Genomic DNA, 72,089 nt, shown 5'->3' on the forward strand with positions numbered 1-72,089 from the left:
AGACGTACTGTATGATTGACAGTTTAAAATACTGAGAAATACAGGGGCAAAAAAATCAAAGTCATGAAGAATAAAAATAGGGAGGCAGATTGAAATAGTATCCAGTGAACACTGACTCTCCCACTTATGAGCCAGAGACCTTGGGAAGATCTAATTTCCCTGTCCTTCAGTTTTCTTATCTGGAAAATAGGGACTAAAATTGGACTACCTTATAGAGTTGTGAGAGTTAAATGAACTGATTTATTAAAAGCATTTTAAAGAAGTTCCAGGCATAACAGAAGTGCTAAAAATATTAACTCTTATCGTCATTATTACTACCACTATTTTCAAGGTGTGGCATTTTTGTATGATAATATATATTATATATATACTAATACATAATATATACATTAAATGTATTATATAATATATACTAAGAAATATAAATATATATTATACAAAAATACCATACCTGGAAAATATATAATATATATAAATTATAATATATAATGTATAACATAAATATCATAAAATTGTATTATATATAAATATTTCTTTATATATATATATATATATATATATATATATATATATATATATATATATATATATATAAGAAAGAGAGAGAGAGAGAGAGAGAGGAAGAGAGAGAGAGAGAGAGACTCCCCAAGGATTAGGAAAAAATTCAAAGGGGAAGTATCAGGAGGCTGAAATGGGAATAAAGACTGAGATTAGGAAAAAAATATGAGAAATAAAGACACTTGGTCTGCTGTCAACAGGACTAACAAGTAGAAGTAATGGGCAGCCCCCTGTGCATGTGATCTGCGGAGCTCCAGGAAGTCTGTCTGCTCTGCTGCCCACAGAACATCAGTCCTACAGAGATATCTCTGTGTTCATTCATTCTAGAGCCAACCATGTGCTAGCAGTTGTGTTAGGTGCTGGAGAATACAAGATAAATAAGATAGGTCCCTGTCCTTAGGCACTTAATGGTGAAAGAATCAGCTATTTAGACCAACTGCTCATGGAACATGAAAGCTATTTTTTTAGAAGGAAGATAGAAATAATTGCTAACATATATTGAATGCTTACTATGGGCCAGGCACTATGCAAGTGCTTTATGTATATTATCTTATTTAGCCTACCCAGAAAAGCCAGGATTCCAGCTGCAGAGCTGCTGTTGTTAATCACCCTGCTCTTGCTAAAAGGACAGAGTCAGGAGATGGTTGCTGTAATGAAAGTGGGAAGGGCCTGAACCAGGGGAGTCGTGGCAGGAATGAAGAGGAGGAGATGGATTCAAGTTACACTCATGGAATGAAAATGTACAGGTCTTGGCAACTCATTGGGTGAAGTGGGTGAAGAGATATTAGAATCAAAGAAAACTTCCAGATTACTCTGGAGGGGCTCTGCCCAGTGACACGATTCTAGAGGGCACAAATATTTAAATGTTTTTAAAAGCTTAAGCTTATTTTCAGAATCCTTCATGTATCAGAGACTACTAGTTTCCTACATAACAGCCATTAAGACATCTTCTTAACTAAGAGAACCTGTACATTAGTAGGTGCAAAAATAAATTTTGCAGCCTCCCTTCCTGGTAGGGATAGCCAATGAGATGCCAGCAGAATGCATGAATGCGGCTGCAGGAAAGTTCCTTTGTTCCTCTCTCTTCTTTCCTAAACAAAACATGGGTAGATGGCTGGAGCTTCAGCAGCCTTTTCTGTGGATGACCTTGAGGATGAGCACTAAGAGCTAAGGACGAAGGAATTAAAAACAGAACAGCCTGGGGCGTTAAAGTCATCCTGTTACCACAGTAGCAGCCCCGGGACCCACATATTTGGCTCTGCCTGGAGAGAAAGCGAACCTCTTTCTTCTCTAAGCTACTGTTATTTCAGATTTCATTACTAGCAACTAACTGCTCTTCTTAACTGCTCTACCTCCCTTCATCACAAAAACTAAGCTCCCATTCTTTCTACCACTGCAGGTCTCTCGTCATTTTAGGGAGCTACTCGGACTCAGAGCCATGATCTATAGCAGTCAAGCCGAAACTGAAACCAGAATCCCAAACTCAAAGGTAAAGAGCTCTGCCTACTTCCTCTTTGCTCCTCCTATGTCTGGCTTTGCCCAAGAGCCCTAGCTCATTTGAAGATCTAATTTAAGCCCTGCTCTCAGTCAGTTTTCTTTCATGTGACCCTGTAGATGCCACCAACTGCTACCAGAAAGGGAGCACGGTTGTGCAGAAGACGAAAAATTCAGTTTAGAGAAAGCTGAGTTTAAGATGATTGGAGGATAGCTAGGTGTAGTGTCTTAGTCTGTTTGAGCTGCTATAACAAAATACCATAAACTGGGTGGCTTATACACAGGAGAAATTTATTTCTCACAGTTCTGGAGCCTGGGATGTCCAAAATCAAAATGTTGACAGAGTCAGTGTGTGGTGAGAACCCACTTCCTGGTTCACAGGCAGTGGCTTTTCACTGTGACCTCACATGGCAGAGGGGAGGGGCTCTCTGTAGGCACTAGTAGAGGCCTTCACGAGGGTTGTGTCCTCAGAACCTAATAACCTCCCAAAGGCCCCACCTCCTAATATCATCATTTTGGGGATTAGGATTTCAACATCTGAAGGTTAAGGAAACGTAAACATTCAGTCCATTGCATGAAGATTTCCAGAATGGAGGTGGATATGAATCTGAATCCCAGGAGAAAGGTGGAGGTTAGGTGGGTATTTGGAGCCATGAACATGGGTGGGGTCTCTAGGGAGAGTGCTGGAAAGAGGAGAACAGTAGGAAGTGAAAGAACCCCAGCGGGCACAAGCCTGTACCATGTGGGCAGAGGAGTCCTAAGATGTGACAGAAAGAGCCCAATTCAGTCGATAAACGTGAACGAGGCAAGAAATGTGGTATGAAGAGCTAGGGAGTAAGAGCTGTCAAGAAAGACAGAGCGACTCCCTCCGTGAAGCCTTCCTTAGTAGCTATTCCCCGCCTACAGTCTTATTCACATGGAAGCTCTCCTCCCTGAAAGGTGATGTAGGATGCTAACTAGCTTGTTCTGACTGGTCGACTTTCCTCAAGTAGAGGGAAGGGAGGTGAGGGGCAGTAGAAATCTAAAGACAAGGGTAGTGGAGAAGGAGTGACAGGAAGGTGAGGAGGTAGCAGTGAGGTAAGACACATTCTCCACTTCCAGCTTCCCACCATAATTCTGGGAGGCGACATGAACCTCACTCTCTGTCTGAGCACAGTGGGCCCTGTTTGCCACCTTCCAGCAGTCGGCTGTGTCAAACAGAAAGCCTGCAGCCTTTGCCACTATTAAAGCCAAGGATTCATTCATCACAGTTACAGTGGAAAAGGTGAGACAAGCAGGTTATAACACAAGACAGAGAGTCTCTGAGGCCATAGCTGGCCGTTTAAAAAGTCATAGTTTTCTGGTTCTTAAATTTGTAACAGAATGAATATTTAACTTGAATGGATATTTGTCAAAGGTTATACATTTTGATACAACTGTGACCTGCTAGTCCCATAATTCGGTTTTAGAAGTCTGTTTCAGTAAAAAAAAAAAATTGGACCTTTTGAAACATATCCTTTAAATTGGCTAAGAATATTTTCATATCTTTTAATGAAACCACTTTAATTATTACAGAGGAAGCATACCCATGTGTAAAACATGTGACTTTGCCTGTTTTTCTTATATACTATGCATTATAAACACTACATCTGTCAGTTGCTTGCTGTTTAATGTGGTATCAAGGTATTTGTTCTGTTGACGATTATTTTGATGGCTGAGATCCTTCATTTTGAATCAGATGGAATATTTGTTTATTGCTCCAGAGTCTCATTTGTTTATGTTTTCAATTTCTTTTCCTAAGAGAACTATAGCTATTTCTGTGAGATGCTCGACACTGAATGACTCTAAGAAATCAGATAAACTATCCATTTGATAACAGGTATCCATCTGTCACATTGAGCTTTTTTAATATATAGTATTGTGTGCAAGAAGGTCACCGTAAATTCTACTACCTCCAAGATGCATGGAATGTTTATTGAAGGCCTTGCAAATTATGTTCTAACAATTGTGTCTAGTTTTAAAGATTCATTTTCAAGCACTCAGATCCTTGATCGTTATAATTGCATTCCATATCTCTGAAGAGTGCCAGATTCATAATAGAACAGGGGAAGTGTGTCTAGAGGCATACTCTAAAAAAACAATGGAAGAGAGCCCAGAAACAATGTCCCTTTCATGCTGCTTACTGAGCCTCACTGCTCTGTAATCAGGAGCACCACAGGCTTGTAAGAGGAACTAAAAAGGTCATGAAGGAAGGTTGGCTTGTCAAATGGGATTTTCCTTTTCCATCTAGAGAACATTTATAATTTCTCCTTGTCCCGATTACACAAAGGCCCTCTGCTCTTCTTCTTACATATATTTACATTTAGAAGAAAATGACTTCACCCTTTAGAATTTCACCCTTGATGTTGTAAACCACAGTGACTGAACAGGAGTCCTGATCCTCTTTGCAAGCTGGGACTAGATTTTATCAGGAAACGTTTCATCACATTCTTTTCCTGTCATTAGAGTAAATTATCATGTATATTTATGCATTCCTTTGTATGAAAGTGCAGTTTGGGTCTGAAAAGAGCCTGCACAAAAGGGCATTTTTAATTAGACATCCTATGTGTCTCCTGACTCAAAACTGGCTGAATAAAATTATATGTACCTATACTGGACAAGCTCACAAAAGCAGTGCTTACCTAATAGTTGCATTCCCCGCGACCTCACGCATCACCTGCCAAACATCCAGCTGAGCTCACATCCTACAGATTATTACTGGTAATGGTGTCTAAGGCAAAAATTGTTTGAGCATAGCACCCTGAGCTTCTAATTTGGCAGTTAGAGCAATCTTGTTGTGACTTGTAAACTTTGCACTTAATTTGCAGGGTATTTAATACATAAATTAGGCATAGGGCTGCATGCCATGTTGCAGATTTAATGCCTTAAATTGTGTCCGGTCTGTGATCCAAAATGACCATTCCTAAATTTCCAGCCAAAAGAAAAAAAAAATGCTCTTCTCTTGAATCCAGGTGAAGAACTCTTCGGCAGATTTCAAAGCCTATATAGTGTTTAGGGAGGGTTGTTTTATTTTTATAGGCAAAAATAAATAAATAAACAAACTCTCTTCCTTTGTATCCAGAGCCTTTTGAGAGAGAGTTCAAGTGCTAATATTGAAACTGAAAATGCCCAGCTCTTGCTTGCCCAACTCTTGCCCTGGCAGCTGGGGTGAAGGCACACAATAGTCCATCCACACAATCAGGGCTCCACCAATTAAATAGACCCATTTCCTTTGAACCAGAAGCTGATGACAAGATGGGGAAGGGGCCATACAGAAGTGGACAAGGTGGTAAGGGGGCCAGCAGTTGCTGCAGCTACATCTGTTTTCAAAGGCAGCAGTTTTGTACAGGGTCCTGTGATGGAGATAACAACAATGCAAGCCACAGTATGTGTCCAGTGGTGGCAATTGTGGGTTTTCACGGTTGGGCAGAAAAACTTCTCTACCAATTTAGGTCCAACTAGGGAGACCTGTGAGTTAAGTGACAACAGAGAGATTAACAGGAGAAAAAATTATTACCCACGGATGTGGGAGTACCCTTTAGAGAGAGTAACTCCAGGAACAGCTAAGGGTAAGTGTTTATATATAGACTTAATACTAAAGGGGAAGGAAACTTTAGGACATCAGTTATAAATGTCATAGACATTTTGGACTATCTAGAATAGTAAGTGAAGTGTCTCTGTTGATTCACACAAATGCCAAATTTTGTGTAATTTTATGAGCAAAAACATTTAGCCTGTTACTTAGTTTCTCTCTCATGGATTGCTTGACAATTCTTTCTCAGAAGTTATTATCATACAGCCTGTTGGTTCATCTGCTATTATTTCTTTGGATTTCACAAACTATACTCATCGATGCTCCAAGGGAATGTATTTAATTTCCTCCGTTAAGTGTCAGCCTGCTGCTCCAGAGCTGTTTAGAAAATTTTCTTTCATCTATCTTCTTACTCTCCAGACTTACTTCTTACTTTCAAGAGAGTTCAACCACAGGAATGCAATTTCAATATTGACAACTCACCCCAGTCTAGGATCTCATTATTGGTTAGCTTGTCTTTCTATTTTATCTTGAGAATGGCTTGTTGGTCATATTAATAGGATGTTTTTGAATTTTTTGACCCTCATTTGTAATGGCTTTGACTTCTTGTTGTCAGTTTTAGGTCAAATATTTGTAGACTGTTTTGTAGACTTAGCCACAAGTTGACTGATTACGTTGCTATTCAGTGTCTGAAAGAACGTTGATAGTTCTGCTAGATTATTATTAATATTATTGTAATTTTTAGCAGACTATCTGAGTTTGTTGTTTGGCAGCAAAATTGACACAAGTGTATTAACAACAAAAACATGAAGGTGGGGCTTCCCTGGTGGTGCAGTGGTTGGGAGTCCGCCTGCCAATGCAGGGGACACGGGTTCGTGCCCCGGTCCGGGAGGATCCCGCATGCTGCGGAGCAGCTGGGCCCGTGGGCCGTGGCCGCTGGGCCTGCGCGTCTGGAGCCTGTGCTCCGCAACAGGAGAGGCCACGGCAGTGAGAGGCCGCATACTGCCAAAAACAAACAAACAAACAAAAAAACCATGAAGGTCGTTCTCCTATTGTGATCTTCATGTCTCAGTACCATGTCACCTTTGCAAAATGGCACAAGCTCTCTTGCATAGTTTTCTCAATGTGTTTCCATAGTGTCTAAATGTGGCCCACACTGCCATCTGAATGACTATGTTGAGAACGTCTGAGAATGCTGTTGTGTGTGAGAGAGCTTCTTGTAGACGTAGTGGGCATACAGTCTGAAATCAGCTACCAGGTTTCTAATTGCATCCTTGCATAATGTTGGCTGAAAAGACTGAAAAAGCCTTTAAGATGTTTTTAAAATATCTAAAACATCACTAAAGTTCAGACCTGCAGGATTTGTGCTCAGTCTTGCAGCCAGTCTCTTTCTGCTGTGTGTAGTTTTGAAATCCATCCAAGAGCATCCCTTCAGGCCTTTCGAATAGTCAACTTTCCTCTGTGTGCAGGGAGGACAGAAGTCAGGCTGATTACATCTCATCTGTCATGCCATCATCAGCTTGTTGACCAAATCAAGCAAACTGCCTAGAACTCCAGCAGAAACTGGAACTGTGCATCTAACAGGAATTAGCTTGAGCAAAGAGACTTCTTGGTAAAATGCCTGGAATTGTTGGTGCCATGATATTAGCCTTTTTTTGTTGAAAGCAGATGTTCACCACAGCACCCTTCACAGAGAGCAGCCAAGCCAGCTTGCCTGACACTATTTTATAGCACAATCTTTGTGGTTTCACTCTCTTGGCATCTTAGTCCTGATTTCTATAACAAACAACTTTCCCCATCTACTCATTGTTATTCCTTTGTCTCTTCCTGGGAAATGCATTTATCTTTTTTATTTTCCAAGTCAGATGTATTCTTTCCTCACACACCTTTCCTTAGTCACATAAACTATGCAACTGATTGTGATAATTCTTGTGAGCCTGACTTATACTCCTCAAGCAATTTATATTTTCTTGCCCTATCGACTATAATGTAAAAGAGTTACTTCTTATAGAAAAATGTAAGATTCTTCAATATTTGCTTTGATTGATAGTTGAATATATCACATGAATATCAAAAACTGCCTAATGTTATGGTACTTGAGAAATCACAATGTCTAGTTTTTAGCAAAATATTTTAGGCAACTCCAGATTTACATTAACTCTGTACAAATACCAGAGTGTCTTCTTTAACTAAGAATTCATTAAAACAAATAGACACTTAGAGCTAGATTTTAGGAATTCTCTAAATAATGATTTTCAGATTAAAGTACAAGGAATTCTGCAGAGGTTTCACTAGGGGAAAAAGGAATTATAAAAACAGGGCTCAGACTCTCTACCATTCCCCATAACAAACACGCACACAGCACAAACACACACAAACACACATACACACACACACTACTCACATACACAAACAATCCCCCTTCAAATAGAGCAGATCTGCTGTATTTGACTTCTGCCTATAACACCCATATAAAAGGGTCACCTGCTATATAAACATCAGCATTAAAGTTCTGATTATTGGGGTACAATCTCTTCATTGTTCTGAAAAGATAAAAAAAGACCCAAATGGCTTAAGTAGTTAAACCAAGACTTTGGTTTCTTATCTCCTGGACAAGTCGCTTCTCCACTTACCTTACTTTCTTTTTGTATTCTTCTTATTTGTTTATGAAATGTATGTTTAAGGTTTTTTTAATGTACAGTTATTTTGATTTTTATATTTAAATTTTATACTTAAGTAATATTTTTAAGTATTTAATTTACAATTATAGCTATAAACGGAGGCAGTTTGAGTTTTATGACATAACCAGAAAGCTCTTTGTCACTTCCCTTGAGCACCTAAAACTATCACTGTGAACTATGCTCAAAAGGCATATTTATGTATCCTAGTACTGACCTCACCAAAATTACAATGTATTTTTCTCATTTTATATACAGATCAGAGAATTGTAAAATACAGGACAAAGAAAAATGATATGCAAAAGTATCAGAGTTTCATTCTGCTTTTCAAAACAATTTACTATGCTTCTTTGGCCATTATGCAGAGCGTATCCATATGCTGCTCAAGTCTGTTAATAAAATATATTTGACAGCCCTAAAAAAGGTTAAGAATTTCAGAAGTATTTACAGTATGCACTTAAGAAGGTTTTCTGGAACTGTTAAGGATAGCACTAAAAAAGGATTAGAAATACCACTATTCTTTCTAAAGGATAGGTTTACCTTACATAAATAATTTCAAAACTGGGTTTTTCTTGACAATTTAGTGGAAAATACTTACAGTTAGAAGTAAAGGTGGCCTTGAAGTTCCCCAAGGATGTGATGTGATTAGGACCTTGAGAATATCAGTTTAGCCAGGTATCTATTGTGACTTCAGACAAACTATTCTCTTCTGCTTTCTTTATTTAGGAAGCAATGTTAGCCAATCTCTTAAGATTTCTATGAAAAAAATATTATAAATGATAGTAGAAATCTTTATAAAATATGAAATTTGAATCATGACCACTATAATGACTATATTTGTGGGTCATTATGATCAAATAAAGAAAGAGACAGTATTTAACTAAGAAAAAGCAAGAAATCAACACACATCCTCTACATTTCGAGAATGGATTTTCCAGAATAAGCAGTATGTATATGTACACACTCATACACATAGGTATACATATATATCTAGACTTACACGTATACATACACACAAGTTTTGTAACCAGACAGACATGAGTTTCAAACTTAGTTCTATCACTTACAAGCTACAAGAACTTAATCAAGTTTGTGAACCTCTTTCAGCCTCATTTTTTTAAATGAAGTTTATAAAAATCACTCAACTGTTGTACGGGTTAAGTAAAACTAGATGAGAAACTTCATGTAACGCATCTGGCACACCGTAAACACCCTGCTTTCTTAAACACACACACACAAAAATGTAACATTATATGTTAGTAAGTTTTCAGATCTTTCAGAAGTCCTTCTTCTATAACCTCAGCCAGCTCCTCTACAGGTCTTGTGCAAGCTTAGCCTTTAGAGACGTGGTGATATTTTGATACAAATCTTGACTTTGATATATTTCCGTATGTGTTTTGCCTTAGAGGAGACTCATATAAATAGACTGAATGAAAATCAGGGATAACAATTTACCTATAGGCAGATCTGCTCCAAGAAGACCATGTTTGCACAAACTGCAATTCATAATACATATTTGTAATATCATGAATAAATCAATCTGATGGCATGAAGTGTTTCCTATGAACCAAAGTTAAATGAAGCAACATCACCGTTTATTCATTTTTTCATGTTATTATTGTTACTATTGTCTCTTAAAACAGCACAGGCTTTCACATAAAAACCTCTACCGCCTACTGATCAATTCTCTGTCCCATCTTCCCTTGAAGTGTGGTCTCTCTCTTGTGAGGCAGTGACTTCTTTCTTCCCTTGCTGGATTTTGTTGCTCTCATTTCTGTGTGTTTATACTATTTTTAACATTAAAAATTTATACTTGTAAAAGGCCATTAAACCAACACATAGAACTTTTGGGGCAGAGGAGAATGGATACATTTAATTGGGAATAATTAATCATTCATTTGACTTGAAAAAATGTTTAGGATTTGGAACCTCTCTATCATTAAATCCTATATGCAGACCACATTGAAAAATGCTACATAAAGCAAGGCTGACCAGCCCGGAGTCTTATCTCTTTGTTCCTACCTCATTCATCTCCTTCACCATCGACATCACCACTGCCACCATCAAAGTGGCTCCATGGAGCATTCTTCAAAACCTGTGAAAATGGTCTCTTTACAATCTGTCTGAGAAAAGGATGACTTCTGCTTTTGGAAGCAAGAAGAATTCTGCATGAAGGATTGCTCAGCTCACAATGAAGAAATGTGAACAGGCAGTACATAAAGGAGAATATCAAAATGGCTAATAAGAAAACAAAAGATGTTCATTAATCTTCAGTTATTAGGAGAATGGAAATTTTAAAACTGCACAGGGATTTCACTACATCCATATCAGAATGGCCAAAATGAAGTAAGAGAAGGCTCTTCAAACTCCCCAAAGGGTACTGGGTGGACAGAGAATGGCAGTGGTAATCTGAGGGCAGGTCAAGAGGCTGAGTCCTGGGCTTGCAGTAAGGTAGGAAAGCTGAACATATGACTGATGAGACCATGGAACTTGGGGGGTCTAGATAATATTTAACTGAAAAAAAAAAGACAGAAACATAGATGTTGTACATTTTGAGACTGTTTTCTAGAAAAGTCAAAATGCATAGTGCTCACTGAATCTTAGCAAAAGCAAATACAAGTCCTTTCTGGAGAAAAGCATCCTCTATATAGACTCCCAGTTTACCCTGGATTAAAATCAATCAACAGGAGTTTACCATCAAAGATCAACAAACACACGTGGGAAAAAAATCACCATGAAGTCAGCAGAAACAGCAAATTTAAAGTCTTCAGGTAAAGGACTAATAGAGAATCATTTTTATTGTTTTGATAGAGAAGAATGAGCAAGACAAAAATTACTAGATATATTGGAAAAGGACTCCAAAAGGAATTTTAGAAATAAAAAAATAAAATGTCAAATTAAAAGCTCAATGGATGGATTGAAGAGCAGATGGATGAATTGAGATCAGTGGACTGGGGGTGAAAAAAGCTTATGAAATAACAAGAATGCAAACAAGTGAGTCCAGAGATAGACAATATGAAAAAAGGCTAACACATAAAAAGGACAGAATGAGAAGGTCTATATATATCTAACTGGATGGACTGAATGAAGGACTAAAGAGAATAAAAGAGGACAATATTTAAGATAAATAGAAATACTATCTCTAATTCACAAGACATTGTGTTTGCCTATCAAAATAAATTTAAAAATAAGCCAACATCTAAAGACTATGGAGCATCAAGAATAAAAAGATGAGCTTAAAAGCAATAAAAAAAAATACTGATTGCCCACATAGGAATGATAATTAGATCTACAACTAACTTCTCATCAGAAGGCAATGACTTGGGACTTCCCTAGTGGCACAGTGGTTAAGAATCCATCTGCCAATGCAGGGGACACTGGTTCGATCCATGGTCCAGGAAGATCCCACGTGCCACAGAGCAACTAAGCCCGTGTGCCACAACTACTGAGCCTGCTCTCCAGAGCTCTCGAGCCACAACTACTGAGCCTGCATGCCACAACTACTGAAGCTTGCATGCCTAGAGCCCATGCTCCGCAACAAGAGAAGCCACCACAATGAGAAGCCTGCGCACCTCAACGAAGAGTAGCCCCCGCTCACCGCACCTAGAGAAAGCCTGTGCACAGCAATGAAGACCCAAAGCAGCCAAAAGTAAATAAATAAAATATAATTTTTTTTTTAATTTACCTCAAAAAAAAAAGAAGGCAATGACTTAAGGTCATCAATATGCAGAGAGAAAGAAATTTCAATGAAGAATTGTGTACCCAACAAAATTACTTTTTAAGAACAAAGATGATATAGAAAGAATATCTATAAATCAATAATAAAACAACAAACAATCCAGTTAAATATGAAGAGATGTGAACAAGCAATTCATAAAAGTGAATATCCAAATGACTAATAAGAATACAAAAGATATTCATTAATCTTCAGTTATTAGGAGAATGCAAATTTTAAAACTACACAGGGATTCTACTACATCCATATCAGAGTGGCCAAAACTAAAATTAATAAGATAAATAATGCCAAGTGTTGGCAAGAATGGGAAAACAACTTAAACTCATATCTATTGCTGTTATGAATGTGAATTAGTATAAACACTTTGGAACACTATTTGGCAATGTCTACTAAAACTAAACATATATATATATAGATAGATAGACAGATAGATAGATAGATCTCCTATTAACCAGCAAGTCCACAACTGAATATATGTGCAAAAGAAATGAGAGTTTATGTCCTCTAGAAGATATATTTTAAAAGGTTTTAGGAGCTTCATTCATAATAGCCAAAAAACTGCAAACAACTCAAATATTGATCAATAATTGAATGAATAAATAAATTATGATACATGCATACAATGCACTACTGCACAACAATGAAAAAGAATGAGCTACTGCTACATGCAACAATAGGAATGAATCTCATAGACATAATGTTGAATAAAATAAACCATACTAAATAAAAGTACATATTGTAAGGTTCCCTTAATATGGCACTTTTATAAAGTAATTTACAGTGATAGGCACCAAAACAGTACTTTTGGGGTTTACTAAATGGGAAACAGGAAGAGGGAGCCTGGTAGGGTGCTGAAATTATTCTCTATCTTGATCTGGAGGATGGTTAAATGAGTGTGCCCGTGTATATGTATATATATGTAATTGTGTGTATACATAAATATTTTAAATATGCATTTACATATTCAAAACAGACTTGTACATCTTACTACATATGAATTATGCTAAAAAAATACAAAAAGAGATAGTTCAAGAAACAGAAAAATGACCCCAAAAGTATAGTCTTAGATCAAAGAAGTACTGGGAAGCAAAAGATTGGTAAACATGTGCATAAATATAAATAAATATTGTCTCTATAAAGTAATGTTTCAAGTGTATGGGTTTTAAAAAGAGTTAGAGATAGAATTAAAATGTTGACAAATGGCCCAAAAGTTCAATGGAGTAATCTGAGTTAAATTGTTCTAAGATCCCAGTTCTTTCTAAGAAGGAGATCATTTTATTATGCATGGTAATACAAGAAGTCATTACAAAAATAATAGAAAAGAACTGTTTAATTTTCAAAAACAACTCAGTCAATGTTGATTTAACAAGCAAGAAATGTAGAAGTGGGAAATTTAGAAATCCTAAAAAAGAATAAAATCAAGTCCAAAGTGTCCATAAAGAAAATGAATGCAAATAAATTTAACATGACAATTAAGAGATATTGCCACACTGCATTGAAAAACATACCTAAAACCTAATGACATGTAAAGTTTGTAAGTACTAGAAGAAAAAGATATACTACTTAAATTATAAACTAAAGAAGGCTTAAGTTATTATCAGAAAAAAAAATCAGATAAAAAGGATTATTAGGGTTCGAGAAGGTCATAAAAGTTTCAGTTCAACCAGAATCATAATTATAAATTTGTATGCATCTAATAAAATAGCCTCAAAATATATAAAGTCAAATTTAATAGAACTATAAGATGAAATTGATAATGCTATCATCAAGTGGGAGATGTCAACATACTTCTTTCAATGATTTATGGATCAAGCAAAAGAGAAATGAAGATATAAAAGATTGTACAATGCCATTTACCAACCTGTACACCAAAATTGGAAAATAAACATTTTTCTCAAGCACATATAGTACACGTGTAACAATTAACTGCATAATTGACCATAAATAATGTCAAAATTTTTCAAAGAATTAGTTTATATTATGAGTTCCTTCTCTTCTGACAATGTAAATTAATTAGATGTCAGTAACAAAATATAAGGAAAAAACCCTATGTTTGTAAATGTAAAACACACTACTAAATAACTCAGTTGTCAAAGATGAAATCAGAATACATATATTTAAAATATCTCAGAAGTGAAATGTATTATGGAATTCAGCAGAAGTGGTACTTTGAAAAATAAAAATAGCTTAAAGTGTGTTAGAAAATAAGAGCTAAAAATTAATGAGCTATGTGCCCAAATTAACAAAGTGTAAGGAAGAGTTCAGAATTAGAAAAGAATAAAACAATAAAATTATAAAAAGTTAAAATAAAGTCAAAAGTTGGTCTTTGCAAAAACTAATAAAGAAACTTCTAATACAATTGTAAAGAAAAGATGAGAAGGCACAAAAATATTAGGAATAAAAATGTAGACATAGGGCTTCCCTGGTGGCACAGTGGTTGAGAGTCCGCCTGCCGATGCAGGGGACGCAGGTTCGTGCCCCGTTCCGGGAGGATCCCACATGCCGCGGAGCGGCTAGGCCCGTGAGCCATGGCCGCTGAGCCTGCGCGTCCGGAGCCTGTGCTCCACAACGGGAGAGGCCACAGCAGTGAGAGGCCTGTGTAACGCAAAAAAAAAAAAAAAAAAAAAAAAAAAAAATGTAGACATAGCAAAAATTCCAGGAGAATACTAAGAAAAATTTATGCCCCCAAATTTGATAACTTTGATAAAATAGATACATTTCTAAATAATTTTTTAATAAAATGGACTTAGGGGGATATACAATACCCAAAGACTTCTTTACAATTAAAGAAATTGAATCAGTAGTAAAAAATCTTTCAACAAAGAAAACACTGAGCCCAAATACTTTAGTAGGCAAAATCTACCCAGTCTTCAAGATTTTTACAGCTTTATATAATACCTTTCAAATTATAGCAATAAAGGAGTTACTAAACTCATTCTATGAAGCCAATATAGCTTTGATACCCAAATCACATAAGAATAGTAAGAGAAAAAGAAAGGAAATTATAAGCCAATTTCTTTCATGATCATAGGTGCAATGAGCCTATACAAAATAATAATAAATTAAACACAGTATTATGTAAAAATAATAATATACCATGACCAAGCTGGGCTTATTCCAGAAATGCAAGAGTCACTTAAAATTATAAAGCATATAAATATCATTAACTTGGTAAACAAATTAAGATCATATCAACAGAAACAGAAAAAGCATTAGATATAAATTAATATTAAATCATGATCTTTAAAAATTTCAAGATGCAGGGCTTCCCTGGTGGCGCAGTGGTTGAGAGTCCGCCTGCCGATGCAGGGGACACGGGTTCGTGCCCCAGTCTGGGAAGGTCCCACATGCCGCGGAGCGGCTGGGCCCGTGAGCCATGGCTGCTGAGCCTGTGCGTCCGGAGCCTGTGCTCCGCAACGGGAGAGGCCACAACAGTGAGAGGCCCGCGTAACGCAAAAAAAAAAAAAAAAAAAAAAAAAAAAAAATTTCAAGATGCAAACAGAAGTGAGCATTATCAACCTAAAAGGAAATTTATCAAAATCCCACAGAAAATATAATTATAGTAGAAAAATATTAGAAGCCTACTTTAAAAAATCAGAAATAAGATACAGATGGCTTTTTTACTATATTCAATGTTCTAGCTAGAGAGATAAGACAAAGAAATAAAAGATATAACAATTGGAAAGGCATAAATAAGTGTCATTATTTACAGAAAGTATAACTGTCTAGATGAAAATTCCAGAAAGGCATACAGATAGATTTAATTAAGTGAGAGAGTTTAGCAAAGAGACTGTATATAAGACCAATATGCATAATTAAATGCATCTCTATACAGCAGCAATTAATAGAAAGCATTTTGAAAAAAAGATACTGTCTGCAATAGCAATAAAAATATTCTGTACCTAAGAAAAAGTCTAACGAAAGATAATACAAAGATGTATACAGAATATTATTAACCTGTATTAATAGCAAAAGAAGAAAAGCTAAATTTAAAAGTTTGATTTAGTCTGGGTCCCTCTATCTACTAACGGTAGAACCTGAGAAAAAGCTTTTAGTAAGAGTCATTTATTGAGAGCCTGATCTCATGAGAAGGGATGAGGGAAGTTAAACAGCGAAGGAGAGGGATCCAACATAAGGATGCATTTTTTGAGCTGGCCATTTTTACATGCAACTGGATATTTTCTGCCATGGAATCATCTGAGAAACCTTATGAAAAGCATCTCATGACCTTTCTCTCTTGTGAATAAAGGCAGTTGCATTTATCTATTGATTCCCATTTCCCAATGATCAAGCATTGCTAAAAAGGGTATTAATATTAACTACTCTGTCTTCCAGGATGTGCCATGAGTGGTTACCAACAGACCTCTTATAGTAAAGAAGACCCATCCTAGGAAGCAAAAGAACTGCCATGAGATTGAGGAGGGGCACTGTCAGATTGCACATATGTGAAGCCAGTTAAAGTCTGCATGGAATTGGTCACCGTGGCTGTGGCTAGAATGAGAAGTGAGGCTGAGAGGATTTGCAATGATGTACAAGAAGCATCCAATACAGACACATACCATGTTCATAGACAGAAAGACTCAATATTGTAAATATGTCAATTCTTTCCACACTCAATTCCAATCAAAATCTGAAACTTTATGGACTTTGCAAGCCCATTCTAAAATTATATGGAAAACCAAAGGGTCAACAATAGACTAGACATTTCTAAAGAAGAATAACATATGGGTTACTTGCCTCACCAGTTATCCAGATTTATAAAGCTAACATTATAATGTGGCATACAAACAACTGACCAACGGAAGGAAAACCAGTTGCCAGAAATACATCATACATATGGAAACTTGATACTGATGGATATCAGATATTCTGTAGAGTACTAGGGAGAAAGGTGAGTAAAGTACGTTTGGGTAATTAGTTATCTCCATGAAAAAAAAAAAGAAAGAAAGAAAGAAATTGGACTTCTACCTCAGACCATTTACAAAAATCAATTCTCATTGTATTAAAAATTTTAATGCAAAAGGCTAATTTCCAAATCTTTTAGCAGAAAATAAAGGGGAATATTGTTAGTATCTTAGGATAGAGAAGAGTTTCTTAAAACAATTAATTGATAAAATCAACTAAATTAATGTTAAGAATGGCTGTTAATCAAAATATAACACAAACAAACTGAAAAAAAATGACACAAAAGTTTTCAGAGAATTTTTTTAACATGTTAAAGCCATATCAATGTTATACACCCTTGAATGGAATTAGAGCCAGATAGTAATCCAAAGGCAGTAAAGTAACAACTCACTACCCAAGAGCAGGACAAGCTGTGTCCTCAGCACTCTTGGCATTTAGGGTAGGACCACTCCTTGGTGTGTAAGACTATGCCATGTGTTGCTGGAGGTTTATCATACTGACCTTCACCTCCTAAATGCTGGGAGCAACTATCAGTTATCATGACAACAAAAATGTCTCAATACATTTTAAGTATTCCCAGGAATTGGGCAGTGCCTCCACTGGTTGAAAATCAATTTGTTTCTACCTAGAAAATACATTTTTTTAAAAACAGAATGAGAGAGAACTGAACCACAGTTGAGGGCTAAGCTTCCAAGTCATGGAGAAAATCAGATGTTTTTGCAAAGAGTGAAGGAGTTAACTGTCTGGAGGCCTGTCTGAAGCTTCAGGAAGAAATTGCGGGGGAGGCCCAGTAAGGAAAGCTTATTTTCTTTCCTGGGGCATTGGAGTGCAACCTGGAGATCTCTATCCGGAGAAAAGGATCAGAAACAGATTTTGAGGGAACTGAATCTTCCATTGGATGATTTCCCCAGACAAAAACCAAGAAAACTTCCAAAACCATCTAAGAAAGACCATACAGTTTTAAAAGAACTAGGTTTCTTGACTTATATATTGGGCCATCAAGGAAGGGATTACTGAGGGGGAAAAAAATGTTCCATTTCATGGCCAATCAGGGCAGAAAGAAATACAGGAGGAAATAATAAAGTGCCAACTCCCGAAGATGAAATCATGGAAAATCCCTGGGGCTTGAGAAAAATGAAAAGGGCACATAAAATTACAAAGCAGCCAAATGTCTGTCGCAGATAATGGACACAGGTGTATCCCTTAGCGTGCGCAGACTCTATCCTACTTATCTAAGATTTATAGATTAACTTGTGTTATTGTTTGTTGCACAATAATATTGGGTTCATGTAAACTCAGTTTTGAAAGTCTGTAACTCATGTAGGATGATTATATATTCACTTAATAATAAAGGAAACATGGACTAAAAGCATTTAGCTATAAAGATTAAATTTATAGGAACATTGGAGAGAGCTTTTGCTTACAAAAAGGGCCTATACAGTAAACAAGAAATAAAATTAATGAAATAATATATATGTATCATGTATAATAAATCATGTTATAATAATATAATAAATTATACATTGTTATGATAATGTGAAAATGAAAAATAATATATAGTATATATAGTAAACATAAAAAGATGAAAAGGATTTGCGTAAGCTGATAGCATTGGTATTCAGCTATACTGCTTTTTAAACTACTAATGATTATCCATGGTTATAAGAGTAAAGGTCATCATCAGTCTTCTACATCACATAACTGGATTTTTCAGAGACCCATTCACCTGCATAAAGCCATGTCCATTCATTCATGCATTTATTCATTCAATAAACACCAGTTTTGTCCGTACCATTTGCCAAGCACTAGAGAAGTAGTTAGGAATCTCTGCCCTATAAAAGATTATAGCTTATTAGGGAAGGTAGAGAAACAAAACAAACACTAGAGTTACAGAAGATAAATTTTTTCATAGGGAACACTGAACAGCTAAATAATGTATGTATTATGGGAGTCATGGGGACAGAACAGAAAGCAGTTTAAAAGATCTTCCTAAGGTGACACTGATTTCAATTTTGAAAGATATATGGTAGTTAACTAGGAGGAGGCATTTGAGAAAATAGAATAGCATATGCAAAGGGCCAAAGGTGTACAACAGTATAAACCTCAGTAACAGGATAGGGCTGAAGCACTGGATCAGTGTGGGAATGGGGTAAGTTTACAGTGTCAGGCACTGGTCCCAACAAGAACTTTGATAAGCCTAGGCCTCCAACTTAGAACAGTTACTGGAAGGCATAGGGATCCACTAAAGGAATTTAAATAAGAAGCTGAAATGCTCTGATTTACATTTTGAAAGATCTTTCTGTTGGGGGGATGGAGGGTGGCCTGACTTAGGACAGGGATAACAGTCAGGGTTTTGCAGTGATCCAGGTGAGACACAATGAGGGCTTAAAAGCAGGCAGAGGCAGAGGATTTGAGAGGAAGAGGACTGATAAAAAAGGTATTGAGGGGCTTCCCTGGTGGCACAGTGGTTAAGAGTCCACTTGCCGATGCAGGGGACACGGGTTCGTGCTCCGGTCCGGGAAGATCACACATGCCGCGGAGTGGCTGGGCCCGTGAGCCATGGCCGCTGAGCCTGCGTGTCCAGAGCCTGTGCTCCGCAACGGGAGAGGCCACAACAGTGAGAGGCCCGCGTACCACAAAAAAAAAAAAAGGTATTGAGGAGGCAGACTTCACAGAATTGGTGGCTGATAGGATTGGTGAAGGTGGAAGAGAGGTAGGTGTCACCAGGTTCTGGCTTGAGTATCATTTGCCTTACAGTTGGAGAACTTTAGAAATGAGAGTAGGCAATAGAGAAGAGAGTGAGTTCAGCTGGGGATATGTTGACTTTGAGGAATCCAGGAGACACCCAAATAAGAAGAAACATTTCACAGGCAATTAAATATATGGTATCTACACTCAGAAATAAGGTATGGATTTAAGAGTCAGATGTGTTTGCCTTCACAAGTAGCAGCTGATGCTAAGTTGGAGAATAGGGAAAATAGAGAGTGAGAAGAACCAAGCACAGCATCATGGAGATAACATTTCAAGGACCAAGAGAGGAAGAGCAACTACAAGAGACTTAACAAGAGCATCTGGAGAAGAACAAAAGCAACAAAGAGCCACGTCATAGAGGCCAAGGACAAAAGAAGAATGGTCACAACAGGAGGATAAAGAAGATTGCAAAATTGTTCATAAGTCGTTCACTGCGCTTATAAATCAGGAGGCCACTGGCCATGCTAGGGGCAGCAGTTTAGGTGGAGTGAGGGGTTGCAATGTTGAGAAGTGGGGGAGAAAGAGTGAGGAGGGGAGGAAATGGAGATTCTGATGAACATAGCTCTTCCAGCAACTTAGCTATGGAGTCAAGAAGAGACAGTGGCTCGAGGGGCTCAAGAGATTGGAGGGTTCTTGGCCCTATGTTTCTGTACACAGTTCACAAATGCACAAGTACAGCACGTGGATACACAAAGAAATGTGCCTCCTTTATTTTGTGATTATTCCACTCAACAGGGTAGAATGGAATACATTTAATTATTATAAATGTTCTAATTCTCTTACAGCTTAAATGGTCTCTTCTGAGTCCATCTCTTTCAAGTAAATGCCCTGTTCTTCCCCAAGAACACCTGCATTAATGACACCACTGGGGGGTTAATATGTGCAAGGCACCTGTTCAAGAATTTTACAGAAATTATTTAAACTGTCATAACTACCCTAGTTTTACTTCAGTAATGAGGAAAATGAGTAATCTGACCAAGGTCAGGCAGCTAATAAGTGCTGAAACCACGATTCAAGCTTATGCAACCCAACTTCAGGGCCTGTGCTCGCAGCCACACTTGGCTAACACCATGAAGTTGTCTGGGCATGTGGAGGATTGAAAGAAATGAGTCCCTAGGATCCTTAGGTCTCTGCTCATCCAATGACTGGATCTGCTCCCTGCACTGGTGAATGCTGAGGTGCAATTGGTCCCCTCTGATCCTCAAGCCGGCAAGCATTACTAGGTTCTAATGATGGCCTATGGACACTAAAATCTCCACACACTGTGGTCCATTTCTGCTCTGCTTAGGCTCTCTCAGCATCTCTTTGTCCCTTTCCACAGCATCTAAGGACATCCGGAAGTCCCACGTGTCCCCTACAGGCCTGGGAACTAGTGGCTCTGCCTTAGGCACATCCTCCTTCAATCACTGGGCGCTATGTCCTTTACATCATGTTGAACATTGCAGCTAGCTGCACCCTCCCCCATAATGCCTGTCATCATTGCCCTGTATCTTCCTCTCATTTTGCTGCTTCAGGCCTCAGGTCTAAAGAGAAACATTTCTCATTTCTCTCTGTCTCCGATTCTGAGTTCCAGCTACACTTTGCATATAATAATCAACCAAATTTGTATGTTAATGGGAGCTAAAGAAATTTAGGAAAGGCATATCCTTCTCACCAATAATTACTGCCTCACTGCATACTCAAGAAATTCAGCCTATGACTAAAGCTGATCAGTCCTACCTTTGTTCCAGGCAGAATTGTCACTGTCCTCTTATTCTGTGGGGCGACGGACCTCATGAGCCAGCTGTACAGGTAGGAGGCTGGAAGAGAACATGACATTAAAGGGGAAATTAAAGTGCACTGGTTTAATATCTTTAAAATATCATCAACAGATATGTGCCTAAAAACCTCTTTTAGGATTATAAACAAGTCTAAGTAAAGTCTTCCTATTCCCCTCTCCCTAACACTGTTCTTCCTTTTAGTCTGGGAATTTAATCCTGTATTTGGTCACAGATTTGCCTTCTATAATTTTATTATAGCCCTTTTAAATTTTTGCAGCCAGAGTGGGAGAGACTCAAGCTTGTCAACATTTTGCATCTTGAGAAAAAAGATTATTGTAACAAGGTACTTTTATTTAGGACCAGAACTGACTTGGGTGTCTACTTTAATGAGCCATACACAAATGAGAAGTTTAATACTACATATGCAAATATTTTCATTACATAAATAAGACATATTTTCCTTACAGGAGTTCAGCTAACAGATTTAGAGAGTAATAAAAGAACTACTGGTATTATTTACATCAGCAACACAGATACTCTAGCTTTAAAAGGTGGCATTGATACTTATAAGCCTGACTTCTCTATCTGCTCTAATGAATGCATTCATGAATTATATGTATCTGCGTGCAGTAAGCCATCAACCAACACATCTTATTGCTGGTTCTTTTAATGTAAGTCAGAAAATCATCTACAAGCTCATACAAATTAACAAGTGAAGCAATAAGACTGTAATAGATGAGCATATAAGAAACATGATCAAACATTTCATACAAGAGAAAAAAACAACTAATAAATATATAGGGAAAGAACTTTTTCATACTGAAGAAGAGCAGACAAGAAGATAAATGATGTATGATTAGTGATCATTCAATTAAGAAAAACTTAAAATGATAACACTCAATTATTATAAAGTTGAATGAAAGTAGGACCCTCATATGTTTATAACCACATAACAGCTTTAGAAAACAATTTGGAAATACTCTCTGAGACTACATTATAGTCACACACTTGTGCCAAGTAATCCTAATCCTGGGAATTTATCTTAATGAAATGATCCAAAATAAGGAAAACAATCTGGGTTCTACAATAATAATTTGGAGTTGGCAAACTTTTTCTGTAAAGGTCCAGATAATAAATACTTTAGGCTTTGTGGGCCATAGGGTTTCTGTCTTAACTACTCAACTCTGCCTTTACAGTGAAAAAACAGCCATAGATGATATGTAAATGAGTATGTTTGGCTGCATTCCAATGAAACTTTATTTACAAAAATAAGTAGTGGACAGGATTTGGCTTTTGGGCCAAACCCAGCTTCACAATGTTATTAATGACAAATGAGTGGAAAAACCTAACGAATCTTAACAATTAGAACATAGTTGCATAAAATATGATAACCCACTTAATGGTTGATTAGGTAGCCATTAAGATAACAACAATTATAAAAATTGTAGCAGCATGGGAAATGTTAAGTAAGAAACAGGATCCAAAATTATATACACAGCAAGAATATAAACATATAAAATTCTATCCATACAAGGACAAAGGCTAAAAGGGAATACATAGAAATTGCAAATAATTATTTGCTATGATGGATGAGATTTGGAGCTTATTATTTTCATCATCAGTATTAAAAATTTGCTTGAGAGGTAACACATCTTTAAACACTCGGAGCGACATTGTATTGCTTGTCATCACAAGGCATCTGTCCTTTCGTTAGAAAAAGTGCTGGGAAAACAAGGCAAAGGCTTTAGGCGCTTCAGTAGATCTAGAGTGATCATGTGTAGTTTCATAACCACAGACAAGTTCCTAACTCTGGTCCATCACCTTGCAAATTGGCTACAATGGCCGCAAATAATCAGATGAAAAATTTGCATGGCTTCAACAAATACCTTTGCTGGGACCAACTCAAAGGGCCTCTCAAGCTAATGGTCGACTACCAGCATGTCATCATAGAGGATGGTGGCCCATATATTTTAGATCTCATCTTTGTTGCATCATGCCAGAGCCTTCCTTAAACAAAATCCCATATTTATCACCAATTGAGCATAGCTTGAAGCCATGGTCATAAAATCTTTATACTGCTGTATACTACTTAATACTGCTTACTATGTCTATGCTATCTCCTTTGGTCTACAGAACTCACTGTAAAAGAATACTGGAAAATTTTAATATAATTCTTGATTTCTATGGGCACATTAAAAACATACATAACCACTCTATAGTTTGATAGTTAAGAGCAAGGGTCTGGATCCAGACGGCCTGGATTTAAATTCCTGTTCCTTAACTTACTATATATATGAACTTAGGCAAATTGATTAACTTCCCTATGCCTCAGTTTCCTCATCTGTAAAATAGATATAGTAGCAGAACCTACCTCCTAGGATTGATTAAATTACTGATGCAAATTGCTTAGAATATAGTTTAGCATATGCAGCAATACTGAGGATGCAGTGTTTCTGAATACTTAGTAATTGTCTATTATTGTCTTGAAAAACTATATTCCACTAATATTTTATTCCAAATCACTATTGTTCATGGAATTTTGTCTCACCACTCTATTCATATTATTTTCTCCTCAGGCAGCACATAAAAATATATGTCAATTTCCTAAACAGACAATCGTTCAATATCACATCTCACAAATCTATAGCACTGTAAAAAGTGCAATGGAAAAAAATCAGATTTACTCCGGTAATAATCTTAATTTCACTGTTCCTCCACAAACACTGCTTACTATCTAAAAGCAATACTGACAGTCACTTTCCCCCGCCCCCAGGCTCCAAGAAACACTGCTAATAAGGTGACAAAAGTTATCTTAGACTTTCAGTGGGAGCTACATGGGAGATGAGGTGGGTCCTCTCCAGGACGGTTCTAGGAAGCAGGTGGAAAATTTGTCCTGGGGTTTGTGCTGTCAGACAAAAGCAAGGACCTGACTAAGCAACACAGTGAACGTTGTATTTTTTATTTTAAGTCATAATCAGCATTCATAGGATTTTCAATAGTTGCTGTCAACACCCTGCATTTACTATCCAAGTGTTGCCAGTTGAGCAAGTTCGTAAGGTATAAATCATACTCTGAAAACAGCATCGAAGAGTTGAAAAGTAAATAATATATTTAAGTGGGTAATAGCATGCTTTATTTGCTGCCATTTGTAATAATAAATATATTTATACTTTCTTACTTATACTAACATCACCAGTTTTACACTTGCCAATATTCCTTTTGTAGTGTAGCACAAAGTTGCTTTTCCAACTTTGCCCATAAGTCTTCTGCAGATTTTTCTGCTCACCTGTTAAGTTTAGCCGGACTTCACGAGCCTCCTAACAAAGTTGATGACCAGATTATAGTTTAGAAGTAGTTATAATCCCAACTGGAAGGTCAGTAAAAAGAAATTTTATAGAAAATATTTCCAAGTACAGTCTAAGATGCAGAAGTGGTTAAAAAAAAAAGTTTTGGAATGTTTGTTAACCAAAACACCTTGTGGCTTACATAGCAATGTATTCATTGTATGTCTTATTATGCAAGACATGTTCCAAAGAAACATATTCAAGATGCAAATTCCTGAGCCCCACCCCAGCAGATTCTGATTTAGCAAACCCAGAATGGGGCCCAGGAATCTGCATTCTTCCCAGGTATCCTGCTGTCTTTTATTGAGTGTATCTCAGACCACATATTGATAAAGACTGTGATAGGCAATCACAGTGTTTCCACACCGTCACCATCACAGAATATTGAGAGTATGAATTTATGTAGTAGTTTGTATATCTTTGTTGACAAACAAAATGATTTTGAATCAGGTTCTAAATGAGGCTTTGCTGCTTAATGTGTGATCACCAGGCCAAGATACTTGGATTCTCTCATACTTTATTGTCATAGTTTGTTGGGTTACTTCCCCAGCATCTCTTACCCGAGACAGCAACCTGAATTTCCCAGCAATGCAGTTGGTGTGGGATTTGATCCTTCCTTTAGCTCCAGGTTGGAAGTTGGTTGCCTTAAGCCATTCAGCAAATCCGGTCCCATTAATCACAGAGATTAATTCAAAAGGAGTGACACACGACCCAAGTCAGGCCAGTCAGGGCCAGGAAAACTCACTTCAGGGATTTTATGTGAAATATGAGGAAGAGAGACTCTGTTTCCTGGTGGAAGTGCCAGGAAGCATGTGGCTAGGAGCTGCTAGCCCCTGATTTGGGCCCCAAGCTGGGAAAACAGGACTGAGAAATAGAGCCAGGAACCTGAGCCTAATCTTGGGATCTGAGCCCTGGATAAAGTCTCTCTGTCACTTGGAACATTCAGTTCTGTGAGCCCCCAGATTCCATTTTTCACTTAAGGTTGTTTGAGTCAGTTTTGTGTTACATGCAACCCAAAGCCTCCTAACTGATGTACCTGTGAAATGAGAACATTTTGCTAGACGTCTTCCTTTCAAAAATACCTATGATCTTTAAAATTCTTTAAAGTTGAAGATTAGATTGATTAAATTACCCAGTAATATCCAGACAATGCTCTGCACACAAATTGAATAGAGACCTTATCTTCTGTTACCTTGTAAACTGATTGGGAAATTTTCAACTGGCTACTCTTTGGCAAATATTTTGGGAGTAGCTCTTAAATTGGGCCAAGTACTAAAAAGATGTGAAATGGGGTATAATTTATTATTCTATGTCCTACTGGACACACTAAGAGCCACCAATAATTGAATTCTTATGTTGATCTTAACCAAAGGGAGAGTATGATCTAGACAATGGGTAGACTGGGTAAGATGAGAAGAGGAAGAACTTTAGCAGAGATTAGTCTACTGAACCAGGTGTCACAATGGATCTTAAGGTATTAAAGATGGTCATTTTACTGAAAGGAAATGAGTTATTAGCAATGTATCAAAGAGTTCTTCCAAGAACTGTAAAATTATATTTTTCCCAATTCCAAAATACATGTCAGTTCAATTCAACCAAATTCACTGTCATCTCAGATATACATTTAGAAATTATTTTCCTATACTTTAAATCTTCAGATCGTGTTCCACATAATACAGGTTTACCATAATGTTTTGGGAAGTAATTAAATATATTAAAAATAACATTTGTGTTACCATATTGCTTTCTTGTTACATGTGGTATGATATATTCTGGCCATCTCTTTTGAATTAACTGGGATTACAAGCCCTCAGCTTTAGGCTCATCACTACAAAAGAATCTGTCAGATAATATGAAGAGATGGAGCCAAGCATAAAGCTAGATCGTACAAAGCTTACATTTTTCATCTCCGTAAATCATAATTTCAGTGTTTGCAACATTCTGAGTTCAGACACCACAGGCAGTAATAACTGGCTTAAATGCTTTCACGGTACAGCTGTTTGCAACAATACCTCCATTCATAACTCTCAAAAAATAAAATGGCAGCTACAAGTGCCTTGAAAGAACATATGCTCCTCTTTACATTGTCCTACAGGTTAACCCCCAGGATGCCCTCAGCTCCACACAGCAGTAGCGGTAAATGAAAGCATTACGTCCAAAGTTATTACACAAGGCCGTGCATAACTACACACATCTCCATGTTTTCTCAGTGAGGAATCTCTGTTTGAATTGCACTGTGAAATCATTCTTTGTGTTCTGGTGAATCTGTTCATATTAGCATAAAAACTTCCAAATATCTTATCTGGTTGTTAAGCAGAATTACACTCAAGTCCTGACAGAAGTGCTGCAGTAGGGACTGCATGAGTGGAGACCCTTTTTAGTTGGACATTAACGAAACCCAACTCAAACTGGCTTATGGAAAGGGGGAGTGTAGTGACCTTGCAATTGGAAAGCTGGAAATGGCTATATCTTTAAGCAAGAGATGGGTCTCAGGTTAAAAATGTACTTGGAGAGCGCTGCCTCTCTCCTTCCCCGTCTTTCAGCGATGCTTATCTCTACTTGTTATATCACAGGCAGACTCTTCCTGTGTGTGTGTCAGACAAGATGACATCCCTCAGCCCCAGATGCACATGTGCCCTGCTTAGCAATCACAGTGGAATTAGACATCCTCCACCCATCAAAGCCGTATATCAATCTCAGAAAAGACACTAATTTATTTTTCTTGAGTCACATGCACATTCCTGAATCAATCCTTGGCACACCAATAGCTAGGCTTGGCCACATGCTTACCCAAGAAGTGGGGACAGGCCATTCTGATTGACATCACCACCTGGATCACTAAGAATGGGGGAGGAGTAGAGAGGAGGATGGGAAATAATACTGAGCATACAAAGTCTACAGCTTCCACCAGTCCCTGCAAACCTTCTATCCTCCTGATACAAGTACAGGCCCTAGAGAAAACAGTTTCACCATATGGAAAAGACTGTCCCAATAAAGGGGAGAGATCCTATAGGTTTTTATAAGTTTTCACTTGTGAACATTTTTAAACCAATCAGTCAGCACTGAAAGATCGTTTATACCTGAACCAATGCATGAGTGGCCATTTGTATATAATATTTCCTATGTGGATGGGGGACATTTGACATTTTCTGAAAATTCTAAAATCATGTGAATAATGTGAAGACTTGAATCTGGAGAATATAATGGGTAAATAGAAAATAAATCAGGTGAATGCTTTACACTCAAAGCTTGGGGGAGAAGGGGATCTTCAATTAGATTATAATGTGGGAAATAAATTACTTCCCAGTGAAAACTTATCACTTGCATTTAAATTCAAAATGAGGAATTTCACATTATTTTACTTCATCAAGTTAAAATAGTCATTGGATTTAATTATGAAACTTACAGAACATGGCTTTTCAGTATCAATAGTCACACCTACTTCCAACCTGAAAAATAGCATAAACACTTAGGTTCAAAACTAAAAGCCATCCCTACCCTTAAAGTGCGTGATTATTCTCGTATCCTAGTTTAAAGCTTCTTTGGATAAACAATTATTTCTTAATGTGCTTTCCAAATTCACATAAAAATGGTCAGTGAGAAACCAGTGTGATATTATTGGAACTAATTCAGTTCCAGCTAACTGAGTGGAGCTTAAAAGGGAAATAGTTATTGTTCAACTGCTTTCTCTAAAGTTTGACAAAATTGTAGAGTCAAGAATTTATTCACAGGTTTGAACATTCACACTGAACTCTGGTCTTTAGGAACAGAGCTCTCTAGCTGGTAAAACAGGTTCTTAATTTTGAGGGGAAAAAAAAAGTTCCTGAACCTAAGAACAGCAATTTCCTGCTTACAAAGCAAAGGTTAGATCTATATATCCTGCCTGCTGTGCAGCCTTTATGTCATTATGGAGAACTTGTCTAGCAGGGTAAAAAAATAGTTAGAAATCAGAAAAATAACTATAGAAACTGTAAAAAAAACAAAAGACAACTATAAATTTAAAGTTGCTATTATCACTCATGCTTATTATACAAGAGAGAAAACAATAGCTGGGTTAAAAATTAAGACAAAAGTATAATTTAGTGAGTTTACTGATCCCAACAATTTCAGAGACAGGTAAGAGTTTTTGCTAAATCACAACGTGACTAGGATCACTAATTTGGCTATTTCCTCAGTAGGGATCTCAACCAATAAAATATGGTTTATTTCACAGTCTTTCAAATTCATGAAATACTTATAGTACTTTTATTATTTCTGAGATATAACAGAAAACTCTAAGAATATTAGTTCTGTTTCACTATGCATACAAGATAAGAGGACTCACACAATTGCTTTCAACCCTTTGTTTCTTTACTAAAATCCAACTGAAACTGCAAGTCATTGCTCTTTTGACTGAAGTTTATCCCCAACCTATAAGTCCTTTCTTGGTAATTGGTATGATGAATTCACTGAAACTTTCTTACTTTATAACAAAGTTTTTCTTTCTCTCAATTCTCCCAAGTATAGAAGCTTTAAATAACCACATTTTTAGTGCTGTTCTCAGAATGAAATTTTTTAAATTAATATTTCCACATATTTTTGTTTAAGTTGAAACAAATCTAGGATTCCAGTTGCCGTATAATCTCGTCACTGTTCTAGAAAACAAGGTAAAAACCAAGTACCATTCAAAACTCTCAATTTTGTAATGTAATTAATCATTGTTAACTTTAATCTTAGCAGGCTCATCTAACCAAGTATTTTTTCAGTTTATATATGTTATTTGCCAGCAAACTAAATTAAAATATAACTAGAACAAGATATAAAATTGGTAATGGTTAACAATTACAAAAGATATTCTTTAATTATGAAACATTTTGATCTTTCATTTCAACTTATCTAAAGATGTGTTTTTAGAGTGGTTACACCAGGCCATATAAAGGGTGTAAAAGATGCTATGACTCAATTTTACTACATAAGAGTGGACCCATTCCACCCATGTCATTTAGAGGCCAACACTATGCTGCCTCAGTAAAAAATTACCTTCGTGCCTGGGGTATAAGAGATTCTAACCTGTCTGAGCATGTCTAAGAAACTGACAGTATAGGCACAATGATTCAGAAGCCTCTTGGGAAAGCCACATCACTTTGGGCCCCATCTTATGGAGTACAAAACAAAGTAGAAAGAGTAATTTGTCTTCCTGGATCCTCTTCACTATCAAACACCATCCAGCTTTGGCACTCTAAAGGATGTCAGTTCTGAAGCCTGGTGGAACAGCTGTCGGGACCTACTGTGCTATCCAAGCAACAGGAAAGACTATGGAGCCCACTGAAATGGCTGCTGAGAGAAATCCCATCTGGTCTCAATGCCAAAAATCGTTGTATCTCTCCAAAGCAACAGAGAATCATTTTTCTCCTGCCCCCTGTGACCATATAATTGATTAGATTTCCCTCTTCTTGTTGGCTGCTAGAAAGCTTAGAGCCAACTTCTATTTCTGGCACTATTATAGACCAGATATCCTGAAAGACCTTGCCAATAAAGATGACTAAAATGTTGAATTACGATAAAATAGATCTTTAATTGCATTGAGGAGATGACACAAAAGAAGACCACAGAGGCCAAAATTAAAGTGAAAGCAGACACCCATAAGTTAGACAAGTAGCAGTGCCAGCTTTGCCTCTGAGTGCTTGTGCTGAGCCCTGAAGACCTTGAGTTTCCACCATAACAACTGCATAGCCTTTGGAGGGCAAGAGATAAATACATGCCCAGAGTGGGAAAGTAAATAGGAAGATAGGTCCACATAGTGCTGAGATATCAAAGAGCTACATACTCTCAGTCTTAGGACAAGTGAAAAATAAACCCACCTAACAAAAATGGACAGCACAGAGATTTGCCTGTCTCAACCTTGGAGCAAAGTAGAAAAAAAAAAGATTATCTTGAGAATTTACACCATTGAAGTTCAAATTCACCTACCTATGTGATATAGAACACTTGGCAGAGAATTTTATTTGAAGTGGCCCAACTGAAGAGTATGTGTGCCTAAGATGACTGAAAAAGCAAATGTAAACTCTCTTTGGAGTAACATTACTTCAATCCAGACATTAATGGATTCCCATAGTTAAAAAGAATATGAGCTCTCTGTAAAAATAGTCACAAACAATAAAGGAAACAGTAAAACATAAGATAAACTCGACCAAGACCACAACAGAAAATAACCACAAAGACTTCAAATACTGGAATTTTTAGATTCATAATACAACATAGTAATGTTTATAATCATAAAGAAATAAAAGAGGAACATGAAAATAAGAGCCAGGAACATGAGACTGTAAAAAACACAAAATATATTTTTAAAAGAATCAAAGAGCAGTTTTAGAAATTAAAAACTCAATGAACAGAGTAAAGAGAATAGATGCAACTGAAGAGAGAATTCGTAAGCTAGAAGATAAATCCAAAGAAATTATCCTGAATTCAGCTAATGGAGTGAAAAAGAAGAATATCAAAAAGAGTTTGAGAGACAAGAAGAATAAAGCAAGAACATCTACCTTCTTCTATGCTTTCAACTGGAATTCCAAAAAAGAGAAGAGGCAATATTAAAGAGATAATGACAGAGCACCTTCTAAATGCTGAATCCCATAGGCAGAATGCACCGGGGCATTTAGCCCTTGAATCCTTCAGATTGTGCCAAGATGATAAAGGCCAGACTAATCAGAAGTTACCTGTGATAAAGAAGGGGTGGATACTTAATCAGTGGCTGAACTGACTTCAGAAGACCTCCAGGAATTCCAGCAGGGCAGCAGGTATAAATGCCATGAGGCAGAAAAGGTTAAGCCTAGTGGCTTCAGAGGGGATGGAATAAAATTATCACAGGAGGTTATTGAGTATTACTCCTTAAACTCAAATGCTGCCTATTACATATGGATAATTCCATGAACGATGAAAGGCAGCAAACCAAGGGGACACTAGCTGAATTAATGCTTTGTGGATTATGACCTTTATTTATGGAAAGGAAGAAACTGTTATATCTGTATTTCTATATACAGATATAATAATCCAAAATCCCTCGATTATGCCTTCCAAGAGGTCAGAAAAATGGAATGTGGAGAAATGCTTAACGTCCTCTTTCTCACCTCTTGGTCTTCTCTTTGTGTCTCCCTGGGCCTATAACTCTCCTTGGAGTTTTCCCTAATAAACCCCCTTTCCGAATGCCCTTCTATTTCTTCCCAGAGCTTTGCATGCCTATCACAGCACTTACTCTACCCTACAGAACCTTAATCTTCTCATCATCTGTTTAGCAGTTTGTTCCCTACACTCCTAACTTCAAACTGTACATTCCTACAAAATCAGACCTTAGATTATTAGTCTTTGTATCCTTAGAGTCTGTTAGGATCTAGTTCATTGCCTTGTATATAGTTCAGTATGTTCAACTATACATGAATTGCATACATGTACTCCTAGTTATCACACCCTAAGGTGTCAAAAAGGATGAACCTTTCCTCTTTGAATCATAAATGAAATGTAAAGAGAAATGCATTTAATTGAAAGTAAAAGAAAAGGCTAAAGAATAGCATAACACACTACAGCCAAAAAAATTAAATGTTTTAACGTTTCCTTATATTTCTCTCTGTATTCTGATTTTAGTGATTTTGCTAAGAATTTTGCTTCCAAAATTGTTGACAAATGTTTAGCATTCCTTATTTTCCAGACTGCATAAATTTTATAAAACTTTTTCTTTTCAAACTTTTCTCCCCCTGGGGCCTCCCAGGCCTCCACAGCTGGATGTGTTCTGCCTGCATGGAATCAAACAGCATTAATGCCTCCCCATCAGCTGGTGCTATCATTTAACACTCATCTTTTTTATTCAAAAGTAACACTGCACAAGATTCCTCATTAATTGTAGCAGAAGGTTTTGGAAAAGCTGGTGCTCTTCTGGTATGTGATGTGGAGCCCAAGAACAGAGTTAGAAAAATAGAATGATATGAACATAAGAATTATTATTTCCCCAACAATAAGTCCTAAATTATGTCCTAAGAAAGATGAATAATATAATAAAATAAGGGGTATATTTATTATCTTTAGTAAGTTTTCATTTTGACATAATTATAAACTTTCAAAATTAGCAAAAAATGTATAAAGTCCAGTATATGCCTTATACAGTTTTACTATGTCTTACCTTCTCTCTCTCTCTCATATACATACACACACTTTCTCTCATATGATTCAGGAAAAAAGTATATATAATATGTATTTTTACTTACAAAGAGGAATTTATAAAAATTATATATATATATATATATAATTTTTTCTAAATCATAAGAGAGGAAGCTACAGGTATTGTGCCCCTTTACCCTTAAATATGTCCGTATGTATTTCTTAAGAACGGAGACATTCTCTTATATAACCACGTGCAACTATTAAAATCAGAAAATTTAACACTGGCATTGTTATCTAATCTATGATCCATCATCAAATTTTGCCAATTGTTCCAATAATATCCTTTATAGCTTTTTTCCCCCCAAGTCCAGGATCTAAGCCAGGATCATCCATTGCATGTGATGGTCATGTCACTTCAGTGGCCTTTAGTCTGGAATAGTTATTTGGCCTTTTTTTATGTTTCACCCTGTTACTTTTTAAGCCTACAGGTCAGTTATTTTGAAAAATGTCCTTCAAATCGGGTTTGTTTGATATTTCTTCATGATTATACTCAGGATATGCACTTTTGGCAGAAATGCCATAAAAGGGAAAAACATCGTATCAGGAGGCATCTGAGAGTTTGGCCCATTATTGGCAACATTAACTTTGAAAGTATATATATAACTATGTCAGTAAATCAAGAGATGAGTAATTCAAACATAGATTCTTATGAAAGCTTACAAAGAATGAACCAAATATTAAAAATGTGTGACATTCAGAAAGCTAGTATATACTCACACTAGCCCCTTTTGATAAATAGGCAGGAAAATAAGTGAGGTATTAAAAACAGAACAAAAGAGAAATTGTTGTGGGAGAAGCTGAGAGACAAGGACATCTGCATATTAAGCAAAGCAAGTTGCTAATAGTTTCAGGGAGTATATAGTAAATTGGGAGTCATTTTTTAAAAACTAATTTGAATTCCCCTAGATTCCCTTTCCAGGACATGACTGGTAATTATGTTTATGAATCATAACTGGTTCATAACAATGGAAAATTTGGTATGTCTCTGGCAAAAAAGAAAAGTCATTTCTTTTTAAGTTCCCTTTGGTTCAAAAGCTTTTAATTTTAAAAGGGTTATAGGAATATGCCTTATGACACAGCTTTTAGCAAAATTATAAAAATGCAATACACAGATTTATGTGTGTATGTGTAATATATACACATAGTTCTAATATATATATACATACAAAAATAGAAAATGTGTTTCTTTCCTTTAGTAAAGGTCATAATCTGCAAAGCATTAACTCAGCTAATAGCTAATGTCACCTTGGTTTGCTACCTTTCCCCATTGATGGGAGTTTTCATGTGTAACAGGCAGCATGTGGGGTTTAAGAGTAATTCTCAGAAATATCCCATGGTAATTTAATTCCAACCCTGCAACTGGATATAGCACAATGCTATTTAGAGTAAAATACAAGGGAATTTCGATGCATTACACTGTGCAAACTATAATTTCAGCTCCAATTTTCAAAAATTGTTCTGTTACAAAAAATAACTTCACTGGAAGCTTCAGCCCTGTACTATTTTTATGCAACTCTCTAGGCATGTAAACTTAAAGACCCGGACTGCACAGAGAAGTTATTTTTTTTATTTGTTTTGTTAAGAACTCTGTTCACTTAGCACTCAAGTGGAGAATGAAGAGATCCTTTTTTTTTTTTTTTTTAAGATAATGCTATGATGGCAAGAAGAGCAAGCAGTTAGACTTTTTGCTTTTAGTCCTTATCATTCTCCATGACTTAAAGACATTAATTTTAATGAGGTTATCTCATGTGCAAGGCACCATTTTAAACTATGGTAAAGAATTTTAAGAAAAGGACACCCTATCACTTGAACTATTTAATATTACCTAAGGGTTGTAAAATACATCAAATACAAAGAATTTCTGGATAATGTTGTCATGCAGTTCTATAATAATTCACAAATGACTCTGAGAGAGAAGACATCTAAAAAAGATTTGTAAAAACAGCATGGGCAAGAAGCTGGAGTGGGGTATAGTTGACTGAGCTTTGTGTGTGTCCCTAGTTGAGAATCTTCCTAGACTTTAATCCCTAGGGAAACGGATTTTTTTTTAAAAAGGGTTCCTTCTTAGACATTATTGAACTATCTTCCAATCCATTTAAACTACTGCAATAGGACATAAAACATGAAGTTGTTCAAAGGTAAGGAAAGTTCATGATCAAATGAAGAAAACTTCTAATACATTCTTCTTCTTTTCTAACAAGTCTTTTTGTGTTAACCCCCTTTTGCCCCATTCACTCTGCTGCCTACACAATTAGGCACTTTCTCTTTTGGTCATCTTTCAACAGCTGAGCTCTCATAAGTGTTTCTTCACAAAGGATTTATGGAGAAACAGTTGAAAGTAGACTTGGCCATGGCCCTGTCTTTATAGCTTCTGGCTCCTGAGAAGATAAGAAAACTTTGCCACGTCTCCTTCATGTCAAATAACTTTATCAGAAGGAAGAAATGAGTGAATTATTCCAAGTCACTTAGTGAATCATTAGCAGAGGAAGCAATAACTGACTTTTGGACCCTGCGGGCCCTCCTCCTGTGGTCCGTCATTTCACATCCACGAGAGAGACTGTATGGAATGCACAGCAAAATCATTAACCAGGAGCCAACGACTCCAGTACAACCTCCTCACAACCTACAGCTACTAACAGAAGGTTCTACCAGAACCCTTAAATATAATCCTGTTTATACTCGAGGCCTTACACAAGAGTTGGTCCTTTTTACTCTTTTATTTTGATCTCTGTGGAAAAATCGGGAAGTTGTTTATATGGGGATTGCTGCTAGTTGCCATGGATGAAATGCAGTGACTCCGAGGAAAGGATACAACAGGTTAAGGCATAACAACAGATATAAAAATATTTAAAAGAAGGGCCAATGGGAAGCAGTTTTCCCGTTTTGTTTCTACATCTTAACACATGTTGCAATCGCCATGGGTGGGAAGCACGAGTTTTTTAAAGCAGTTATTTTTCCTTTTTAAAAACAGCTCCTCCAGTTATGAACGTTGACCGTTTTCACACAAGTAGCAAAGGCTAATTTGAAAGAAAACTAAATTCCATGCTGCTTGAAGTGAGATGAAATAGGTAAGTCCACATAGTTTATGAATAAAAATGTACAGTACTTGGGGTCAGTTATGTTCTTGCAAACTGTAAATCATTATGTAGTATTTCCCTCGGGAGAGCCCCCTCTGTGGGGTCGTGAAAATAACATTTACCTTAAGTGATCAGTGTGATTGATCATCGACGTCCAATCAATAGCAACACTGTGTGGTTTTGAATCACTCTTTTTATAACTGGTATATAGTATATATACGGGCCTCACTTTTCTCATCCAAAATGAAAGCAGACATAGAAAAGCAGAAGATGTCAACTGACTGAACTCACACAGAGGGAGAAAAGAGGGAAAAAAACCTGACACCACGAGGGGTTGGCTTTGAAGTGGTTGTTTCTTTATTAACCTAAGGGACAACCTGAATCTCTAGCATATCTTAACTAATCCAGGTCCTTTAAAAAAAGTTTTGGATGCGATTCAGACACAGCGAGCCCCCTAAGCGTAACATTTCCACAGCTGACTTGATTTGCTGGCTTGTGAGCCAGACATTAAAAACGTCTCCTGGATAAGCTCCACTGTGGCCTGGTACAAAAAACAGTCGCTCTTCTTTCCTCCACCCACGCTCCTGGGTGATACAGTTGAGAGAGAACTGGGATTTGTAAGAAAAAGACTGATTCAACCTCCCGTTGTGAATTTAACCTCTAAGTCAGATTTTAAGAGAAAGTAAAGCAAGGCAGAAACAAAAGTGCCGGGCAGAATCCAGCCCTTTGCGTAGTTTCTCTTCCAGTAACCCCTTCCTCGCGGGTCTGTTTACAACAAAGAAAAATTAGAGACAACAAAATCATCTACCTTTGAGAGCTGGTTAAAAATAACAGAATGAGCCCATTGACAACTATTTACCAGTTAACAATAAGAGGTAAGTTTATGTATCAATATGGAAAAATAACCAAGACATTGTTAAGTAGAAAAAGCAAGTTGCAGATTAGGGAGGAATCATTGAGTCCATTTTGAAAAAAAAAAAATGTATATTTTTAACTTTCTGAACGAATATGCAGACATAGCTAATTGTTGTCACTCTAGTCCAGGATACATCCATAGCGGCACTGAGCACACTTTGTACTGGATAATTCTTTGCCAGGAGGCCGTCCTGGGCATTGCAGAATGTTTTGCAGCAACTCCGGACCCTCTGCCTCCTGCCCGAGTGTGACAACCTAAATGTTTCCGGACACTGCCAGATGTCCCATGGGAGGCAAACTGTCCTCAGTTGAGGACCGCTGCTCTGAGGAGTGAAGCTGGAGGGGAGACTTTACTTTTCATCTCTCCTCCTCTAAACCACTGGATTTATGTTTGTTTTTTTATTTGATTTTACTATGAACATATACTACTTTTATAAGAAAAAAACCTACTAGTTGTTTTTTGTTTTTGTTTTTTTTTTACAAAAAGAGAAAAAGTTTCCAGATTCACCTCAGAGCTTATATATAATGTGGACAAAAAAAATGAACTATGTAACTAATAAAAATACTCAATAAAGTTATGTTGCCATTTTGATTGATTTAGTAGCTTCATGTAGTACGTTTACTCCAAAGAGCTTAAGGCTCTGTAAAAAAAAATTTTTCAGAAAACACACTGTAAAATTTTATAGCCAAAAAAAATGACAGCAACAGAAACAGTACAGAAAGTGGCAGCCAAAATCAAGCCATTTAATGAATGTGATCGGCACGGGCATACAGGGTTAGGCATTTATTTTCGGCAGAGTAAAGCCAGCCCTCGGCGAAACTGTGAGCAATGAGCAACGTCTTCAATATCCTTCCATATCTCCTGCCACTGCCCTCAATTATCAATTCATTTATTTATGCAAATACACAAGAGGACTATATTAGACTCTGAATTCTTTGGGCTTTGACAAGCACCAACAATTTCAGGGAAAATTAATTTATGGTTTTACCCTTACGGGCGACCTATGCACTTGAACGTACTACTCAGAGACAGGAACGTTCTCATGGGGCAACTTCAGAGACCCGTGTCTCCTGGCAGGAGCTACAGGGGGAACAGAGCTGCCTGCCAAGTTATACTACAAAGGCAGACACCTGGTGAGGCCAGGGCAAGGCCAGGCTGCTCCTCAGGAAGGGATGAGGCAAATCCAAGAGAAGAGGGAGGCCATGCTGTTTACGCAGTAAAGAGAAATCCTGAAGGAGGATGTGGAACCTAAAAACTTTTGAAAGAGAAGAGCGAAAATGTTTGGTCCAAACTGAGGGGAAAGCAAGCAACACACCAAAGAAGGTGGGGAGAGGGGGTGGGGAAGGGAGGAGAGAGTGGAGGGGAGAAGGCAGCCAGCAACAGTTCTGAAGGGAGCTGTATGATGGGGAAGGGTGTCAGGAAAATGAAGATGGGAAAAAAGTGCCTCCCTGGTGGTGGAGCAGCAGATAAGAAGTTTAGAAGGTGGACTTGGTTAAACCCGGAAACCATTCCTTAAGGGAAAGACTATCTTCTTAAAGCACAGAACCAGTGGGAGTTGTTATGGGTGGGGTTGGTGAAGTACCATTCCTGAAAGTCAGAGCCACGATAAGTAGGTTCTACTTTTTAAAACAAATCGCATTCATCTTCTTCAAGTCACCATATTTTAAGTTGATGGTGCTTATCCATTATTCAGGCTTTCCTTTCACCAGTCTTCAGCCAAGACGTGAATTGCCATTTCCTGGTTCCGTGGGTGGTTAGGATAATGGTGGGTATTCTACAGCTTTGCTTCACTTCTGGCCTCCCTCCCTTTTTCAGGGTGTGGCCTCCCTTTGCTCCATGAAAGATACTGTCCCATAGAATGCTGTCTGTGTGTGGCCTTGGAGCCCCTCCAGCCTGAGCCTTAATAATAACAGCGGCAACCAGAAGAGGCAGAAAATGGATTATAAACCTCAGTGTTAACATTAGGACTTAGCCGAGGCCATGGTGCTGGCACTCTTTCCTTCTGAAACAGAAACAGAAAGGATGAATGTTCGGGGCTTCATGTGGAATGAGTCATCATTTGCAAAAATGTTTCTTCATTGTACCTCAAGGCAGTGGTGATGTGGACTTTTGAAAACATCAGGGTTCTTAATATTTAAAAAATCACAAAATCAAGAACTCTCCATTAAAAAAGTAAACGACTTTTTATCCCTCCTTCACAATCTTATTTACAGCAGTGTTTAAACAGTTTACCTAGAATTGAAGTGTTAAGAATTATGAATTTACAAACTGGAAGCTTTTATGTAAACCACTTATAACAGTGGTGTCTGATCTGAAAGAAGTGGAGTTCCTTAAGGCATTTCCAATATTTCTAAGAGTTAAACAGAAATTGCAAGTTCACTTTCAATAAAGTTGCACAGGCTAACTGAAATGTCAGGAACCTTTGATTCAGCACGGAATTATATTAATGTAGTGTGGCAACACTGGTTATCTCTTGCTGATCAGAATTTCTGTTACAGAGACAAGGAGAGAGAATGGAGAAAGCAGGGAGGGAGGGAGGAGGAAGAGAGACAAGAGGAATGAAGCAGGATTTAGTTCTAGACCTGAATCACTCCTTCTTAAACTGGGTGATTTTTAATCTCAACAGGCCTCAGTTTTCTCATCTGTAAATTTGGCATAATGTTATCTTGTGCTCCTATTAGTATTAGGAATAATCCATGTAAGCATTCAGGTTATATAGAGTGGAATCGCCAATATCTCTTGGGTACCTACAATGTCCTCAACCCTATTCTAGGTGCTTTCCGTGGATTTATTCAAAACAACATCATGAAGTTGCCACAATTATTATCCCTCTTTTTAGAATGAGGAAGTTGAGACACAAAAGAGTTTTTTAAAACTTATCTAAGGCCACACAGCTAATGAACTGGGGTCTTAACCAAAGCAATCTGGTTAAGAGTCCATGGCTCTTCATTACAAATACACACTCTTAACCACTCTGCTTTATTACCTTCATACGTATTTTGAACCTAATGTGTGATCACGTCTATCAACACCATTATTCTATGTCATTGTTAGTAAAAATGAGAAAAATAAATTGCTACCAAAATATGTATTGTGTTTCGTAGACAAAATTCTTCAGACCTCAGGTTTGTGGTGGTTAAAATGATTGGTAACCATTGCTCCATAATGAGGAATTTGACATTTTATGGTCAGTCATTAATTTAGTCACTAGAATGACTTTGATATAAAGTGACCCTCCCATTATTCGCTCTTTTTTCCAATCATTCATTCATTCACCAACTGCCTGCCAGGTACTCTACAATATGCTGCTAATTTAACAGATTCAAATATAGTATTATTCTGGAACCACAGTATACTTATAATATATGACTTTATGCTCATTAAATACAAAGTATATTTTTAGATTCCTAAGTTTATGCTCTGAAATCACAAATCCTTTTCTTGATCCACTTTCCTCTTTTGTAATTTATTGATGTACAACTGCATACAAAAAATGCATTTCTCACGCATATAAAAGGTCACATCCTTCTCCTGAGAAAAGTTTACCCAAATTGAATACGTGTAAAGCAAATAAAGAGAAGGAAAAATAACCCCCAAGTAATCCTTACACACTATGGATCTTAGTACAAAAAATATATAAGGCACATAATAATCCTTCTCCCATGTCCTGATATCCAGTCCTTACAAAACCAATTTGTAAAAAGTTTAAAAATAAAAAGCTTCTTCTAACTGCAACCCATTAGAATGCAATTAGCTACAGTGAATGGTCTATTCCTGACAGTCCAACTGCAGGTTATTCAGTTTATGGATTAACCATATTCCTTGTTCTACCATTTTCTCATTTTATGCTTCCCTGCTTCTCTTCTTTAGCTTTGTACCTGTTCATTAACATGTGAAGATAAGAGGCTCAAAGAACAGAGTTTTGAGGTAGAACTCAATGAGGCACTTGGATCCCTCATTAGTAGTTCTCATGGGGCTTTAATCACAGAAGAAAGTACGATGAGCTACATTCGCTCTCATATATCAAAGTAAAATATCCTCCTTTTCAATAGTTGGGTTGACTGTATATGACATCTTTACCTGGAAACATCCTTAGGGATCATGAATTCCTACCTCCAAACTTTACAGGTGAGGAAACTAGAGCCGAGACAAGGTAGGTGACCTGCCCCAGGCCACCCACTTAGATAACATCACAGTCAGGATGAGAAACTAGGATTTGCCAATGCCTCAACCTCTTCTTTTTGATCCTTTCTTCTAATTTTCATCCAGACTCATGTTTTCCCAGTACACTGTATTTCTTCAGCATTACATAGTAGTAAGGAATTGAGCAAATTTAACTGAAACAATTCCATTAATAATTACAAAAAAATTAGTTTATTTGAAAACAGTTTTGATTCTACCTTTCCCATTGGTGGGATAAACCAGTGTTTATCAATCTGTTATATATCAAGTCCTTCCAAATCACTTTAACAAAGAATACGGATTGAACAGATTGGATACCAAAAGTTCACTTTTTCCAAGAGCATTTAGCATAGAGGTAAACAACTTGAATGTTTTTGAAATGAGATATGAAATAGAAGAAGGAAGATAGGAAAGAAAAAAGGGAAACAGGGAGGGAAGGAGCAAGGAGATGCTAATGTCATTCTTCAAGGACATAATAGTTTAATAGTATAATTGAAAATTATTTATATTATAGACTCTTAGTGATTGTCAGAAAATCTTACAATATATACCCATGACCTCTCTGCATCAATAATAATCTAAAATATCTTTTTGAATAGACTGCAAGAGCAAAAACCCTAAATTGATACATTCATAAACTATTATTTATATGAATCATCAGCCCCAGAACAAGATTACTTTCCCAAAGCTTGCCCATTGATTTATTTCTGCTCTAAGAGGTATAGCATAAATAATTCAATATTTAAAAACTCTCTGGAGACATTGGTTCAAGATGGCGGAGTAGAAGGACATGCGCTCACTCCCTCTTGCGAGAGCACCGGAATCACAACTAACTGCTGAACAGTCATCAAGACACTGGAACTCATCAAAAATGATACCCCACATCCAAAGACAAAGAAGCTGCAATGAAACGGCAGAAGGGGCACAAGCACAATAAAATCAAATTCCATAACCACTGGGTGAGTGACTCACAACCTGGAGAACAATTATATCACAGAAGTCCACCCACTGGAATGAAGGTTCGGAGCCCCACGTCAGGCTTCCTAACCTGGGGGTCCAGCAACGGGAGGAGGAATTCCCAAAGAATCAGGCTTTGAAGGCTAGCAGGATTTGATTGCAGGGGTTTTACAGGACTGAGGAAAACAGAGACTCCACTCTTGGAGGGCACACACAAAGTAGTGTGCACATCAGGATCCAGGGGGAAGGAGCAATGACCCCATAGGAGACTGAACTAGACCTACCTGCTAGTGTTGAAGGGCCTCCTACAGAGGCGGGGTGGGGTGGGGTGGTGGCTGTGGCTCACCATGGGGACAAGGACACTGGCAGCAGAAGTTCTGGGAAGTACTCCTTGGCATGAGACCTCCTGGAGTCTGCCATTAGAAAATATGAACAGACCAATCACAAGTAATGAAATTGAAACTGTGATTTAAAATCTTCCAACAAACAAAAGCCCAGGACCAGATGGCTTCACAGGTGAATTCTATCAAACATTTAGACAAGAGCTAACACTCATCCTTCTCAAACTCTTCCAAGAAATTGCAGAGGAAGGAACACTCCCAAACTCATTCTACAAGGCCACCATCATCGTGATACAAAAACCAGACAAAGATACTACAAAAAAAGTAAATTATAGACCAATATCACTGATGAATATAGATGCAAAAATCCTCAAGAAACTACTAGCAAACAGAATCCAACAACACATTAAAAGGATCATACACCATGATCAAGTGGAATTTATCCCAGGGATGCAAGGATTCTTCAATATATGTAAATCAATCAATATGATAAACCATGTTAACAAATTGAAGAATAAAAACCATATGATCATCTCAACAGATGCAGAAAAAGCTTTTGACAAAATTCAACACCCATTTATGACAAAAACTCTCCAGAACATGGGCATAGAGGGAACCTATCTCAACATAATAAAGGCCATATATGACAAACCCAAAGCAAACATCATTCTCAATGGTGAAAAACTGAAAGCATTTCCTCTAAGATCAGGAACATGAGAAGGATGTCCACTCTCACCACTATTATTCAACATAGTTTTGGAAGTCCTAGCCATGGCAATCATAGGAGAAAAAGACATAAAAGGAATACAAATTGGAAAAGAAGAAGTAAAGCTGTCACTGTTTGCAGATGACATGATACTATACATAGAGAATCCTAAAGATGCTACCAGAAAACTACTAGAGCTAATCAATGAATTCGGTAAAGTTTCAGGATACAAAATTAATGCACAGAAATCTCTTGCATTCCTATACACTAACAATGAAAGATCAGGAAGAGAAATTAAGGAAACCATCCCATTCACCAGTGCAACAAAAAGAATAAAATACCTAGGAATAAACCTACCTAAGGAGGTAAAATACCTGTACTCGGAAAACTATATGACACTGATGAAAGAAATCAAAGATGACACAAACAGATGGAGAGATTTGCCATTTTCTTGGATTGGAAGGATCAATATTGTGAAAATGACTATACTACCCACAGCATTCTACAGATTCAATGCAATCCTTATCACCTAGAAAAAAAAATCTTAAAATATATATGGAGACACATAAGACCCCGAATAGCCAAAGCAATCTTGAGGGGGAAAAAAAATGGAGCTGGAGGAATCAGACTCCCTGACTTCAGACTATACTACAAAGTTACAGTAATCAAGACAATATGGTACTGTCACAAAAACAGAAATATAGATCAATGGAAGAGGATAGAAAGCTGAGAGATAAATCCACGCATTTATGGTCAACTAATCTATGACAAAGGAGGCAAGGATATACAATGGAGAAAAGACATTCTCTTCAATAAGTGGTGCTGGGAAAACTGGACAGCTACATGTAAAAGAATGAAATCAGAACACTCCTTAACACCATACACAAAAATAAATTCAAAATGGATTAAAGACCTAAATGTAAGACTGAACACTATAAAACTCGTAGAGGAAAACATAGGAAGAACACTCTTTGACATAAATCACAGCAAGATCTTTTTTGAACCACCTCCTAGAGAAATGGAAATAAAAACAAAAATAAACAAATGGGACCTAATGAAATGTAAAGGCTTTTGCACAGCAAAGGAAACCATAAACAAGACGAAAAGACAACCCTCAGAATGGGAGAAATATTTGCAAACGAAGCAACTGACAAAGGATTAATCTCCAAAATTTGCAAGCAGCTCATGCAGCTCAATATCAAAAAAACAAACAACCCAATCCAAAAATGGGCAAAAGACCTAAATAGACATTTCTCCAAAGAAGATATACAGATGGCCAAGAGGCACATGAAAAGCTGCTCAACATCACTAACCATTAAGAGAAATGCAAATCAAAACTACGGTGAGGTATCACCTCACACTGGTTAGAATGGGCACCATTAGAAAATCTACAAACAACAAATGCTGGAGAGGGTGTGGAGAAAAAGGAACCCTCTTGCACTGTTGGTGGGAATGTAAATTGATACAGCCACTATGGAGAACAGTATGCAATTTCCTTAAAAAATTAAAAATAGAACTACCATATGACCCAGCAATCCCACTACTAGGCATATACCCAGAGAAAACCAAAACTGAAAAAAACACATGCACCCCAATGTTCACTGCAGCACTATTTACAATAGCCAGGTCATGGAAGCAACCTAAATGCCCATCAACAGACGAATGGCTAAAGGAGATGTGGTACATATATACAATGGAATATTACTCAGCCAGAAAAAGCAATTAAGTTGGGTCATTTGTAGAGATGTGGATGGACCTCGAGACTGTCATACAGAGTGAACTAAGTCAGAAAGAGAAAAACAAATATCATATATTAATGCATATATGTGGAATCTTAAAAAATGGTACAGATGAACCAGTTTGCAAGGCAGAAGTAGAGACACAGATGTAGAGAACAAACGTATGCACACCAAGCAGGGAAAGGGGCGGGGTGGTGGTGGTGGTAGTGGGATGAATTGGCAGATTGGGATTGACATGTATACACTAATATGTATAAAATAGATAACTAATGAGAACCTGCTGCATAAAAAAATAAAATAAAAATTTTTTTAATTGCAAAATTGAAGGAAGATAAATGATTATAATAATTTAATGCAATTAGTGTTTAGAACTATACAATCAAATATATACTACATTCATGTATTATCTAGGGCTTTGACGGTAATACTTTTCTAAACATTTTGCTTCTCTCATCCTCAATCTGACTTTATTTGTTCATTTTAAGATTGGATTATTCAATTCATTTAGATCTATAATTTCTCAAAATGTTTACTTTTAAAGTCTCTAAACTTTTCTTCAGTTGTCAATTTAATTAACAAACATTTCTTCAAACATCATGCCAGTAAAAATTAAAGCAATTCTTTTTATATATCTTAAAAATATGAATAAAAATTGGAACAAAAGATATGCTTCATTTCTTATGAATAATGGTAAGTTAACTGTATTTTCTAAAATTAAACTTTAATATCTGATGAGAAGCCAAAGGACATTTCATGCACTTTTAAAAAATATTTTTCGTATAAATATTTTTGTAGAGTTGCTTTTAAAGATGCATCATTCTGTTTGTTAAGCAAATTTGTTTTTCTTTATTTATTAAGCTATCTGAAAACATGCATATAAGCTAGTCATTTTTAATAAAAAGAAAAATAAGTGGAGAAATGATTATAATAACACTATAAGAGTTATGATTCTTTTAAATAGAATTAAATGTCTTCACACTTGAATTTAGTCTCTGTAGACAAAATTTCAGAGAGTAGTATTTACATAGTTTATTGAGTTATATTGCTGGGAACATCCATATTACATTTTTTTTTTTGTATTCAACTGTGGCATGCATAAGAGAGGCAACAACAACAAAAAAGTTAATATAAGTACTTACCAATCCCCAACCACTCTGCTGAGAGCTTTTTACTTGTTTATTTTCACAATTCTATGAGGTAGCTATTTTTATTATCATCATGTTTCAGAAGAAGAAACAGGTTTACAAGTTAAACAACTTGCTCCACAGCTCATACTTAATAAGTGGCTGAGTTGAAATTTGAAGCAAGTTCTGGCTCTGAGCTCCTTCCACTGATAAGAGGCACTTTGTCACTTGGCAACACAATACGTAAGTTTACTTCCAGAGTAACTTTATAAAATCTATCTAAAGGTCAAAATTATTCAGACTTGTGTACCCATGCAAGAAAACAGAAAAGGTCATTCTCTGGATAACTGAAGAAAAAGCTTCTTTCAACCTAAATTGACTAGGCTAGTTGATAAGAATTTCCATATTATTAACTCGGTTGTCCTCTTTGCAACATAATCTTTGAAATGATGAACTGGATTGGGGAATAGGATTTTCAGCGCATGATGCTATGAAAAATGGATTGAATTGATCGATTCAATGAAGTAATTTTTAAATTAATTAAATTGAATATTTGGAGTTAAGTGGTCAAAAATAAAATTGTAATCAGTATTTTTCTGATTCCCATCAATAGCCTTCAACCCCACACCCATTCGAATTCTGGGTATCTTTCACAATTTTCATCTTTACCAATCATCAAAAATCTCTCCCTCTCTCTCAAAACCTCCATCCTTCTTTTGCATTTCTCTGTGTTAATTTGTAAACACTTTTTGTAAGTTAGGGGAAACAGCCAATTGTGTATCAAATGCTTTACACTTTAACCAACTGTTCTGCACTAAAATAATTAAAAATAAGAGGTGTAAGAGGGAGGAGAGAGGAGGTCACACATTATGGGGACACAGACCAGATAACATCAACTTGGCATATAAAGATCAACAAAGAACTTTCAGGCGAATGCCTACCATAGAATTTTCACTCTTTCATTGCCGTAGCAGGATTCCCAACCTTCAGTAAAATCTTCTACACACAAACACGTTGTAAAAGAAAAGGGTTTTGATGTAAATTTTGTAAAATGCCGAGTCCCATTTTGGGTCAACAAGAACTCCCAGATCATGGGACATAATGGTGGAGGAACCCTGGATGAAACCACTCGTGGAGAGAAGAGCCAGAGAGGAGATGAGAAGGGAAACCCAAAGGAATTCTACAAAATCTGAGAAATAGCCTTGCCCTTTCTGTTTTCTCTGAAAAAAAAGAGTAAATAAATTTCATCTAGATGTTAAGGGCCAAGATGTCCCCAAGAGCACTTTGGGGGCTACCATTTCTTTCAGGAATAATTTATCCTAAAATAAATGAATTACCGAGTCTTTAGAAAAAGACAAAATAGAACACTAAGAGCTTTATGTTTTGAGAAGCAAAGATTGTCAAAAATAACAAAAAGAGTTGTTCTAAATATGTGTCACTGGCAAAGCCCATTAACAATTCCGGGGAAATAAAAATAGAGTCTGGGTAATAAAATAAAGTCTAGGGCTTCCCTGGTGGCGCAGTGGTTGAGAGTCCGCCTGCCGATGCAGGGGACACGGGTTCATGCCCCGGTCCGGGAAGATCCCACATGCCGCGGAGTGGTTGGGCCCGTGAGCCATGGCCGCTGAGCCTGCGCGTCCGGAGCCTGTGCTCCGCAACGGGAGAGGCCACACCAGTGAGAGGCCCGCGTACCGCAAAAAAAATAAAAAAAAAGTCTAACCTTTTTTTTTGTCCTTTGTGCTTAGAGTAGCGTTACTTGCTCATGGGAGGCCGCTTGCAGAGGCCTGAAACCGGCCGTTCCGGCCAGAGTTCCTGAGGCGAAAGAGCTGGGCCGATACCTCAGCACGGAAGCTCCGAAAACAACACCTCGATTCAAAATGGTGCCGACAGGGCATGCGTGGAGACGTTGGCCCTGGCGCCGCGATCTGGAGCATGAGCAGTGGGGCTGCGCCCTCGGGAGTAACTCCGCCCCCTCCGGCTGACTGCGGAGAACGCCGTAACGCAGCCACCTTTTGGCGAGAGCGTGGGCTCTCTGGCGAGAGCGTGGGCTCTCTAGCGAGCTCACACGTCTGCCTTCTCTTCTGATCAGAGAATAAAGCTTTCCTTTGCTTCTGAACCAAACTCAGTCATGTTCTGGTGGCTCAAACGACACACAAGCAGAAGGATCTTTGTTGGGGACCAGCTCTGGAGGATCGATAACGTGTGCTCTGTGTCAGATTGAACCCTTAATAAGACAAACAAAATAATCTTTAGAAAACCGTTTCAGGCTATTTCTTACTGCTAACTGTTTGGACAAACATTTTTCTCTTTTTTATTTAATACATTTCAAAGTAAAGATTGTTCAGAGGACCCAGTTTATTATTTTGAGTTTTTCATGTAGATCAGGAAACTTCATGCTTGATGAGGAATATTCATCTCTTTGCTTTCTCTCCACAGCCATTTACTGACTATCTAACTATCACAAACACACATACCTGTTAATTTTTCATCAGAAACTACTCCAGGGCACAAAGTGTAGCTGAGACCCGGGAGCTGTTAGATTCCCTCTACACAAAGCTGGTTGCTGTACAAATGACCAGAGGGAACTGTGGGCCAAGAGTATATGAAGTGGGGCACAAGTAGGGTCAAATACAACCCAGCCCTGTGTCACTCAGGTCCACTCAGACTTCCCATTAAAACTAGTCTGGCTAGTTTGTGTTGATGCTCTCTTGTGGGCATTCCCATAAGACACAAAGGCCTATACATTTTGTGCACATTCCCACTTATCCATCAATATGCCTTTCTCCCAGATGTCCTTATCTACAATTTTCCAGTTTTTGCCCTTTCAGATTCCTGACCAATTAGCCAAGCTATTCACCACTGCCCAAGAGTCCATATACATCCCACAGTTCCACAAAATGTGGATAATCCAGGGCACTGCCTACAGTTTTATCCACTGGGAGGATTTCCCTCCATTACTGTCCTTCGAGGCCCTCCGGAAGCGGTTCTGTGGGATGGCAGCAATCTGTCTATGGCTAGCACCAAGGTAGAGCCAGGAGGCTCTCTCAGCTCAAAGTCACCTGCATTCCTTGTCACTGTGCTCCTTCCATGTTAACCAGCGACAGCACATGGAGTCCTTCCTAGGCATGGAATTTCACCAACTGCTTCTTCTGCCATCTCTCCCATCTTCAGGCAGAGAAAATTCTCTCCTTTTAAGGGCTCATGTGATTAGAATAAGCCTACCTGTGTGGTCCAGGACAATCCTCCTATTTTAAGGTCTGTAACCTTAATTCCATCTATATAATCACCTTTTGCCACATAACACAGTCACAGTTTCTAGGGATTAGGGAATAGATACCTTGGGCAGGGAGGCCTACACTACCTACTACAGGGACTACTCTAGTGGCTTTGGATAAGAAGCAGAGTGGGATACTCGGGTGTACTGTAGAGATGGCAAGCAGAGCCACATAGGCTGGAACCTTGGCAGTCCCCTGTGACGGCCCCTGTTTTCCCAGTGGTGTGAGAAGAAAGAGCTAAGGTTGGAGGTGCTGGAGGTTTGAGAAGAAAGAATGTGTGAAATAAGAGTGGGGAAATGTGTCACTTCCAGGCAAAATGAAGGATTTAGCTGATGTTCGTGGCCAAGAATTTAAAGAGAGACTAGTAGGCCCAGCGGTTGTTGAGCCTGAAAGCAGTAGAATTGAAAAGAGAGGACAAAATAACAAGAGAGATCATAGGTTTGATGACTTAATGAAAATGTAGGGAAAGGGAAAGGAAGAAATCCTATTTAGGGCGTAGGTAGCATTTGATAAAAATAAGACACATTTCAGAGAAGTAAGGAAGTTGGAAGCTCAGGAGAACTAATTTGGTGGGGGCAAAGGGAGTTAATAAATTCAATATTTGACAGTTTGTGTTTGGTGGAGCAGTGGGGCACTTGTCAGCCAAGAAGAGACGTAGACTGGAAGACTGAGAGAGTGATGGGGCCCAGACATACAAAGTGGGAAATCTTTGAGGACCTAAAAGTTGTAGCTGTGAGAACAGCTACATTTTCCAATCATCTAATCATAGGATTGCTATAATGTTAATAGATAATGTTCTATAGATAATAGCTAATTTTAATAGATAATGCCCTGTCCATCGCACCTTGCACACAGTAAGGATTCAGTAAATATTAACTCTGTGTTATTTTTATTATTATTATAAAATGGTAGTGCTAGAATGCAAAACCAGTTCTTTCTGACTCCAAATGCTGTTTCTCACCTAAATGCTACATTTTGGCTAAGGATAAACAAGCTATAGAACCCATTTCACAAGGATTATCCCTCTTCTGTTTGGCTTTTATTTTACTTTTAAGAAAACCTTTGTTTGAAGGGCAACAGACATTCAAGATATTACTGGTAATACCAACGGGACTAATTAAAATTCTGTAAACTCAATCAATACTCTATTATTTATGGATATATAGATATATACATAAAGATGTATGTAATGACATATGTTAACAAGTTGAAATAATCAAATATCATTTCTAACCCCAATGTATTTTGTGCTCTCGTTATAGCCTTTGGCATGAAAATATTAGCAACGTCTTGATTTGACATATTCAAGAGTCTCAGATCTCCGTTGCAAAAGCCATTTCAATTTTTTCTCAGGAACCCCATGAGGTACATTAGCAGGCAATGCACTGACTGGAGAATACATCAAATTGTGCTTTCTGTGGTCTTCTTGAGAAGTGTCATGGGCAGCCAAACATTTTTTATTTTGCATGCCTCTGGCTAGGTACTAACCACTGAGCCATTATTCATAAAAGGCATGAAATTGCAAATCTGTGATGCCCAAGCCAGCTGTAACATCACAGTTCAAACCACCCTGAGTTTGAGCAGCTTTGGCTCCTTCCCCACGGGGTGCACTAGCTCGCTCCTATCAAGACAGCTAGCACCCTTCTCCATGGTCTGCTGCCATTCCACTCGCTGGCCCTTCTCTGCTTCTGAGGAGATGCCCTCCCATCCAGGACTCCATAAACAATCCCGTCAGCTTCCATGCTCATGTGTCTTTTCCCTTGGCCCTGCTAGAGGTAGAGGCTTGCCTGATTTCCCTGACATACATCTTTTGGTTTAACATGGAGGTATTGTTTCAAACTTGCTACTGTATGTGAAACACATGGAGCTCCATACATTTTCCAAACAGATTATGAATTGCTTCATCTTGGTAAATTCAAAAACAAACCGTGTGGCTGCATGTAAGTGCCTGTCTGTCTATTTTTTTTCCAAATACTAACCCACCTGGATTTAATGAATTTCCACTTTTGCCTTAGTTTTTTATAATAATATTTAAAATATCTTAACGACCCATCCATAAACATCTCAGAGCCTGTGTGTGCATAGTTTTCCATAGAGTGTTACCAGGTGATGGGCATACCTGGGCAGGAGGAAAGCAAGCCCTCTGAGGCAACTCCCTTCTTAAGTGAGTTCTAGGACATGCTGTCACTCCTTTGTGCACATTTTAGAAACTTCCTTCATTTCACCAGGTCAAGAATTTACACCGTTAACAAGGGAGTCTGTTTCATCGTTTTTCTCTGCGAATGATCATGAGGATGAGGATGTGATGATAATGACAATGAAGAGAGAGAATTGTCTAAATGAGCAGCCCCATCACTTCAATATTTTAAAATCTCACAATGCTATTAATTTTTTGTTTTCTAAGAAGCAATGTTTTCATTTCCCTGGAGTGTGTGTGTTTGTGTGTGTGTATGTGTGTGTGTGGTGTGTGTGGTGTGTGTGATCCTAACCTCTACTCTTCCAGTACTCTCATATTTCTTTATCTCCCAACCCATACAAACCTACTTTCCAGATAAAACTAAAGTCATAGGGATTAAAGCGAAAATGCAAGTTAGAATCCACATTTTACCAAATGCATACTGATTACAGCATGTGTTTTTAATGCTTTGTGGTTTAAAAAGCAATAAAATATAATACCTTGTTTATGCCTGACACCCATCCTCTGAGTAGGGCACTATCTCCATTTTTCAGCTGATGAAACTGAAGCTTGTGAGGCTAAGAAGCTTGCTCAGCATTACCTACAAGGGATTAGGTAGAACAGTATGTAACTTGACAGTACTTAACCACTTTTGACCTACAGTTTGTTGTTTTCTTAACATCTTTATTGGAGTATAATTACTTTACAGTGGTGTGTTAGTTTCTGCTTTATAACAAAGTGAATCAGCTATACATATACATACATCCCCATATCCCTTCCCTCTTGCTTCTCCCTCCCTCCCACCCTCCCTATCCCACCCCTCTAGGTGGTCACAAACCACCAAACTGATCTCCCTGTGCTATGTGGTTGCTTCCCACTAGCTATCTATTTTACATTTGGCAGTGTATATATGTCCATGCCCCTCTCTCACTTTTTCCCAGCTTACCCTTCCCCCTCCCCGTGTCCTCAAGTCCATTCTCTACATCTACATCTGCGTCTTTACTCCCGTCCTGTCCCTAGGTTCTTCAGACCATTTTTTTTTTCTTTTTAGATTCCATATATATGTGTTAGCATATGGTATTTGTTTTTCTCTTTCTGACTTACTTCACTCTATATGACGGACTCTAGGTCCATCCACCTCACTACAAATAACTCAATTTGTTTCTTTTTATGGCTGAGTAATATTCCATTGTATATATGTGCCACACCTTCTTTATCCATTCATCTCTTAGTGGACACATAGGTTGCTTCCACATCCTGGCTATTGTAAATAGAGCTGCAATGAACATTGTGGTACATGACTCTTTTTGAATTACGGTTTCCTCAGGGTATATGCCCAGTAGTGGGATTGCTGGGTCATATGGTAGTTCTATTTTTAGTTTTTTAAGGAACCTCCATACTGTTCTCCATAGTGGCTGTATCAATTTACATTCCTACCAACAGTGCAAGAGGGTTCCCTTTTCTCCACACCCTCTCCAGCATTTATTAGAGGAAAACATAGGCAGAACACTCTATGACATAAATCACAGCAAGATCCTTTTTGACCCACCTCCTAGAGAAATGGAAATAAAAACAAAAATAAGCAAATGGGACCTAACGAAACTTAAAAGCTTTTGCACAGCAAAGGAAACCATAAACAAGACAAAAAGACAACCCTCAGAATGGGAAAAAATATTTGCAAATGAAGCAACTGACAAAGGATTAACCTCCAAAATTTACAAGCAGCTCACACAACTCAATATCAAAAAAACAAACAACCCAATGCAAAAATGGGCAGAAGACCTAAATAGACATTCCTCCAAAGAAGATATACAGATTGCCAACAAACACATGAAAGGATGCTCAACATCACTAATCATTAGAGAGATGCAAATCAAAACTACAATTAGGTATCACGTCACACCAGTCAGAATGGCCGTCATCAAAAAACCTACAAACAAAAAATGCTGACCCACAGTTTTATTTGGTTCAGACTAATAAGTGAGAGCCAGGACTCCAGTCCAGAGCTCTTCTTCACTTACCCCGTTGCCTGGATTCTTAGTCTATGTGATTTTTTAATGCTATAATAATGGAAATGGTTAGATCATTTCTGTAAAGCACTTGAAAATAATATTGCTGGCAACTTGTTACCTGCCTCAGCCTTAAGGTGAACTTGATTACCTGGTCATAAGTTAAGAAGCTCTACACACTCTCCAGGATAAGCAGTAAGTAAAAAGGAGGTAAGGGCTTCCCTGGTGGCGCAGTGGTTGGGAGTCCACCTGCTGATGCAGGGGATACAGGTTCGTGCCCCAGTCCGGGAGGATCCCGCATGCCGCGGAGCGGCTGGGCCCATGAGCCATGGCCGCTGAGCCTGCGCGTCCGGAGCCTGTGCTCCGCAATGGGAGAGGCCACAACATGAGAGGCCCACGTACCGCAAAAAAAAAAAAAAAAAAGCAAGTAAAATATCATACAAGTGTGTAGGTTTCATAAAAAAGCACAAAATTATGAGATTACGTATGATGGAAACAAATTTCATGACTTAGTTTCATAGGAATAACAACTAAACAAACAATGAGATTTAAGCCACTAGAACTGTGAGTGGAATATTTGTACTGTGTAGGAGAGGTAGTTGCTGAGTTTCTAGAAATTGGGTTCATTAATGCCTGTTTTGTGGGTCTTCCAATATCTACCATTTACACCTTTAGTAGTAAACAGTAGTAAAAAAAAGTTATTTTTACTTAAATTCCTAAGATATTCTATTGCTCTATGATTGTGTTACTATAGTCCTTGTTTATTCATGTATTAACTTGGAAAATGGGTACATACACAAACTGGAAAAAGTATAAAAATTTGTAAATGAGGAGCATAAATATGTTGAGGCACACAAAGTATACTGTTAATACAGCCTGGATTAGAGTGATAATGGTTCCATTTCAGCTCAAGTTATACCACCACCATTTCTGGAAGACAAGAACTATATCTTATATAGATGTTGCAAGGTAATGGCTTTAAGTAAAACACTACACCATAGTAATAGACTATATTATTTCACATGAATAAAAAAAGGAGCATCTATAACTCTTTTAGAATAAACAATTTAAATTATTAGCTCTAACAATGAATAAAGGAGATAGAACTCAGTGGAATTCTAAGATTAGTTTTATTCAGTGGAATTCTAAAATCTCATTCCACTGATTTTAAACATTGAAAACAAAGTTAGAAACTAGCTAGACTATCCTCACTCCCATTTTGCAAAGGACATGGCTGACCACTAGAACAAAAATCCAGAGATTTTTTATCAGTTTAAAACTTTATCGCATACTCTGAACGCAGTCCCTACCTCCAGCTTTCCTGCATCATCAACTTCTACCACCATCAAATCTTGTATCAATTAAATAGATAGTAATGATCAAAACTGAGTGTTTACAGCTCACTTGCTCACTTTCCCCCCTCCCTCCTTGGCCTAAAGACAGAAGGACAGAGAACCTTGGGACAAGACTTCTCTATCTCATAATATTTCAGCAAGAGATCTAGATGAAATACTAGAAATACTACAACTACCCTTATGAATGAATAGTTGGTCTTGGGGAAAAAATGAGGAAATTCCTGTAGGATCAGAAATGAAGTTAAAACAATAGTCCTAGGAAGTAAATAAGCAATTAAGCCAAAAGTTGACCTTGGTGCATCTACCAGTTTCAGATGACCTTGAACCTTGAACTTTGGTTTGATTTTTATACAGGGTCAGAGGTCCCTGCCTAAAACCAGAACCCAGTAAGGCTATAGCATCAATGATAGGGTGAACAGGGGGTGGATAGAAAGCCACTTTGAGAGGCAAACAAAAATTGATCCATAAGACAAATTGCAAAGAAATATTATAATACAAACTACGTTTTCAAACCATAATTCAATACAGATAGACACTAGCAACAGTAACAAAAAGGATTGAAAATCCCAGGCATTTGGAAATTGAGGACTGATACAGTTTCATCTGAATGACTGCTCCCACTTCAGGAGAATAAAGTTTGCTAAATTCCTCACCTAAAATTTGATTGCATTAATTAGCCTGTAAATCTGTTATGAAGTTTTTGTGTAGCATGAGCATAATACTGGCTCTGTATGTTCTAATGATTCTTTATGTGAGGACTCATTTGTTTAATACATACGAATATTTTTCAAAGCAAAATGTAAATTAGTATTTTCAGCCAGGAGTCTTGATGTTTTTAGAAAAGAGCAGGAACAACCATCTAACATTAAATAAAGGTGGTTCTTCTATTTCATTCACTCACACACCTTACTCTTCCTGTTATTATAAGTAATTTTCTCCAAGTTATTCATAGAAGTTTCTCTGATGTTCTCTATAAATTGTCTTACCACCACTGACCTTCTTGAGAGATTACATTTCATACTCTACTCAACAGACAAGACTCCCACCTTTAAACACTGTAAATTGAAGTTATTATCTTCTGAAAACAAATCCACCTTTTTTCATTTCAACAGTTATTCATCACCTCGCTCAGTGAGGTCATTTATATTCATTCATTCATTTACTGCACAAATATTTCATGATACAAACTATGTGTTGTGTATCTCCAGCCATTAAGGATACAGTGATGAAAAGACACATATATTCCTAGCTATTATAGAGCTTACTTTGTAGCAAAGACACATTATACATAATATGCATTAAGTACATATTTATTTAATTAATTAAACTTGATAAATCTGTTCATAAAATTGACTTCTTGTCAAGGAAAATTACAGTATAGAAAAATAGCACACGCGTTTTATCAAAGTTTGCCAAAAATCTGTATTTACAGAGAACTAACAAATTGCCTTTGTGTAGAAATAACTGACAGCCTTTTGATTTCATAATATGTAATCACAGAATAAAGCTGGAAACCTTTGCTTGCTCAGCACAAATGGAGAAAAGTCTTACTTTAAAGAATATACATTACAACAGCCTTTTGAAATATAATCAGCTAACTTTAAAGATGAAGTGCCCAGAGAAACAAATGACCCATTCTATTAAAAAATGTATTGTGCCCTTGTGATAGTTGTTATATGGTCGTGTAAGTCCCCGGAGAAAAAACTATGAGAGTTTTCCTTCACTCCCACCAAGAGAAAATTCAATTCATACATACCAGTTATTCAACCATGACCTATTTGTATAGCATCAAGATATTCAATTCACAAACGTGCCCACTTGTTGGACCTGTTGGTTGGAGCCAGTCTTCTAAAACTTGAAGAGGGGAATCCTCTGGGGGGTTTATGCAGTAGGGAGGAAGACAGAATCTAATCCTTCACAGCACACTGCCTGCCTGCCGAAGCTCTCCAGCAATTCAGGAGGGCAGACGGTGGAACGCAGCCCCGTCTGGGGAGGTTGTCTGATGACAGAACATCCTAGGAGCTGTCGCTGCAGCTCCATCCGTGGCACCCAGTCACTTTATGAGAGAAGCAGATGTGCATCAAGAGTGGCATCTAACGTGACTACAGTGCGTCCCTCCCACCATGAGGGAGGGAGATGAAAAATGCTTTGCTTTTCCATAGCAATATATGCAAATGATTTATCTTAATTATTTTTAGATTGCAATATGTTGCCTCATATGTCAAATGTACATTAAAAAGGAATTAGCTTAAATGTCAGCATTATATGATTCACTACTTAGCACTGCAGACACAGAAGCAAAAATAACAAATCCAAGTATCAGTGTACAGCAATCTGAAAAGTTTCAATAGCAATATACTTTTCTTTCTGCTGTGAATTTGAAATAAGACTTTCTGTCTTAAGTCCTACCCAGGAGACAGTAACTACAAAATCAAAAAACAAAAGACAGTCATGGGAGTCAATAAACTAAGGCCCATAAGCCAAATCTGGCCTGCCACATGCTTTTGTATATAAAGTTTTATTGGAACACAGCCATGTCCATTCATTTACATATTGCAGATGCTCTCAGGCTATAATGGTAGAGTTGAATAGTTGCAGCAGAAACCATATGGCCTGCAAAACCTAAAATATTTACCATCTGGCCCTTAACAGAAAAAGTTTCCCAACTCCATGTTTATGAAGTGTGCATCACTCTATAAGGTGTGTCCTTTGCACAGATGCCCAAGTACTGCACAGAGAAAGGACTATGGAGATGTGCATGGAGCCCCCTTGAGTATTCAGCAGAGTACTGATCAGTGACCAAACCACCCAAGATAAGGGTAAAAATCATTAAAAGGATTAGAAGGAGCAGTGCCAGGCCACCACACAGAGGCAGAAATAGTTCCTGTTCCTATCAGCTATACTGGAAAACATCATAATCCCAAAGCATTGGTTAGAATACTCAAAAGGGTGTTGCCTTAATAGGAGAAGAAATTTTTTTAATACACTGAATGAAATTAACAACATACTATCCATTGCAGAAGAAAAGATTAGTGAAGAAAAAGAAGCAAAAATTATTGAAAATAAAACCCAAGAAGAAAAAATAATTAAGTGAAAAATCACCAGTGAACCGTGGTACAAAATCAAAAAGCCTAATATACATTTCAATGGAGTCCTTAAAAAATAGGAAAGGAAGAAACCAAAAATATTTGATGAAACAATGGCCAAATATTTCCAAATTTGATTAAAACTATAAAACCACGGATTCAAGAAGTTCAACAAACACCGAGCTCAAGAAACACAAACTAGGGGCTTCCCTGGTGGCGCAGTGGTTGAGAGTCCGCCTGCCGATGCAGGGGACACGGGTTCGTGCCCCGGTCTGGGAGGATCCTGCATGCCGCGGAGCGGTTGGGCCCGTGAGCCATGGCCGCTGAGCCTGCGCGTCCGGAGCCTGTGCTCCGCAACGGGAGAGGCCACAACAGTGAGAGGCCCACATACCGCAAAAAAAAATAAAAGGAACACAAACTAAACCAAGGTCATCTATTTTCACTATTTCCATTCAACACTGAACGAGGAGTTCTACCCAGTGCAATAATACAAGAAACAGAAATAAAATGCATCCAGATTGGAAAGGAAGAAGCAAAACTGTCCACATTCACAACTGACAAAATTTTCTATGTAGAAAATTAAAAAGAATCCACAAAAAAGCTACCAGAGCTAATAAATTATTTTATCAAGGTTGCAGGATACAAGATCAATATAGAAAAATCAACTTTATTTCTGTACACTAGTGATGGACAATTGGAAACGAAGTTTAACAAGCAATGCTATTAATAATAGCATCAAAAAGATGAAATACATAGGGACAAATACCTATACTACAAAACACTGCTGAGAGAAATTAAAGAAAACCTAAGAAACAGGACAAATGTACTATTTTATGGGTTATAAAAGACTCAATATTGTTAAGATTTGAAGTATCCCCAAATAGAGCTATAGATTTAATATAATCTGAAAAAAATCCCAGTAGGCATTTTTGTAGACACTTACAAACTGATGCAAAACTTTATATAGAATTCAGAAGACCTAGAATAATCAAAACAACTTTGAAAAAAAAAAAGAAAATTGGAGGGTTTACATTACCTTAATATCAAGACTTACTAGAAACGATAGTTACCAAGATACTGTGTTACTGGCATCAAGATAGATAAAGAGACCAACGGAACAGAATAGAACACGTAGTTTCCCCCACTGCCAACATCACCCATTGTCTAGTAGCTGTGTGGTAGCAATTTGATTTTGAACTCAAAAGGTAAGGATACTACTCTCTCAAAACACTTTGCCTCACCAACAAGTCTCTCTTAATAAACAATTATTAAATAATATTAACTTACTACACATCCTGAAATATTCTAGCCTCTCAACTGATAGAAGACAATTTCAAATTTCAATATTTATAACTCAAGCATGCTTCTTGGAAATTTATCATGACATAAAATCTTACATTTAACAGTATATTAGAAATAAATTCTAAAATTGCTAAAAAAATTATAGCTATTTAGAAAAGGATGGCTTTCATATGAGGCAGCAAGTTAATTTTCTTTCCTTATAAGATAATAACTAGTAAAACACAACTGGATATCCACGTGCAAAAGAATGAAGTTGGACCCCTACCTCATACCATATATATAAATTAACTCAAAATGGACCTAACCTAAATATAAGAGTTAAAACTATAAGATCCTTAAAAGGAAACTTAGATGTAACTATACATGACTTTAGATTTGACAATGGATTCTTAGATATGACACAATCTCAAACCTACTTCGTAGAAATATTTATCACAATCTAAACGTCCTACATGTAACAAGGTGCTAGAAAGAAATTTGCTGATATTTATAGCTATTTGGTAAAGAAACAGCTCTCTTATGAAGCAAAAGAGTTTTTTTTTTCTTTCCCCAAAACATACTTTTCCTATAAGAAATTAGTAAAACAATTCAGAACTTTGTACTATATTCCATGACCTTTGAGTCACTGAAGGTTTCAAACTAGAAGATTAACACCCTCCTCTTCTTGCAATCTGCCACATCAGTTGTAGAAAAACAAACTGTTGAAATGTTGAGTCAAGCAAGTAGTTGTTTCCAAATTATAGGAAGTTTGCAAACCGCCCCATGTGTTTGCAAACTGTGTTTACAGTTTATTTAAACTGAAATTAAATGAAATTTTCTAAAACTTAAGTAGCCTTGTCATATAGTCTGTCCTTATGGATCTCCAAACTTTTCGTTAGTTGAGAATTTTACAAAGGAACAAAAATTGTTTTGTCTATTTCACAAGGAAAAAGAAAAAAAGAGAGAGAATGAAAACAAAATTTTTAATTACCACTTTTTAGAGTTCTTAAGTAGATACAAAATCTTTTGAAAGACAGCTTCTTTCTCATCCAATTCTATGGTTACAATCTCTGTCCAGACTCAGCAATATTTTACTTACATTATCACAACCTCCTGGAATACAAGGCCTCTGACCGCTTTGGATAGAGAACTGAACCTTAGAAAACATTCCATGAGGATGTCTTATCAACTCACAGATTAAATCGAAGATGTCTAACAGAATCCTCAATCTCTTTCACATTTAGTTTATTCCAAAACTCTTTTAATCCTAAACAACCTTACTGGACAGGGCTATCTCTGGCAATTGGTCTACTGTTATAGCCTCAATAGCACCGAAAATACTGCATTACTCATAATAAATACTGGATACATTTATATTAAATAAACATGTGAGTGCACAAACAAGTTAATATATTTTGTGACACATGTAGATAGAGATAAACACAGAGCTGGAAGAATATAGATATAGTTCTGGAAGATGATGGATTCAGATGTAAACATGAATACAGCTACCAATACAGATGGTGGTAGTTTAGCACCATTTAGCAATGTACAGATGTTACAGATACAGATCACAATTTATATTTGTTCCTTACATTGGAAGGAAATTTTGAGATCTCGAAGTCAACTCTCCATAGAAAGTAGGAATTCCTTCTTCATATCCCTAACTTTGGCCTGAACACATCCAATGACAGAGCGTGTGTATTTCAAAACGACTGTTCCTTTGTGGGACAACTGAAATGTATAGAAAGTTAATCATTTATAGTTAGGTTAAAAGCTGCTTCATATTTTCTATCTATTAGCCTTAGATCAATCGTCTGAAGCTAAAATGTCTGTTCTTTTATAGGTGGAGGAAGGAAAAGGCACTCTAGGAGAAAGAAAAGTATAAAAAAAGAGCGTGTTGTGCAGTGAAATAACCACTGGGTAAACTAATGATTAATAGATTATGAACTAATTTGAGAAGGTGCCTTCTGAGAATAATGACAAGAAGGATATGTTTCATTAAGCTGGATGTGCCACTTTCTGGGCTCAGGATCTCACTTATAAAATAAAATGATTTAACTCGTCAAGGGTTATGAGCTCAAATGCTATCAAGAGGCAGAGAGGAAACATCAATGAACAGAACATAATAGGAAGATTTGGGGACTGTGTTGAACTGCAAAATACTGCCCCTCTAATGACATTCATATGCAATTTAAAAATCATCCTACTGAGAGCCCAAGTAGACACATCTACACCATCTGGCTCTCAGGCTGCTAGTTTTCTCCCTTGAACTGGAGGACTCTTCAGCCCAGTTATCAGGTTCCTTCCACTTATAACCTCTACAGTTTTACAGTTAACTGACCCCTCACAATACGGGTCTTCTCTGAGTATCCTACTATTTGCAGTTTACCTGCACTTGTGCTGGCTTTCGGAGGCATGGTGGAATTTGTATGTTATCTGTTCTTTTTTGCTTTTGTGCGTTTCACCACTCTGATTCACTTCTAAGGGCATGTCATTCCCACCTTCTAGAAGTTCATTCCCACTATCATATAAAAAACATTCCTGCTTTTCCAAGAATATCTGTGTTTTGACAAGGAGTCTTAGGAAGACTCCACTTAACACAAAGGTATAGTCAGAATCATGATAATCCAGGCAAGACCCATAACAGCAGAGCGGGATGAATATTTGGGGGGAAGGGTTTCAGTGTCCTGTAAACCCCAACGAGTATGTGGTTTTCCAGGTTTTTTTAATTGATACCAAATTTAAAAATGAGACATAAAATTGTCCTGCTGGTCTCAAGCCTTTGATTAAGATGTAAGTATCTGCCAAAGTATCTGTGACTATTTTTGTACTTATTAGTTAAAAATAGTTGTGGAGTATTATAATAACTCTGGACTTTAGGGAATTAAAAGAAACAAGGCCCTTCTCTGCCCCTTGGCAGACTGACCTTTTGCAAAAGACTTAATTTATTGGACACTAGTTACCTAATCCACAAAATAGTTTGACGCACATTTTGCTTAATTCATAGACTTGCTATGAGAATACAAGTTGAGATACCATATTTCCTTTGTAAAATATAGAGAATTATTTAATGCAACATGTAATTAAAATTAATTTACTTGACCTCTGCTTCTGAGATGTAGTAGGTTGGAGAGGCCAATGCTTCTACTGCAAAAGTAGAAAAAGAGAGATATATTGTTTTTAATGTTCACAACAATATCACAGAGCTGTGAAAACAACAAAGAGTAAACCAATTGAAATTCCAGGAAGACAGAAATATTATAAAAGTATCTTGTGATAGTCTGCCATTTGCTGTTCTAAGTTCAGGCTAAGTATAGGATAGGATCGGTCCCAATTAGAGATCATTATCATGGAAAAGAGAAACCAGAAAAGCATTTAGTTGTTGGACAATGCTAGATGACAAATTGGAAACTTGAGGAGACACAGATACACTGATGTTTTACCTCCCGGGACATTTGTTGAGCTCTGAGGCTATGCAGACAGTTGTGGAGCTAGGCGTAAACTCTGAAGAGGCAGATGAGATTTCCTGCAGTTTCTTAGAGCTTAGGAAGCACACATGCCAAGGGAGAGAACTGTCTAAAGCACATGATCAGTCTTTCCCTTAAGACTTTTGCAATTTCTTGAAGTTGCCTGGGAAAGGTGGCTTGGGAACTGGACTGGGAACTTAGAAAGCACAGAGCTGGGTCTCTTGCAGTCTTTTAGAACTGACTGAAGAGAGAAATAATTGACAGGCTTTCAATCAAAATATCATAGGACCATATTTGAAGAACAGGAGCAAGCAAGACATCAACTGAATTTTACTAACACTGCAACCCACCCAGCCCCAGCCCAATTCAACCTCTGACTGATTAAAGTGATGCTCCCCTTACTCTACATCTATCTGCCTGCAATTTAGTGGAAGACAAAGCCTTCTGAGCTCCTCTGGTTCTTTTAATTATAATGTACAGCATAAAATTAAAAATTACTAGATATATAAGAGCCAAGAACATATGACCAATTATCAACAGGAAAAAATAAAACAATAGATGCAGACTCACAGATTATTTCAATATTAGAGTTGGCAAATACTTTTAAGTAACTGTGATAAACTTGTTTTTTAAGGCAGCGATGTACACGATAGAAATGTATAGACATATTGACTGAAAAGCATGCACATTGAAGTTTACAGCAGCATTGTTCATAATCATTAAAACTGGGAACTACCCAAGAAATAGTAGAATGGATAAATAAATCGTGGCATCCTCACATAATAAAACACATACAGCAATGAAAGTGAACAAGCTAAAACTTCTCATAATAATATAGATGAATCAATGTCAAGCAAAAGAAGTCCGACCCAGAAGAATCCATTCTCTATGACTTGATTTATATAAAGTTAAAAAATGAAAATTAATCTGTAATTGAGAAATAAGGAGATAGTGGTTTCCTTAGCTCCTCAGATGCTGGTAATGTTATATTTCTTGATGTAGGGACTGGATACTACAGTGAAAACTCTGAAAATGCATCAAGCTGTATGTACTCAGAATATGTGCACTTTTCTATATGCACTATAGTAAAGAATTTTTTAAGACTGAAAAATACATAAGTCAATTTACTTATTAAGTTCTACAAAAGTTCCCAAACTGAATATGCAGACACAGCCTAATTACTCGGAGAATTTACTTAAAGCCTAACTATGTTATGTAAAACAAATTCATCAGAAACAACAGTCCAAAGGAAATATTAGAGGTCTTTATCTGCCAAAACCAGCCATTTCTCCAAACCACATTGCCATGGCTCCCTCTTACTTCTTTATTATTTGATTTAAAAAAAAAACCTCTCAATTCTTCCTTTCCCAAAAATGTTTTCTTGTGCCAGGGCATTTAGTGTGTAGAGTAAGACACTCCTCTAAAATGCTTACAGTTTTAAAGGATACCCCAGCCCATGGCCAACTGTGTTGCAGAAGATTTAGAAGGTAAATGGCAACACAGAGATGAATTTTTCTCCCAAGTATTTTAACTTAGTCATTTAGCCTGGCACAGTAATCCTCAACTAAAAGCCTCTAACTGAACATCATCCATTCATAACATCATGAAAGGCTTCTGTTATCCCACTTGTTGTTGGCTTGATCTGGATCTGCAAGAACTTGTTGCCAGTATGTCAGAAATTCCTTGTATCAGGGATATATAACCCTTTACAGGTTCAAAACTTACTTATTCACTTGTATATAACAATGTAGTTAAACCTGCAGTGCTTGCAAACTGCAGCAATTTAAATCAATTTTATTATATAGATAATCCACTAAAAAGATATAAACAAAAAATCATATTGGAGTTGTCACTCCTGTCCTATAGATATTACCATGCACTTGTTTTTCCAGAAAATGCTTTATACCTTTCAGAAAGCTGTACTGTATCTTTAATTGAAAATATGTCTGTGCTTCCACAAAAACAGATACCTAAGAATCTTCTCAGACTTAATGCGTATATGAGCCATTTTTCATTACACTGCTCTAAAAACCATATTTTTTAAGCTGGTAACACTCTAGGGTAGAACAAAATGTAAATAAATGGAGAGTTGACTAGACTGCATCTAGTATTGTGGAATCTGTATTCTATTAGCAGAGTCACTTCCAGGATTTTTGGAATTAAAACTCTATTGACCCATCTCTTTTTCTTCCAAAACTGAGAAAGATTATTTACTAGGTCATAAATTTAAAGGTCATCAGATCTAAGACTGTGCAAATGAGCAGAGAACAGCCAGAAATTCCCTCAAAACAAGCATTTCTGTGATGAGATCAGAAGCACCCAGCAAGAACAAGTACTGAGGACATGTTCCATATTTACAGTTTCATCATTAAATAAAAATACTTTCTTTACATCCAAATTCAAGTTTGTGTTGAAGACCATCTCTGTAAATATGTAAATATAATTTACAAACACACCATAGTGCCTCACTGTGTAATCTGCGGTGCTTCTTTTTTCCTCCCTGTCGTTTAGGAACTGAATGTCAAAATCATAGTGTTTCACTGTAGCTACTACAGGGACAAATCTGTGGAAAATACATTCCTTAATCTGTCTCTTATTAGCAGGGTCATTAGCAGATTTTATAAATAGCAGTTGTAGGCTTGTTTACCAACCCCTTTTTTTCCTCTGTATATAAAGATCATTTATCTGTGTCCTCTATATTAAAGTTTCCAAATGTCAAGCCTAAAAGTCAAGCCTCATTTGAAAAGAAAAGACACATATTGTAAAATCTTTCCTTATGTTTCAAAAGTTTAATTTTCCCTTGAGCCGGAAAAAAATTCCTATGGACTCTAGAGCAATCTTCAACACTTGACACTTCATAGAACTGGGGAAAATGCAAACGGCAAGGGTTAGATCATTTGTTGACTGTTTGTGAGTAATCTTTTTAACATTCGAAAAACACGTTGGACCACCTTCCAGGAAATGTCCTTTGGAAACAAGTCTAAGCTTAAAGATATTTTTTTGCTACCAGCAAGGAAAACTTACTTCACCCTAACAGGGAAAGAAAGTTCCATATAGATCTCTAGGTTTCAGTTCACCTCAGTTGATCACAACTTAACATGTACTTTCCTTGTATGTCCACCATTGAGTTTGCATCCGGCTCTTCTATAAATTTTAAAATACAATAAAAAGTAATCTTGATTTATGTTCTGCCTGATTCATCCAGTGACAAAAATTAATCAGAAAATTTAAGACAAATTTTTTGAAATATCAGACTGAAATAAATTGTCTATTCTCTTTGGAACACATTCATTTGGGCTTATAAATCATATTTAACGTAGTATTTTAAAATCCTTAAGACTGCAGGACTATCTTTGCAATGAATGATTATACAATTTAATAATCTGTTATAACAAAAGTTAATAGTAAGCAAATATAAGATATATTGAACATATTTATTTTTAATTTCAGACAATGGAACAATTTATACAGCTTCTTTAAAGTGAGTTGCCAACTTTAAATGAATGGTGAGGTTTTTCACTGTTATTGTGGTTTGAACTAACAGGAATACAAAGTTCATGTTTAATGTTACAGTTAATGATTGATTTCTTACCCTGACATGAAATCTTTTTTTCTCTCTCTCTCTTTTCTCTGGTGTTCAATTTTTCTTTGGTTTTCAACTTTGAAGTGTTTGCTTTACAAAACTAAGTAAAAATGCACAAGGCATCCTTCAAGTGTTGACCCTCCTTCTGGCAGATTTCTTTTGTTCTGCACAGGACAATCTATTCTTATCCTTCATTAATTCTAATAAACTCAGACAGGTGGCTGGCTTTTTCAAAGGACTTGCTTTAAAAATATAACAAAACTTGTGTCAACACATATCAAATGAAGCAAAGAATGAAGCTACCTTTTGTTGAACTCAATTAGTGTGGGCAGCCAAACTTGATTATGCAGAAAAAGAAAATAAAACATGTTTTCTTCAGTAGACAGTAAGATTTGACTTGAATTAACTTAGGGGTCAGCAAACTATGACTCACAGGCCAAATAAGGCTCACTGCTTGTTTTTATAAATAAAGTTTTATTGGAACACAGGCCTGTTCATTCATTTACATATTGTCCAAGTCTGCTTTCCTTATACAATGACATAGTTGAGTAGTTGTGACAGAGACCAAATGGTTTGCAAAGCCTAAAGTATTTACTACTTGGACTTTTACAGAAAAAGTTTGCTAACTCCCGATCCAAGTATCTCGATTTTTTTTTTTTTACTTCGTTTTTACCTCCATAGGAGTAGGTAAAAACATGGGAAAACAACCTTTTGGGCAGCCCAAAGTAACATGGTTTCTGTTGAATTTCTGTGACTATTTTAAGATACAGAAGCAAAGCATTTCAATCAGGACTTATTTTAATATCCAGAAATATTTATTGGATTTCAGTTTTGCTATAGCCTCAGAGAGCATATGAAAACATTCTCCCTGTAAATTGCATCTTACTCAGTTAAAGGCATTTGTTGGTTTGATAGGTGTGGGTTTTCTTTTTAATTGCTGCAGGGATTTGAATTGAGGTGAATTAAAATTTAAAATTCTGATCATTTTGCAAACTTGTCACTATGCATGCTATAGGCAAGTTAACAGATTTAGTTATGCCAATGATTGCGAAAAGATACATTATTGCTGTATTATAATGCATAAACAGGTTTTATGTTCTTCTGCATAAATTAGAAACTCAAATTTATGGAGTCGCAGAGCTGTGATCATCATCCAGTTTTTAAATAAGGAAGCAATTGGTGATTTATATCACACATAAAAAGTTTCCTTGTCAAGATGCTTGCTGATCCATGGCATATAATTTGGATAAACAATGCAAACTTTTGATAGTGTCATTAGGAATTATTTGCATTCAGGGTTTTTTTTTATTTAAAGTGTTTTTTGTTGTTGCTAATCTCAGGTGGCATACTCTCTCAAGAAATTCTAGTTGCTCAGAAATTCCATTTCAATAGTTTTTACGTCAGAACTTTTGAAATTAAAATATGTGTATGAAAATCTAGAAATTGTGCAGCAACAGCTGTTACATCATAATAAGACAACACACCAGAAGTTATGGCTCCCCTAATGAAAAACACAACTTCATCTATGAAGAAGTCTTGCCAAAAAAAAACCAATTTAACCTGGATCTGATCTAGCCTCTAGATCCAATTATCAATTTACTGGAAATGCAAAGAGTAAAGTAACATGTTAAATCACACTATGGGGCTGCAACTCCCAAAATCTAGATCGGGGGAAACTCTGTAGGCTAACCAAATAAATTTCAAGGAGAAATAGTGAGATGAAATGGAAACTACAGACTAATAAAGATGATCATATTAGGCAATTGCAATGTATTTACCTTATTTGGGTCCAGGCTCAAACAAACAATTAAAAATCTATTTTTGACATTGAAGAAATAATTACAAATTTGAGCCTTGGCTAGATATATAATGAAAGAATTATTGTTAATTTGTAAATGCTATAGCAGTATGGTGGTTACAGTTTTTTTTTTTTTCAAGGAATCCTCATTTTTAGAGACATGCTGAAATTTGGAGGATGAAATAGATATGATGTTTAGGATTTGCTTCAAAATGATAATAAATAATACAAAAAAATTTTTTTAATAAAGAGAGGGCTTCCCTGGTGGCGCAGTGGTTAAGAATCCACCTGGAATGCAGGGGGCACGAGTTCGAGCCCTGGTCTGGGAAGAGCCCACATGCCGCGGAGTAACTAAGCCCGTGAGCCACAACCACTGAGCCTGAGCTCTAGAGCCTGCGAGCCACAACTACTGAAGCCCGCGTGCCTAGAGCCCGTGCCCCACAACAAGAGAAGGCACCGCAATGAGAAGCCCGTACACTGCAACGAACAGTAGCCCCCGCTCGCTGCACCTAGAGAAAGCCCGCATGCAGCAATGAAGACCCAACACAGCCAAAAATAAATAAAATAAATAAATTAAAAAATAAGTAGAGGGCTTCCCTGGTGGCGCAGTGGTTGAGAGTCCGCCTGCCGATGCAGGGGACACGGGTTCGTGCCCCGGTCCGGGAAGATCCCACATGCCGCGGAGCGGCTGGGCCCGTGAGCCATGGCCGCTGAGCCTGCGCGTCCGGAGCCTGTGCTCCGCAACGGGAGAGGCCACAACAGTGAGAGGCCCGCATACCTCAAAAAAAAAAAAAAAAAAAAAAATAAGTAGAGAAATATTAATTAAAAATTTTAATTTAAAAATAATAAGAAAAAGGGTAAGATGAAACAAGATTGTGATGAGATAATAAATGTTGATACTGGATGATGGGTACATTGGGGTTTATTATGTGTCTACTTTTGTATATATTTAAAATTCCCACACTAAAAAGTTAAAAATATATGTAGGATACAATATAAAATAAGATGCCTCTTTATGACTAATTTTACTAATTCTTGGGGATAAATAAAAGTAAAAGATACAAGTAATTTATTTAGGTATAGGATTAATTCTGGTACCAGCTTACACAAAATATGATTCATGTCTGATTAGGGGTAAAAAATAGAGATTTTTTAAAAAAACAAACCCGAATAGCTTTGTTTAACGAAGTTTGAGAAGTATAGGATTTGTGTTTACCTGTTTGTTCAGTATGATTTATGTTTTGTTCTTAAAACTCAAAATCCTTCACACTAGTCTACATAAATCTGATTCAAATAACAGTTATTCCGGGTCTACCATATGTTTAGGTAGTTTAGCTTAAGTTCAGTGGCACCGAGTTCCGCGTCTTCCTTCTCCGTTTCTTTCAGGAGAGAAGTAGGATTTCTCCGCCAGAGATTGATTCAGGAAACACCCGCAGAGAACGCTCGTGTAGTTCTATGCTTAAACACCTCCGTTTATTCTCAAACCTACCAAACTTGTATCCCCACTCCTCTTTCAGGCTGCTCGTTAAATCTCACCTCCTATGTGAAGCTCACTGCCCTCTCCCCCAGTAAACGTTTCAGGGAATGCTACTGCATACACCTGCAGGCTGAGCTAAATCGGTAAGGCTCACACACACACTCATTATAAGAAATATGCTAGCATCGATAATTCAGTTCAGACCTAATAAAGTCAACTAGACTGAAGAGATAGGCTTTTTAATTCTTTCAGAACATTCGTATTATGACAGATGTGACACATATGAGAGTGAACACAAGCCTTTTCCCCATGTTCTAAAACCTAATTAGCAAGGATATAGTTCTTGTGCCTTTCTTCTTCAAATTTTGTTTTCCCCCTGCAAGCATAACTTTTGGACTTTTCTACTAATCTTCTTGGCCATAACTTTTATGGTTTAAGTTTCTAATGTTTTTCTAGAAAATAAAACCACATGAGTTAATAAAAGCAAAACGCTGAAATTTCTGTGTCAGAGCAATAAGCAGCTGGGTAGCCATCTGCTGCTCTGCATCACCTCTGACACCAGCGGAGTCTCAGCCCTTATTATCTCTTGCCTAGATGTTCACAATGGCTTCTGAAGTAGGTCTTCTCCCTGTGGTAATTCTCGACCCTGAGCCATCCTCCCCAGTGCTACTGGAGTGGTTGATAATTCTCCCAGTTTAGAATCTGTCATTGTCTCTCCATCACTTACAGTGGTACCTCTGCTCACAGCTACTCGGCCTCATCTCTCATCATCCCTCTTCCAGACTCTCCTTGCTATGTATCCTCTCTTCCACCAAGCCTGCCCCAAGTAGGCCACACCGTTTCTCACCTCCCGGAAGGCCCAGATCACTCTCTCTCCCTGGAATACAAGACACACACACACACACACACACTGCAAGCACACAGGGTCGGCTTCACAAACACATAGTAATCCTTTAATTCCTAGCTTAGAAATAACATCCTCTAGTCCAGGAAATCTTTACTGTCATCCACACACCATCACTTCCTACACTGGTGATATATACTTGGTAATTTATTTGTTAAATGTCAGCCTGCTATTTTATAAGCTCCTTTAACTCTAGCAACCGTATTTACTTTTATATCTCAAGCCCCTAGTCTGCGTGTGGTACACAGTAAACCTTCAGCAAGTGTTTATTGAATGAACAAACGAATAATTTGAATGCTGTGGTCTAGCTAGTAAATCTCTGGCTAATATCTTCTGTAATAATTCAGTCAGTTATTTGATAGATGTTTAGCATTTTGTGTAAGACACCATGCCAGACACTGTTGCAGGTTACAAAACTGAATGAAGTATAGTCAAGTCCCCGTGCTTTGGGACAGAAGATGTACACATGTCACTCATTCAAAACAGAATATTTATTTTTATTAAAAAATAAGCACTTTTTTGTGCAAATTAGTGGAGGAATGGCAAGGAGGTTCAACTCTTTTTTTAAATTAATGAGTTTATTTTTATTATTTTTAAATTTTTTTTTCAAATTTTTGGCTACGTTGGGTCTACGTTGCTCTGCGCGGGCTCTCTCTAGTTGCGGCGAGTGGGGCTACTCTTCGTTGTGGTGTGCGGGCTTCTCATCACGGCAGCTTCTCTTGTTGCAGAGCACAGGTTCTAGGCGTGCAGGCTTCAGTAATTGTGGCACGTGGGCTCAGTAGTTGTGGCTCGTGGGCTCTAGAGCACAGGCTCAGTAGTTGTGGCACACAGCCTTAGTTGCTCTACAGCATGTGGAATCTACCCGGATCAGGGCTTGAACCCGTGTGCCCTGCATTGGCAGGCGCATTCTTAACCACTGCGCCACCAGGGAAGCCCCAAACTCTAGTGAGATGGCAAAGGTTTAATCAAATTAATTGTTCAAAAGTACTTGAATAATGTTCATATTTTTAATGAACTTTTTACTACTTTTTACTACCCTTTTAGCTAATGTTCAAAAACATCTTTCTTGTAGCTTAGAAATATTCAATATAAAGCTTAAAATATCATAAAGATGTTGTAGCCTAACTGCCTTATTTTATAAGGAAGAAAAAGTAGAACTAGATCTCAGGGCCTCTTTCTTCTATTCTGCAACTCTTTCCACAATGATAAACTGTCTTGAATTTTAGAAGTCCGTTCTATATATTTTGCTGAGTATATTGTAGGATTTATGCTAAAGTGTTGCTCATTTTCTTGGCAAATAGTAAAACAGGACCTAAGATATTTGGGGCTTAATAATGCTATTGCTTTCTTTGAAGGGCTCCTAGGAAAGACCTTTTAAATGGCCTTCCTAAGGTATACTGAGAAGAAAACTGCTGACTTTATGTACCACTTGACTGAAGAGCATCAGGAATCTTCTTCTCCTAGGTCTACCCAGCTGATGTTCTTTCAGCACCTACAATGTCACATAAGAAGCAAGTGCCAGGTTCTAGGCACTGTTGATACCAAGATGAGTCCTGATCTATAGGTAACTCACAGCCAGATATGTACACTGGAGTCATAGAGACTCAGAGGGAAAAAAACAAAAGCTTGATTATGGGTATTCCTTAATAATACTGCAAAATAGTACA

This window comes from Mesoplodon bidens, assembly GCF_964165515.1.
Source record: "Mesoplodon bidens genome assembly, chromosome: 20".
Taxonomy (NCBI): Eukaryota; Metazoa; Chordata; class Mammalia; order Artiodactyla; family Ziphiidae; genus Mesoplodon; species Mesoplodon bidens.